Source organism: Thermobia domestica, chromosome 3 (assembly GCF_964235325.1).
Source record: "Thermobia domestica chromosome 3, izTheDome1.hap1.1, whole genome shotgun sequence".
Classification (NCBI taxonomy): domain Eukaryota; kingdom Metazoa; phylum Arthropoda; class Insecta; order Zygentoma; family Lepismatidae; genus Thermobia; species Thermobia domestica.
In genome coordinates, this window is record NC_137456.1 from 171,704,265 (window position 1) to 171,776,353 (window position 72,089).

Below are 72,089 nucleotides of genomic sequence, written 5' to 3' on the forward strand. Positions count from 1 at the left end.
GAGACTATATGTAGTGGTATGTCATACCCTTCTTTTTTTTTTTTTTTTTTTCCAGTGATAGAGACATACCGTTTCTGGTTTTTTAGTGATCAAGATAAACCTTCACGGAAGAATAAATGCTAAATACCATTAATAAATCCCTTTTTTATACGTATTGACGAATAGCTTTGCACATAAAAAGATTTTATTTCTTATGTAGATTCTAAGTTGACAATACTGACATTTTTACCTTTTTCTACCTTTTGTTTGTAAAATGAGGTGTTTTCAAAGAAGTTCATCTAGTTTATATTTTGATGTGCCGTATTGAATTGTTTCTTTCGTATGTATGTATGTGTCGTCTTGTCTGAATTCTTATAAGCGTCGTATTTTGAGCATGGGCGGATTTAGGGGATTGCTGTGGGGGCAGATCTTACGGGAGTTTGAAATACCCCTCATTCGAGTGTGTGGTCCAGGAGTTTTCCCGCTGGAAATTGTTAATATTGAAAGTCGGTTTTTGAGCACTTTCGTGTATAATTCTCTGATACAAGGTAAGGGCTATTTTTATTTATTTTTTTCCAGAAAGTTGTTCACGATGGATGGATCAGTCTCTCCGTTTTTTCTCCGTAACTAAAAGAAGCTTTCCAGTGGTTTTCAGACATTATGTAAATAGAAATGCAATCTTGTAGGCTTCACACCTCACTGCATTTGAACATTTAGATAGCCGATATGTCGAGTCAAAATCGTAATAAAACACACCGCCTCTGATTTTTCCCACTTCGAACACATTTCCCTGTTATAGTCAGGGGTAAAAGCGAGGGGGAACGCGGGGGACGCAGTTCCCCACCTCGAAAAATATGTAGGACGTCCCCCAGATCCTAAAATGGTACAATGGGCAGAGATAGGCAGGAGGAACGGCGTGGAGTGATGCCGCTACCTACCGTCCCCCCACCTTTTCAGGTCCACTTTTACCCCTGGTTATAGTATATGTTCTACATGTTCCTACTGAGCAATAAACATTTGCAGAAGCTTCTTCCAATTGCTGTGGACACAAAGTAGGATATAGGGTCAAATTTGTGCACAGACGATGGCGATACTTTGTTCTAGATGATAAAAATTATGAATATTTACTGCACAAACCATAGCCTTAACTTTTCCACTTAGCTAGAAATTGAACAGCGTTAGGTCCGGTGATCGAGCAGCCATTCAACTGCCTCTCGTCGATCAACCCATGTTCTAGAAAATTGTTCAAGTAGTGACGCAATACGAATCCATAATGAAGAAAGCGCCATGGTGTTGAAAAAACTGCGAGAATGTACCATCCTCGGGCATCGCAGCTCGCAATATCTATCCCTGTACGAGCGTGAGGTATTATTCCGCAGTTAATTTTATGGAATGAAAAAGTGACTGATTAGACGTATTCCTCATTTGTCTGCCAACAACATAATTAATTTTCTTTGCGCTGGTCATGTTGGAGGGGTCTTGCACGCGGGGTTGTCAGGTGACCAATTGTGCATGTTCTGCCTATTAACCTTCCCATTTACGTAGAGGTCAGCTTCATCTGAAAAGAGTATTTGCATAAAAATGTTAACCATAATTACTCACTGCACTTGGCGATCAACATCGTTCTCGTGGAGATGTTGCTTCATTTGCACCTTGTACGGATGCACTTATACACGCGCAGACCCTATGACTCAACCCACATTGCATTAATAAATGACGTGTGCTCCTCTGGGGCCACATCCAGAAAGAAGTCAGCACTGCCGTAGGCGTTGCTTCATCTGTAGCTCTCTACGATCGTCCGCTACGACGTATGTTCACGAATGTGCCCGTCTCCTCAAATTTAGTTAATTACTGTGACACTGCAACATGTAACACAGTCACATTGTGGATGATTCTGTTTGCAATCGGTAACCACTGTACAGGCACTCCTCCCGCTCCACAGTTTGAATATTTCGATGCATTCCTCACGTGCTAACGGTATGGTTCTACATCTAGAAGAAAGAGGTAAATACAACGTTCAATTGGCAATAACTTTTCACCAAATTAAGCTCCATGGAATCTGATTGCATATTTGACATACTGAGAAAATTCTAGCCTGTGGCCATATATATATCACATTACCCACCAGTTTATAACAAACAAATTTAATCCAAAATGGCGGCCGTCTGTGAGAGTATTTCCAAACGGCCTAATGTGTATCACCCATCTCACATTCAATTAAACTACACCCGTGTAGAATTTAGAAAGGAACTTCGTATGATGTATACAGGGTGTTTCGAAAGTCCTCTGACGTTACAACAAAACGTAAGAGGAAAAACCATTTCTAAATATGTTGTTTTCATTCTAAAGTGAACACTTTTTAAATCGGAGGAGCCGTTTGGGCTGTACTCTTTATGCGCCCAATGTGGAATGAAAATGCAATGTTACCATTTACCTGGACCCACAACATATGTGAATGAAGTTACTGTTTGAAATGGGGGCTAGCCATCGACATGTTAGCGTAAAAATCAGTAACTTCATTCACTTATGTTGTGGGTCCAGGTAAATGGCAACGTTGCATTTTCATTTAACATTGGACGCATAAAGAGTGTACAGCCAAACGGCTCATCCGATTTTGAAAATTCCTTCAACTTACATTGGAAACATCATATTTGGAGACGGTTTCCCAATTACATTTTGTTGTAACTCTGATAATAATCGAGTTACTTAATGTCAGGGGACTTTTGAGACACCCTATATATCTTATGGAATATATGTTTGATGTCCCTATAACTGTAGTATAATTTAGTTTGTTTAAATTTACAAGTTATTACAAGTAGATTCTGACTTACATGCGTAAGAGTTTGTATGTAACTAACTAATGAATTCTATTTCATGAAATTTACATTGAAATATTTAACACAAAATCTTTTATATTCATGCTTAACTTAGTGACTTGGCTTTGGACTGCAACTGATTATTGTACCCCATTATTGCTTGAGAAGAAAATCGATGTCCGAATCTTCATTTGGAGAAACCAAAGAACTATTGGAATGCTGAGGATTGCAATCATTAATTTCTACACTTCAAGGTGCGTAAATTATATCTAGGTATATTCTGTGTTTATTGTTATAATTACTATTACTATTATTGGGTTTAGAATCAATCAAGTACTTCATGATATTTTAGAGGGATCAAGATGGCTGCCAGATAGATAAATATTTGAGCGTCAGGCCCTTATTTCTTTTCAATTTTATATTTAATCAATGTCTATTTCCCCCCCCCCCCTCATTATTCCACCAAATCGTATTCCAAGATCATCAATTTTCAATACTCATTTGTGACTGTCAGCATACATAGCATAACCGTAGGAAGTAAAACAAAGATTTATTTTTATTTTTCGTTTTCATGTCTTTTCTCCATAGCTGTGAAAAATAACGACTTCAACATCATAAATTTGTATGCTACTTGCCTGCTTTCGAGCACAGTAATCAACTATTTGGACATTACGAAGCAAAGCAGGTCTACGTTGCAGTTAGCATATTTTTGAAAGGATGTGACATAATGATATTGGTGTTGCGATGTTCAGCCTAAACAGTGCAAGTAAATAAATCTGTAACAATTGTATTGGTGTTTAGCTTACATGTCCTCCAGACGGGCCAATTTTTTTTTTTTTTTTTTTTTTTTTTACATCTTGTTACTTCTACTCTATATGAGGGGTCGCGGTAGCTCAGTGGTGGAGCGTTCACCTCTGGTGCTTGGGGTCCTGGGTTCGATCCCAATCCCCGCCAAGTGAACTTTGTGGTGGACAAACACCGTGTGCGTGGGTTTTCTCGGGGTTGTCCCGTTTCCTCCCACTTTCTTCATTCCACCATTTCATTCATTACTCATCATCACCGTCTCCTTTAGCCTAACCGGCATAATCGTGGGACGTAAAACTCAAAGATTTCATTTCATTTCTACTCTATATGAAGTATATTCTGAGGTTGTGTTTTTGGGGACGTGGTAGCTCAGTGATGGAGCGTTCACCTCTCCTGCGTGGAGTTCCTGGATCGATCCCAGCACGTGCCAAATGGGCTTTGTGTTGGACAAACACTGTGTGTGGTTTTCTCGGGGTTTTCCCGTTTTCTCTCACAGTTTTCCTTCTACTATTTCATTCATTCTCATGATTATAGTCTCCTTTAGCATACCCGGCAAAATCGTGGAACGTAAAACTCAAAGATTTCATTTCATATAAACTTTGGTGCAAAGTAACCCCATAGATGAAGATATTTTGCACCACATACAAAAAAGTATGTTCAATATACTAACATAATGTTTGTCTGCAATGTTTTCTCTCCTGTATTTATACATTTCACTTTTTACACAAAACTGCATGTGTAACGAATTTTTGTTACGAAATTCGAGACGAGACATAGCTCTTCCAATAGAAACAGATACAGTTTTCGAGACGAGACAACTTTCGCGACACCTTTGCGAGAGGTGACAGTCTCAAATCATTTCTCGTGCGTACCCCTAGCCCATATCGTGCGTTATCAAAAAGCATGTTAATGAGAAATAACAACATGTAAATACAATATAGGTAGTTAAAAACATTTTTGTTTTCATTCTTCACTAATGCATTATTATTAACCTCAGTATTTTATTGTCCATTCTTAATCTTAAGGTGATATATAATTAAGTTTTGAATTCGGTTAACTTATTTTGTTTCTCAAATTGTATTAAAAATGTATGTACAAACATGTTTATTTTCATTCTTGAGTGCTTAAAGTCACTATAGTTATTAAACATAGTAATTAATATTGTACTCTTAACGTTAAAATAATATACAGTTAACTTTTGAATTCAGTTAACATTTTTCTTACTGAAATTGCTTTAAAAAGTATGTAAAAACTTTTTTATTTTCTTTCTTGAGTGCCAAAAGTGATGCACAGTTATTAAGATTAGTACTTTATACTCTATTCTTAATTTTAAACTGATAAACAGTGCGTTTCTGAATAAATTATGTCAAGTTATTTGAGTGACGAACACTGGTACAAAACCCTAACTACCACTGGAACATTTCGATTTTGAGATGACTACTACCGGTGCAATACAAGGGATTTTAAAATATTGTTTTTCCTTCAACGGCTATTCGATTTTGAATTCTGACTACATGGTCATATATAGGAAGGATCAGTGTCTCTTTCCAACTATGGTACAGCTCCGACCGATTCACGGTGCTCACAGAAGAGACAAAAGAGTATGTTTTCAACCTTAAAGTAACGACCACTGGTGTTTTTACCCTGGTATGCAAAAGTAAGTGGGTACCCCAATGGGGTAGAGGGGTACTATGCGGTACCTAATTTCTGCATTTTAGATATATGGAAATACATGTGTCTAAAATGTAAAGAACTGATATTTGTTTACCGAAAACTGCAACTCGGTAAGCCTTACGGATACCGAGACATGGGAAAATAAAGAGCGACACGATATGTATGTGGGGCTTGCATACTTGAAGGTACAATTTGGAAAATGAATTCAAATATGACTAACGGCTATCAAGATATTGTCAAATAAAGAGAGGACCAATACAGGTATGGGATTTTCGTATTAGATGATAAAATTTCCGAAACCGGTCATGGAAAGTTAATAAACACCAGTAGCAATTCCATCTTCAAGTAATTAGATATTTCCATGGGGTGTTAGAACATCTTACAGTCTACCAAGATTAAATTTTAAAAGCTTTTGAAAATATAACTTGACATTTGTAAAGAGTATTAGAAATATGTATTTACCTAAAACTTGCAGCTAGTACATCTAACATATAGAGAAACACCGTGAAATAAAAGAGTATGAGATGTTGAAACTTCGGAAAAATTATTGGTCCCAACAAAATTAAATAAGATGGTATTTCTATGGGTTAAGTAAGTACCTCAGTACAATTTCGATGGAAAGATTAGTTCTAGGTTTTCTTCAGGCAGTTCCAAAGGTTCATCGAGCTGTGTAAAAGAGTGAAAATTCCCTGTGAATATCTAATATAGTAACCAAAATATAACGAGTCATTTATTTTATGACGTAAAAATAGAGATCTTTAAGGATTTGTACTTCTGGGTCTTTGCTATAAGAAAGAAATTCAAAAACCTACTGTATATACCTTAATATGCAATTAAATCAGTGAGGACACAGTAACTTAGTGGTGGGGTGTGTACCTAGTATGTTTTGCAGAAACTACACTGGAGTATTCTCTTAATCCACAGAGATACGATCACACTTAACTGCCCATTTAATTTTAAAATGAAATTAAGGCAAGTGAATGTTGATGATAGAATTGATGGAGTGTAAAGGTGGGAGGAAAGGAGTACACCGAGAATACCCACGAATACAATGTCGACTACAAACTGACTTGGACACGGATCAAACCAGGGACCCAATACACCAAAGGTACGCACTCTACCACTAAGCCACCGTGCCTCCACCCATTTAATTGTCTATTAAGGTGTATACGGTAGTTTTCTGAAATTTCTTCTTCTTACAGCAAAGACTCAACAGTACAAATCCATGTGGGTCTCCATTTTTACGACCTCGTAAAATACATAATTACTTATATCTCGGTTGCTATATTAGATATTGACAAAGAATTTTCATTCTTTTTGTACGCTAGGAATTATCACGCTTGGATTTACCCGAAGAAAACTTCGAGCTGAATTAATCTTTCGATCGGAATTGCCCTGACGAGTGTGAGGTACTCACTTAACCCATATACACACACCTGTAACGTTCTTTATAAGTTTATTAAGATATATTTTAGAATGTTTAGAAATGGGAGGTCTGCGAATGCCATAGTACCCGAAAACCCCCATAAGGACGTGTGTGTAGTGTATTGAATTGAAACTACTTTTGAGGTTGTTGATAGCCCTCAGTAATTACGTTTTCGAAACTGCACAATCTAGTACGCAAAACTCACACTTCTATGGTGTTGTCCTTTATTTTCCCATACCTCGGTATCCATAAGGCTTACCGAGTTGCGGTTTTCTGTACTAAACAGATATCAGTTCTTTACATTTTAGAGACATATATTTCCACATATCTAAAAATGCAGACATATTAGGTACCCCATGGTACCTCGAACGCCAGTGGGTACCCACTTACTTTTGCATAGTAATACATTTCGAGTTGTTCAGCATCAACAAACACTTTTTTTTTAATTCATCATTTTTCTACCAGAAACCCAAAAGTCCATACCTGACCGAACAGATTTTGTCCATTTAATCTAAAAAATGTTAAATATTTTAAAATGTAACATTTTAAATATTTTTGGATTTTTGTTTCAGGTATTTCATGTATCAAAACAAAACCAGGATTCTGCATGAAAGACAGCGAAAAGAAGCAGTGTAATTTGTGGCTAAAAGCACGTCCTTTCTGAAGACAGACCCGATTGTATTTACATTCTTTTGTACAAATATGTAACCTTAATAAATATACTGCTCCGCAAATTATTTCTTTCTTCCATAAATTAGAATAAATGTATGTCTGTTTAAAGAAAATGTTTGTTAGTTAAAGGTCTTTTCAACTCTTTTTCTCTATAAATAAGAACATTATACCTTGCAACATTTTTTTTATCATTGTGCAATTCCGATTGGATAAAGTAAATCTGCACGAAGCACTATTATTTCAGTCATACATTAATAACTAATGTATTGTTCTGTGAATAAGGCAATGGTATAGTGAATATGTTTTAACATAAAATCTGTAACTCAGCTTTTCAGTAGTCAACTTTATTGAGAATCCGAAGAAAGAAAGAAAAAATGTTGGACTTAACGAATTTCAAAATTATTTTTGTTCGAATTCTGGACTAATCCAAATTATCCAGAGAAATCATTTATGTTGCTCTCTACAGATGTATCCTTTCTCCAAATCGTATGAAAAGGAGACTTCATACATCGCTATATTTTGTATGTACTATGTTTCGTATTTATTTAATCACTTTGTACCTTTCTCTAGTGTTGACAAGGCCGCAAGTGTCAATCGAATAATTTAGTGTTTCACTCATGTAACCTTGTGACTAACGTACGTCCTGTCGGTATATATATGTTACTGGGTTCGGTTAGCGACAAACAATTTTTAGTGTTAAACAAATACAAAAATCTACACGCAATGAGATACGATGATCTCTGCCTCATAGACAATACCAAGCAACTAACGGTACTGAGTGTGGTTGAGTTTACTAGTGGTATTATCTGGCTAAAATCAATGTTCCGAGAGCTATACTTCTTTTTGTGCTCTGAATGCAAACTTTGATATAACCGTTTTAAATTATTGTACATCTATCTATCTATATAGCTATATCTATATCTATCTATTTATATATATATATATATATATATATATATATATATATATATATATATATATATATATATATATATATGTGTGTGTATATAATTGTAAACTAGAAACTTCCGAGTAATTCTGAGAATCATCGCTCTTTCTTTAAATAATGTATGAGACTATTACACTGCTCGTTACTTAAAATGTTGAACTAAGAAGGATACATCCAGGAAAGTCCAAATTTGCAGAATGTGTAGAGCAGGGAAGGATAAATATGTTTGGTCGATGGCTGCACAGCTTCTCATACCTGTGAACTCCGCCAGCTACAGTTGATGAGCTGTGGCATTGGATCGTAAGACGCATGGCTTACCATACCAGAAGAGAACATCCTCTCGATGTCTCGCTGTGTTACAGTCGTTCTGGTTGTCAATGTTGGGTCAGTTCTGCTCTGCTATCACCACGTTGTCACACAGCGAATACAGCGGTAAGTTTAACCCTTAACGTAGCAAGCCTAAGTCGTCAAAGTTGTTTACCAAGCTGGAGTCTTCTGGGGACCCCAAGTATTATTTTAATTTCTCAACATAGTATTGCAGAGGGTTACTCCAACTATTATTTTTTGGATGTCTAGAAGCATACTTAAGTTAAATGAACATTGTTGACGTCAAATATTATGTATATTTGAACACTATTCAGTTCTTCATACAATTTCATACTTGTGTGTTCGTAAATCTGAAACACAGGTTTAACAATGAAGTTTTTACATTTTGAAGTGTGTTTTTATTTTTTGTATTTTTTAAAGAAACGCATCGTTGATCTAATCATGTAATTGATATCTCAAAGGGTTGCAGGATACATATAAAAATCGAGAATAAATTGATTCTTATAATTGCGGCAGTATCACCAAATATCACTCTCTGGGGTCCCTAGAGTACCCCGCTTGGTATGTTAAGGGTTAAGCATATTCGACACTTACTATTAGATATCGGCTTGGGAACTTTGGCCTAGCTACCCTGTCTCCTTGAAGTTGCATTTTTAATGGGGAGTACTGTTTAGGAATCATCTTGTGAGGGAAAACGTTTTCAGCTGACACCATGTTTTTAATTATAGCTTCATTTAAAAAATAACTTATCTGTTAATTAAAATGTTCATAGAAGTTATTTCTGGAAAATCCTATTCACGCCTCTTGTGGTAACAACTGCATTTTGGAAGAGGATATTATTAAGGAAAAGAATGAGGTAAAGTCGTCTGTATATAGTACACACGGAAAAGAAAGTATTTGACAGTTGACAAATTTTCTTTTGCCAATAGGTCGGCAACAAATTAATTAATTTGGATCTTTTTGTTGTTATTCTTCGAATAGTTATAACTTGACAACCTGCCAAAGTCGGTACTCTGATAGGTTAATTTATTGTTGAGTTTTTAGGAAAACAAATTTTGTCAACTGAAGAATATTTTCTTTCGTGACTGTACAAGCAATGGATGATAACGGCTTAATAAATGACTGTACGTAAGTCTTTTTTGAGTTTGAACATAGGATTGTACATGGCTGTGAATTTTGCATTATTATTGAAGTGCTGCAACTAAGTTATTGCAAAAGGTATGATAAATTCTTACAGTAATATTGTCACATATTGATTTACTCTGTATGAAAACTAAAATAGTTTAACATATGGTTACCCTCCTTTGTGCCAATAATTTTAAAATTAACTCTTGTGCCACTTTTCAACACTTGGCTTTGCAGTAGCTTTCCAAAGAATTAGCAGGAAGTCCAAACTTACACCCTGCAGATAAATACATTTCTCTGGACAGTTTCACTGCTCCAAACTAAAATTTGAAAAGTGTAGTATTTTTAATTTTGTTATTATTGGCACAAAGGAGATCAACCATATTTTAAGCTATTTTTGTTTCCATACAGAGAAAAACAATATGTGGCAACATTACAGTAAGAATGTATCATGCATTTCTCAGTATGTTGCAGCACTTCAATAATGGTGCACTATACGTACAATCTAGATCCTGAATATGTCCAATTCATATATTACAACAAGGCAATACGTATGCGATACAGGTAAAATCCGTATATTTCATATGGACAATCTACAAGCTACATACATCCAGTCCATACATTACATATGGCCAGCCTGTACGCGACATACGTGTAATCTATATGCCGCATGCAGACAGTCTGTAAGCTGCATATGTGCACTCTGTATGGTGCATACGGATATTCTGTATGCTGTATCGGGACAAGCTGTGTGCGACATAAGGAAAATCTGTATAATACATAGGTACAATACGTACACTGTATCTAGTCGTACGTACGGGGCACAAGTACAATATAGATGCTGTCTCGGGATTGAACGCAAGAAACACACGTACAGAACGTATATTGCATACTTCTTGAAATTACGCTCCGTCCTGATAGTCAGTGAGTGTCGTCATTATTAACCCACATGCTACATACGATCCTGACGTCACAAAAACTAGATATTACCTCCGTATATACTTGTTACTGTAGATGACGTCACATGAATGACGTCATTGCACTTATGTAGACAGTACGTATAATACATACTTTTTCAGCTATACGTTTGCTGCAGGATGCTATATACGGTTGTACGTTAAGTCCAGAAACTACAGGAATTACGAATGTAACCTACGTTTTTAAGTATGCCACCTACATTTTTTTTTCTCAGTGTACTCACTTAAAAAGAACACTGCACTGTATATTATGTATTTTGAAAATCCTTTACATAAATCGCAATAATATTATGAGGAACATATTTATTAGAACATAGATATACTGTACGTATGGGTAACCAGGGCAAGAGTGAACGCTGGGGCAAAAGTGAAAATGCTATTGACGAAGACGTGGTAACGTCGGTAAACAAACGAATGTTGAAAATTAGTTCGGCATGATACATGTAGGAACGGAAAAGGAGGGGAGCCGTGTGCGTGCATTGTGAAGAGAGCAGAGTAGAAAGATTGTTGCAAAAGGAAAGAAGTAAGAGATTCGTAAGTAAGTGTCACAGTTTATAACGTAGTTTCAGCTGAAAGTGCAGGATTAGAAATATTTCCTGGAAAAGCTGTATAAGTTCGTATTTCTTATCAGTGATATGCAAAAGAAAAGAGTGCTCTGGCGGGAGATGGCAGGCAATTATTTGAAGATACCTGAAGCGGGGCAAGAGTGGACGGGGTAAGTGTGAACGTTCACACTTACCGCTTGTTTTAAAGTTGGGTAAAGAAAATGTAGGAACCAACACGTAACATTGAGTAAAAAACATGTCCAGAGGTAAGACAGAAGTTGGCGGCTATAGACTACTAACAAAACGTTTGCATTATCGTTTAGAATTTCGCAGCCCGAGTTGTTGGGCATTTGTCATGTCGCACGGGAACACAAAAGAAGGTAGAAATTAGCATCCAAGTTATCCATCCTCATGGGTACGCCCAGCCAATTCAGTGGGAAATTGTTTTCAGATACACCAAACGGTGAAATTAGGATTTCCTGATCATATGCGAATGGTTTCACGAATAATGTTCCAATCTTAATCAAAGTAAGCTTGTGTACGTGTGTGACCGGAAGTAACATTTTTGTACTTCGATTACTGCTGAACTGATTTCTCCTATTCTCATATTTTGTAATTATAGCATGTATGATATACTGTACTGTAACATTTGTTGGCAGTTTCATTTGGCACTAATCTTTTTGGTATTTTTTATAACGTCCTTATTTCCTTGTAATCGGTACATATATATCTGTGATTCAATGTATTTTTTGGTGTTTATGCCTTCGTTTCTATGTTTTGATTCGACCATGCATTGTTGCCCCAACCATTGTTTACTCTTACCTCACCATATGCGTGTAATATCAAATTAGGGAAAAAGGCTGATGACTCCTTTGTATATACTCTCACTACTGTTGACGAGGTCAGAAGTTTAACGTAAAATATGAATAGCAATGACTAGACGTTATTTTTAAATTATCAAAATGTTAGGGGTATTCGAACCAAATTACATAAACTGTACACATGTATTGCAGCCACTAATTTAGATATAATACTTTTGACCAAAACTTGGCTGTGTGACGGTATATATAATAATGAATTTATTGATGAAAAGTATAATATATTTAGATATGATAGAATACACAAAGATGGAGGAGGTGCACTTATAGCAATTTTAAAGAACTATAGTGTTACTGAAATTCCAATTGCTATAAATTATGTTGAAGCATTATGTATAAAAGTTAAAATAGCATCTAAATATATTTATGTCATTGTTGTATACTTTCCATCGAATACTCAAGTGGAAAACTATCTTGAATTCTTTGAAAAAATTGAACAAATAGATGATATATAATTTCATAATATTGTTATAGTTTGTGATTTTAATATTCCTTCAATTATAGACTGCTCGTTTCATTTGTTAGATGGTGACGTTATCTGTAAATCCTTGGCAAACTTTATCTCATTTCATAATTTAAGATCAATGAACTCAGTAAAGAATGCGTATGGTAAAACTCTTGACTTAGATCTCTCTAGTGTTGAGTTTGAAGTTAACGTATCTAGAAATATGTATCTCTTATTAGAAGATGATAAACTTCATCCCTCATTACATTGTCTACTGTACCTTAATAACACTATTTCACGTATCAAACATACTACTAGTATTGTATATAATTTTAGTAAAGCTAATTTCCTTAATTTATATTGTTCTTTAAGGGAACAAAACTGGTCAGAGTTACTTGCTATAAAAGACGTTAATCTAGCAGTGAATTACTTTTATAATATTTTAAATGTTATTATCGATAGTAATGTGCCCAAGAAGAAAATGTTCAAAAGGCACCGTCACCCCTGCTGGTTTACGCAGGAAATTCTTAGTATGCTTAAAGAAAAAAATACTATAGAAAACATATACATGTTTCAGTTTATAATTTGAATAAATTTAAGGAGCTACGAAAACAAGCTAAAACTCTTATTAATAGGGCTTACGAACTTTATGTAAGGAAATCAGAAAATGACTTAAGGAGAAACCCTAAATTCTTTTGGAATTACCTTAAGAGCAAAAAGAGTAAATTTAGAAGTCAGTCATATGGTATATAACAATCAAATATTTACTTCTGATTCTGCCATTGCCAACAATTTTGCTCAATATTTCAAAAGCGTTTACTCTTCATGTCGTCCAAATTATAATGGGTATTATTCTCCCATCCTAAAAACTATCTTGTGTTAATAACTATCTTGTGATCAATTCCATTACTGAACAAGATTATGTGAATGCCATTAGAAAGTTAAAATCGTCTAAATCCTCTGGTTCTGACTTAATTCCTTCGTACATTATTAAGGGATGTTGGGAAGTTCTGAAGATACCTCTATGTCACATCTATAATCTCATATTAAAAACTTCTCTCTATCCTGATGTTTGGAAAATTAGCAAAGGCAGTCCTATATTAAAGAAGGAAAATCATACAGCAATAGAAACTTATAGACCAATGTTATTAATTTCTACAATAGCTAAGGTTTTTGAACACATCATTTATAATAAAATTTTTAATCATGTTAAACCATATATATCTATTTATCAACATGGTTTTCATCCCAGGAGACCAACAATTACAAATCTTGTTACTTTCGTTCAGTATATATATATATCAGATTCCCTCGATAATAATCATTCAGTTGATACAATTTATATAGATTTTTCAAAAGCTTTCGACAAATTGGATCACGATATATTAACTATGAAGTTCTCTAGTTTTGTATTTTCAGAACAATTGCTTCTATTGATTTCATCTTACCTAAAAGACAGAAAATAATATGTGGTGTTCAATAATCAAATATCTACTTTATTTGATATTTACTCAGGTGTGCCACAAGGATCTAATTTAGGACCTTTATTTTTTGCATTATCTATCAATGATTTGCCGCCTGTTTTCAAAAATTCAAATTGCTTATTGTACGCCGATGATATGAAACTGTATAGACAAATAAGAGAACATAATGATGTTTGAAAGCTTCAAGATGATTTAAATAGCTGTTATAACTGGAGCCTTAAGAATAAACTGCATTTCAATACCAATAAATGTACTGCAATAACCTTTTCAAGAAAAAATAATCCCACTTATTTTGATTATAAGATTAATAACTCAAATGTCAAAAGATACCAAGAGGTAAATGATTTGGGGATTATTATCAATAATAGGATGTCTTTTAATGTCCATATTGAGAAAGTATGTAATAAGGCTTTAAGCTTTTGGTATTTGTAATGACGAGCACCAGAGACTTCCACAATGTGCATGCTTTAATAACTAAACTTAATACCCTTGTTAGAAGTAAATTTGATTATGCTTCTATAGTCTGGGCTCCTTATTACAAAAACCATATTAACAAGGTTGAACGTACCCAAAATAAATTTTTGAGATATCTGAATTATAAGGTTTTTAATATTAATTCTTATGAAGCAAAGGTATCGTACAAAAATCTTCTGAGTATTTTTGGTTGTAGTTCATTGGCAACTAGACATGAGCGTTCTCAGCTAATTTTCTCTACAAATTAGTGAACGGAATTGTCGACAGTTCAGTGTGTCTGAAGTTATTGAAGTTTAATATAAAATCAAAAAATTAAGAAATCGATTACTTTTATCTGCAACAGGTCTCAAACTATGGCACATTTAAACTCACCTATTACGAGAGTTTGTCGATTATACAACAAGCTGATACAGGAGAATGCCGACTTAGATTTTGCTATGCTTTATTTAGTGTATGTAAAAACTCTTAAATATAATTTTTGATTAAGAGAGATTTTCAATTCGAACCTGACATTGATTATGGTATTTTGAAATTAAAAGCGTATTTCTATTAAATGAAAACATTTCTGCTTCTTGACAGAAATCTCATTTTGGATATTTATATTTTTGTTATGTTCTGTTTGTTTTTCTTTCATTTTTTGTCACGAAGGGCTGATTTTATAGACTTTACTAGGTTCTATTTGTATATTTGCATTTCTTATTGGAGGAATTAATACAAATATATCTCTTACTTGTGCTTTCTCATGTTCGTGATGTTAATTGCATGTTTATTTTATTTTTTATTTTTGCTGTGTGTTTCAATATTTATAAATCTTGTAATTATGTAAGCTTATTGCAAATGGGAATATTCTTTTCCTGTAATAATTGTCCACTAAATAAATAAATCAATAAATAAATAAAATCTGGGGCAAGAGTACAAAATGTTTCTTTCGTCAAAACTGTTATTCCTATGTATCCTCTGCTTGATTTGCCGCAATTAAACTGTATGTTGTTAGAAATCTGTTAGAGAACTGTTACAGGCTTTCACATAGAGAATATATTGTGTTTTTCTCTGTCATCATTCTACCGCAATTGTGTGATTTACAAAAAGTGTTCACTCTTGCCCTGGTTACCCATATATTGAAAAAGAAAGAATAATTATCAAATTGCATGCATCTGCCGGAAAATTAATTGTACCCAACATGTGAAACATACAGTGACCTACACTTGTAACATGCAGATGCCAAAATGTTTGAATGTTATTGTTATGATGAGATAGGTCTTTGATCTCACATTGTCATCTCCCTTTTGTGAGTAATTACAAAATATGGAAACAATATTTCTTATCTGATTTTCTTTGAATAGCTTGAGAAATAAAGGTTGTAACAGGATAAACTGCCTCCATGAAATATGTGTTCAAGACAATATGCTCTAGGGAATTGATTGTAATTATATTATTAGAAATTTTGTGCCCATTTCAACTCTGGTTAATATGTGATGCCAAATATACAATTCATTAGAGAAAACATAATCTCTAGTTCCACAGTAATGGCAGCATCATTTTCTCCCCCAAGGTATTAAAGGCGTTGGTGCATACCACGCAATTAGAACGTCATCAACACTTTCGCATTAAGAGACTTAGCTGTTGATGTTTACTCAAATATAGAGAATATTTCGAACCTACAAGACCTGTCAAAATTTTTTTCGATTTTCTTTGCTTTTGTAAAAACTACATGGTGTAGTTTGGGTAAATTTGCATCAACGCAGGAATTCGTTTGAAGAGGATTAGGACGAAGAAAATGTCAGGTGGTTTTCCGAGGTCATAATCAGATACTTTTCCGACAGGTCTCATAGATTGCAGTACTGCCAAACAAATGTTCTGAAGGTGGAAGTATATTCTTTATTTTTTTATGTATCATGTTCAACACTTATTTTCTTCTTCCGATATATGTCTGTACCTTGAAAAAATTGACATTTTTCATTAGAACTAGTGTTCAGAAAAATTACAAAGAAAGCGAAAAATTAATATACTAATTCGGGTAATATTTTTACCTGTACACAAAACATCTTAGTGTTCTAAGGATTTGAAAGGAAAGGAAAAGAATTAAAAAATTGCCATTTACTAAGAATTGCTAACTAATACGACTATAACAAAATACTGTTTTAATGGTCGTTGTAGATGTTTTTTATTTTCACATGTTAGTTCAAGTTTTCTTCAGCTGCAAACTGTCTGATATTTAAAGGCCACTGATATTAACATTTAAACTTTCTATCTACGAACAGTGTCTTCGTATTTCATACATACAGTGGCCACAATATTTCAACATTTCTCAGTGAGTGTTAAGGAAATTTGATTGATGTAATATCAAGGGAGAAAGGAAACAGAATGGCTTACTCAATTGACCTTACGCTCATTGATTTCCCTTTATCATTGCCACACTGAACAACAGCTAGCGATAAATCAGAATAAATTTTATGGAAAGGCAAAACTGAAAGGAAGTGGGTATGAGATAATGTAAGGACGTGTGATAAGAACGAGAGGAATAACAGAGTAAACCAAAAAAAAAAAAAACAATAAGAAACAACAACATGAATTTGTGCAGTCTCTCTAGAGAACCAGAATTTTAAGAGAAGAAACGTACTTGTCTTGAGAGAACTCCACACGTGAAGAGATATCTAAGGGTGAGAAAGTGTGTGTGAGGTTGAATGACTAGAGGCAAAAGGAGAAGGAAACGAGAGAGATACACGGCAGTCTGCAGATGACGGTCCCAAGAGATTAGCAGTGCCCTCTCACTGTTACTGTGAGAGAACCTGAAAATGTGAAATTGAAGAAATTCCCAACCGTGACAGTCAGAGGAAGTATTGCTCTAGGAGGCATACTAAAGGAAAAGATGTCGGAAACTATTCAACTCACATGTGACAATTCGTTATAGGAAATAATTTCCTTTGACAGAAATATTATTTCTTTTTATTTTGTGTTTGGTATTTAAAGACAATATTATGTTGGTATATTACCATGTATTTGTGTAGGTATTATTTAACTTCACTCGCTATAGACAAAAAAAAAGACTTCTTTCCCATTCCTATGTCATATTTGGTAAAAGTTTCAACAGATACAGGCCCCATATTAATGCAAACAAGACAGCATAAGATAAGTAATTTTAATCAGCGTGAAAATGATTTACAACATTCTTCATATATATTGTGCGGTATACTGTATAGTCTTAACAACCGTAAATGTACAGACGTGTTCAAATTATTAGACTCAACGTTTAGTTTCTGAATATTTTACTGTTCTTACAATGTTACGTAAGAAAATATGTTGTAAATTAGTCCAAATTAATACCTCGTAACTCTGTCCTAATTTCCAGGGGATGCTTTTCAATATCAATAAAACAAATTCATACGTAACATTCAAATATAATTACTATAAAGTGTATATATCCAACTTGGAAACAAAGAATGAAACGGAATACATTCAAGAAAATTATCTCTCACACAAAGATTAATATTTCTTATGCAATCCCTTATTCTTTATTAAGTCTTGTATACTTTGTGGCATCCTCTGTACGAGTATAGCAGATTTTGCATTCAATTCGGCATCTTGATACCACAAATTGTTGATCTCCTTGATCAATTGAAGTTTGGTTCTAATGTGCTTCTTCTCTAGCTTTTCTTTGATGAAGGGCCAAAAGTTTTCAATCGGGTTCATATCAGGACTAGTGCCTGGCCACGGAACAACACTAATTTCGTTGTCCTCGAAGAATTTTGTCACAGCTTCGGCCCGATGGCATGAGGCTCCATCATGCATAAAAATGAATTGTAGGTCATCAAACCAAAGCGAAGTCTGGGAAAGCAGTTCTTCGTGAAGAACTTGTAGGTATTAGTCGTGCTTCATTGTTCTCTCTACTATATACAGTCTTTCAGGCTCGAAGACAGAGATCATACCCCAGACCATGGCTGAAGTAGGATGCTTCACGGTTTATTAAAGACATTCCAACTGGAATTCCTCCCAGGTAAACGTCGTATATATTGTGAACATCCATCAGACACAAAGATGCATGATTCATCACTGAAATACACTATTCTCCAATCGTCATCAGTCCAATATTCTTGACCTCGTGCCCTTCTTCTTCGAGGCTCTTCTTTGCCATAATTGGAGTAGACTCTAATCTTTGTTTAATTTCTTGACCATGTGCTTTTATTCCCTCGGCCAAAGACTCCCCCGAACACTTTCAGGGCAAATATCTGCGCCATACTCAGCTATTTTTATGCTCAAGTCTATTAGCACTTCTATTTCCCACAGCCAATCTTTTTCGTCTTCTGATATCTCTTAGCGATAGCTTTGGTTTTCGCCCACACTTCTCAACCCTATTTTGGCTCTTGTTCATTTAAACAGAGATTCTACTCACAGATTTTTGTTCTATCCCAAGTCTACTAGAAATGTATTGCCGTGTATATCTTATTTCTACCAGAAGTATTTTCTTAACTTCCATTTTACGCGGGGAAAGGTCTTTTGCTTTCCCCATTATGCTGCATGCAATTACAGGACTACACAGAAGGAAAGATTGATCCACGAAACACGTCACGATCATTTTAAGCTGGCCCATTCAAACTGCTGAACGCTTTGAATGTCGTTAACTTCTTACGACAGCAACACAACACTTCAGACTGTAACTTGTTGATAGAAACCACAATAGCTATCTGCAATTGAAGCATCACTTTCAGAATTTTACCCCTCACTAACACCATCTGCTGTAGAATGGTGCCTCACTTCAACTGTACATTAAACTAATGAAGAACCTATATTGGTGGTTTAACCATTATTTTTTTTTTCAATTTTCACAATTGTATTGTCATACAAAATATAATGTTACAGTAATTTTTTTACATTGCTAATTTGTTTCTATATATTTTTTTGCATATGTAAAGTACATATTACTTGCTGGTTGCTACATATACTTTACAAAATAAATAATAAGGATAATGACAGTAACAATGATGGATATGCAACTAGTACTTTGTGTGTGTGTGTGTATAGAACAAATTAACTTCGTAACTAAAAATAGCGAATAAGTCCATCCTCCACATGTTTGGAAGTAACAGGAGAAAATATCACGGAGTTGACAAAATTTAGTTTATAAACTTTTCAGTCGAAAGTGTTCATAAATTCAGGTTCATCTCAAATAAAAAACTTCTTCCATTTTTGAAGAAGGGAAGGAACTTAAAATGCTGACCGCATTACCTCTCTGTATTGCTAAACTAATACGCTGAAGTAAAAATTGTGCACTTCTCGTATCTCCCGTCTTGAGGTTTAAGTTCGACCCAATTTCCTTTAGGAACTCCCTAGCTTCCCGGCTAAAAACTCCCATAGTTTCTGTAGCAAAGGCGATGAACATATGATCTTCTTTTAATTTTGAATATTTGGTGTGTTTTCGTTTACAGGCTGTCTCAGCAGCATTTCCTGCCTATTTACATGTTGAAGGTAAATGGGAAGGTGAAAAAGTGTCAACACATGTAACGTCCCATACCAGTCGTTGCCCCATTTTCCAAGGGGTTAATGTTACCCCATCTGGTCGTTTCCCATCATCTCGAGACATTCCAGATGGTTCTAAAATACTTGGGACATCAATGCTGGCAAGAGCTCGTCTTATTATATTATTCAGTTCTCCATGACGAGAAATTCGACCTCCACTCCTAGAACAGCTTAACGCATGTAAGCCTTTTTCATCAACCTGTTCTTGACATGTACATTTGAAACTAATGCAGATATTTAAACCGAGACGTAGAGCGACACAAATTTGAAACGTGTTGTTGTCCAAGAAAGTTCCAATATTTTTTGACGGTGTTGCCTGTAGCCATGCACCAGATTCTTTTCTTTGTAAGGATTTAAAACGGGCTATATCATATGTATTTTCAGGGACCAATTCTTTATCAATTATTGCTGTTAATATAATTTTATCCCAATTCTGTTGTGAGTCCAACACGGCAGGAGTCTCATTATTGTATATACCATTCCATATCTCCAATCCCTCCGTCAGGTGATGAATTTCCACTTTGTCAACTGGTATATTTAGTATGTTAGAGACAAGTGGCTTCACTCCAAAAGATGAGGACAGGAAAGCTGGAAGGCTTAAATCAGAGACTTTTCTTACGCTTAAACCTCCTAAGCAAATTGGTAAGCTTGCTTGAGTCCATTGATTTTCATTCAAAGAATAATTGATGATAGACTGAAGTGCATATTTCAGGCAATTATCAAGTTGAAGTACTTTGGAAGGCATGGATCATGTGGGAGTGGTGCGTAAAAAGTAGATAAGTTTCGGTATTCCCAGGCAATTCTTAAGTAGAAAAAAGGCAATATGCGCTGGTAAAGTCTTCAGATGCTGAGTTATTGTTTTTAATCTATTTAAATGCTCATCAAAATTTTCCTCATATCCATCATCAAGGAGAGGTGATCCCAAGAGAGTTAATTCACTTTTGAGTACCGTCCGTATCCCAGGTAGCAATTCTTGAAACTGGGATTCGACTTCTTTGTCTGGATTCCCAGATGTGAAAAAAAGTTCGCATTTAGACGGGTTAACTTCAAGACCAAGTTTCTTTGATTCTTCTATCACAGTCTTCATGTCTTGGTAAACTGACTGTGGAGAACCACCTAAGCTACCGTCATCCAAGTAGAAGATATTTAGTTCAGACGATAAAGTGCGAACTATTGGGTGGATGGCCAGACTAAAAAGCATTGGACCAGCTGGATCACCTTGTTGACAGCCAACTTGTGATAAAATTGTTCGTTCACCAAAAAATAGGATTGAAGGTTGAGCATAACTTTGCCAAAAAAATGAATATAATTGAGGCAGTACTTCTTTAACTTTTTGTAGCATAAGATCTCTTTCTACAGAATTGAAAGCATTTTTGAAATCGATCTTGAGAAAGACGTAATTAGAATTCTTATGTGCTTGTATGTAACTGCGGGTAGCATGTATAATAGCTTCGTTTCCTTTTTTAGTCGCAAATCCAAGTTGATGAGGTTGCAAATAAGAGGAGCATTTGGCATACACAGAGGAAACTGCTGCCTTAGATGCTAAAGGTCTAAATGTACATCCAACAGCTATGGGTCTAAGTCCTCCATCCTTCTTTCGAAGCGCACATAAATTAGCACGAAAGAAATATTTGCATATTTCAAGATTGACATTTCCGCTCAGTATGAGGTTTATTAACTTTGTGATCTGCTCCAGCAGATATGATGCCGCATCACCTGCTGATCTGGAAATAAGATCTTTTAAGTGTTGAGGTGACAAACCATCAATTCCTGATGCAGAACCACTAGGGAAACTACAAATAGTTTTTGACACCCTTCCACGATCCACTATGATTTTAGGATCAAGGTCGTTTGGAGGATCGGGTAAATTAAAATCCCTGGAAGGAGCTGGGTGTTTGGTTTTGAGATGGAGATATGTTTCCTCGTTTATTGGAGCCAAAATATCATCGGAGCTTAACAACCTTAGGGCCCCTCTGGTATCAAAGTCGGCAATTTTTTGCTTCGATTCTTTTCGCTAAGTTTAGAATGCGCTTTTTCCCTAGACGAGATGAATAATCTGTTGGCACAGTTTCATCTAAATTGCGTTTAATAATCTGGGTAATGGATTTCCCGCTGCGATCCTTAGGGATTTTTAGATGAACAAACGAAAAGGTTAACAAATTTTTCCACGAGATTAAATCGTTTCTATTTACGCATGTCTCTATTATAGATGCTAATCTCTTTGCGACTGCATTTCGAGCTCCTCTTGGAATTCTCTTTATTAACCATATGGTTGGCTTTAATTTTGCAAGTTCTTTAGCAAAATCTTGCGTAGTAACTTCAGATTCTGTTATCACATGTTTTCTCGCCTTGTGTATATTCAAACCTTTCTTGGTTGGAAACCTTTTTAGACACTGAGGGCATGAAATTTCATCATTTTCCATTGAAATGGAGATATCTGTTAATGAATTTACTTGACTAATATTGTTTTCCATTTATAAGAATTTTTGAAATATTTCCGTTGCACTGGATTTCATTGTTAAAAGATTTCGGATTTTAACGTTCAATAGGCCTATTTCTTTCATGTTGCTATATTTAGATAACCACTAACCCAATTTTAAAACGGATTTCACCACTTTTACCTGGGAAACATCATGCACACCTACATATAACTCAAGCACGTCAATCAAAGGAACTTCCTCACTTTGAGACAAAAACCACACAGAGAATGTTTCTGGATCGCACATTAATCACAACAATCACAACAAAGAATAGGAATGTCACCATTAAATTAAATGTTCTAGAACTCTGAAATTAGAACTCCTACATCAATTTTGCATTTTTCAACAGTGAGTCTAATAATTTGAACAATTCTGTAGAAAATACAGTGAAGTATCCATATTATTTTTTTTAATGTACTTGTTAACTATCAAGTCAAATACTGTTCATCGAATTATATTTTCAATAAGTATGCATGATCAGAAAAAGTTGATTGATTTACGTATCTTTCTGAGGATAAACATTCCGGACGTAAAACAATTTCCCGATCTTTTTTTTTTTTAAACGAGAGACAATATTCCAGAGACATGATTAAAGAATAAAAGGTGTTGAGAATATGGCTTAAATAGTGTGATGGAAGTGCCTATAGCGATCATCTATTATTTTGTCCTCCCTCTGTTAAATAATAGACTTTTATTGATTAGTAACATGTAGATATAAGTATCATAATAATATTCACAGATTTTGAACTCCGAGATATCTATAAAAATATATACGTTTATAACTGTCTGTCACCTCCTGATCCTTTACGATATTATTTTATCGTTCTTTGAGCCACACAATGAGCACACTAAATTGACATAATGCAAAATGTCATTTATTGTTCACCTTCCTTTTTTTTAAACGTTATGATTCTTCCAAAGTAATTTTACATTATACCTATAACATAACTTCTGTCACCATAGCAATAACTAAAACATGTCGTCTTGGTGATAGCAACAACAACACATTCATTTATTTAATACATTGATTTTATATTATACATTTTCTTTTCTTCTTCTTCATAATCCAACTGACTAATGCATATTTTAAATACAAGATCAGACATTTTGCCCAAAGAATATAAAGAATATAATTAAAAATACTACATATCATAGTACGTTTTCCACACAGATTTAAAAACTAATGCTTCAATGTTCTCTCACTCAACTCCGAAATAATAATATTATAAATGAATGTTTGTTTACAGAGGAACATCAAACCTCTAACCATACCCTGATAATTCCAAGTTTGCAATTATATGTACCAAATTTTACAGAAGTAAATCCCCACGTTAAGCGTGTTTGCTTACCCAGGCTCCTAACTATGAAAACATTTACGATCACTCCAACCTCAATCATTTCACAGATGCAACCTATTGTGTATAAGTTATTACGACGTAAAATTGTATGTAGTTTATACGAAAAAGTCTTTTATGCATTGCAAGACCTGTAACGCCCAAATATTCACCACAAATTTCTAGTCGTATCGACATAAACAAAACAAAAAAGTGTGGAGCAGGAAACAACTTTACACAAAATTCTAAAGAAGCTCCGTGAAGACGCACAAACTGGTCGAGCGGTTTGGTTCAATAGTCTATCAATCATAAGTTCATGTTTCCAAACCCTGTAGGAAGTATTCGTTTTTTTTCCTTAAAAGTGTGTTCTTATTTTCTTTGAATAAATCTTTGGCAACTACTTTTCTCTCAAAATCGGTTAGAAGGGAACATTATATAAAATGCAAATCTAAAATCCACAGCTGAAAACAAAATATTAAGTATGTTCAATATTTCATTATTATCCTTTGATTTGTAATGAAAAACTAATTACAAGCATTGATGATTTCAGAAGATTCTCCCAGGTTAATGGTCAATATATGAATGAGAGAAAACTGATAGAACATTATTAGTCCACTTTGAGCATGATCGAAGATATGGCTACGAAGGGGAAAATTTATGTAGAACAGGGTTTCAATTCTCCCTCAGGTCATGTCCTGAAATCATCACTGTTTGAAAGGTTTCCTTAACAAATAGAATATTACATTTATTTCTCGTTCTACGTTTTAAAATGGCAAAATCAAAATTTTAAAGAGAATTATAATATGATAAGCATAAAGATTTATAGAACTAATGAAGTAAATATTATTGTGTAAGTTATCGATTTCTGATCGGATTAAAACTAGAATATTCGTTTGCATCGCACTTTAAAGTAAATCCTCTTTCTATATAATACTTACTGGAAAGCATGTTTAATTCCAATTCCTTAATCAATATTTTTAATAATATATTTTTATTGTAATATTTTTACTATTCAATGTCGTATACACTTCATTTCCCAAAGCAAATCCTCGTAAATATATAGTGGGCTAGTGAATATTATCAAATACATTATCATTTAGTTTACGTAAATAGTGCATCGCCGGATTTGAAACTTGGTCCTTTAACTAATAATAATAATAATAATAATAATAATAATAATAATAATAATAATAATAATAATAATAATAATAATAATAATCATCATCATAGCCATATCTGATAAGAATTTCAGGCTTACTCAATAAATGAATTCAACGTGATCTCTATTCGAAGTTCTATTTATTCGAATCCGGTTGAAGTACAAAGGGAAACTTCGAGAACAGGTAAAAGAAAAATGTTACATTGGTGGGACTGGAACTAACCTTTAAGGGTTCCTTACAATTTACAGACTAATGCTTTTGACACTATGTTTTCTTTTTTTTTTTTTTCAAGTTAACTGATTCACTGAATGTATCTGAGTAATTTGTCTCTATTTTCTACTCGGCTATACACGTTTTGTACTCATTTCCATTAAGGTTGAACGTTAGGAACACGAATACAAAAACAACCAGAACAGGTAAAATTCTAAAGTTCTCCCACCAAGAATCGAAGCCGTGACCCCGTACACCAAAGGCACATGTGCTAGCCATCAGACCAGCGGTAAGGACGAATGAAGTGTATTTCGTAGTGTTTGAAGTTTATGCCTATTTCACCCTTATATAATATGTCTATTGATTTTTTTAAGGTTACCATATTCATTACTTTGAGGAATGGTGTATGTTATTGATATAGGCTCTATTACTTATTTGTCCATAAATACTACATAAATTATCAGAATTATTCATGATCTTCCATGGAAATTCACTGGTGCATGCGCAGTAGAAACAGTTTACTAATATGCAGTTTACAGAAAAATGCAGTTTACTAATATTAGTCCGAATGAAAATTTCTAACAGACTGTCAGAATTCCTTAATGGGAGCAGTGGTTCCCAACCTGAGGACGCGCAGCTTCCTCCTGGTTAAGCATGAAGAGGGAATAAGGGGCGAAAGCTACTGGCAGAAATGAATTGTGAAACAAATAAATAAAGCACCACTTATAATGACTCTTTAAAATTTAGCTTGACAATTTTGTAATGACCGTTTAAAAAATATTACAGCACTAGGAGGGTATGCTAAAGTCTTGCTGGAAATAAATATAAATACCTGAGATCATTATTATTATTATTGGTCTCCCACTTCTTGGCCGAGATGGAAATATTCACCACCTTCTTCATAGAACTAAATCAATTTCTTCATTTTTTTCTTGTCACAGCCCATACCTCTAGCTGTCTGAATGACAGTTTGTCCCATGGTTACTCGACCTATGATTTCCTCTCGCACAGTAACAGATAGTTCTCTACAACCTTTGGAGCAAGGCATTTTGACAGCCTGTACAAATTTGCATTGTGATTCGTATTAGCAATGACAGTAAAGCGGATCCTTTTGTTTCAACTGTGCATCATCAGCATCATTATATGAGAAGTATTCCGCCATTACCAGCGGGTCACTGACCGCAGCTGAGAAGCTGCCATGCTCCACGATCTTGTTAACCTTTCCATCTTCACATACGATTATTCTGTTTTGATATCGCCAATAGCCTAATTCAATTTATATATAGTCTAATTCGTCCCCTCCCTCTCTTTCCTGCCACCATACCCTCTAGCACATCCCTTATGATACAGTTCCTTCTTAAACAATATCCCAACTCGTTTCTCTTCCTCTCCTTGATAATAGTTTTCTCCTTCCATTTCTAACACCCTCTCATTCGTTTTCCTCTCGACCCAGCTATTTCTCTCCATTCTTCTCCACGCACATATTTCGAAAGCCTTCAATTGTTTCTCATCATTTTTGCATAATATCAATGTTCCTGCCCTATAAATACAGTAAAATACAGTACACGAAACATTTTATGAGTCTTTTTTTCAATTCTATTCAAGGTACCACAAAATTGTATTTTCTTCATCCTAAAAGTTTCTTTCGCCATTTAGTATTTTCTTCATCCTAAAGGTTTCTTTCGCCATTTCTATACTTGCTTTTGTTTCACGTTCGCATGTCATATCATCACTAATACTACTGCCCAGTTATCGAAAACGAGTCATTTGTTGTTTTCTCCCGTTCCTGCTTCTATATTTGACACCGATCGCTTCTTTCCAATCATCAAGGATTTTGTCTTTCTATCATTTATTTTCATCCCATATTTTTCAGAAGCCTTTCTCGCGTTTTCTACATCTACATTAATTTTCTTTTTAGATTCTCCAACAACAACCATATCAACTCCAAACCGTATACACCTCATCATTTTATCTCCTACCGAAATTCCATCTTCATTAGGTAGACTTGTTTTCGCTATCTCTTCTACATAGCTATTAATGTCGGCGAAATACATAATGTCTGTTCAACTCACCTTCCAATTACAATGTCTGTCTACTGTGCATGCACCAGTGAATTTCCATGAAAAATCATGAATAATTCTGAAATTTATATAATATTGATGGACGAATACGTAATAGAACATATATGAATAACATATATCATTCCTCAAAGTAACGAATATGGTCAACATAAAAACATCAATAAACATATTACATCAGGGCGAAATAGGCATAAACTTCGGACACTTCAAAATGCATTCCATTTGCTCTTACCACTGGTCTAGTGGCTAGCACGTGTCGCTTTCGTGTACGGGGACCGGGTTCGATTCCCGGCGGGGGATCGTCGGAATTTAATTGTCTTAGATGTTTTTGTATTCGTGTTCCTGTTGTTCAAGCTTAAAGGAAATAATTGTGAAACGTGTATAACCGAGTAGAATATAGAGACAAGTTAGATACGTTCAGTGAATCAGTTAAGTTAAAGAAAAGAAACAAAGTGTCTAAGGCGTTTGTCTGTAAACTGTAAAGAACTCTTAAAGGTTAGTTCAAGTCCCACCAAAGTAACATTTTTCTTTTACCTGTTCTCGAAGTTTCCCTTTGTACTTCAACCGGATTCGAATAAATAGAACTTCGAATAGAGATCACGTTGAATTCATTTATTGAGTAAGCCTGAAATTCTTATCAGATATGGCTATTATTATTATTATTATTATTATTATTATTATTATTATTATTATTATTAGTTAAAGAACGAAGTAGTATTCGCGATGCAGTATTTACGTAAACTAAATGATAATTTATTTGATAATATTAACTTACCCACTATACATTTGCGAAAGTTTGCTTTGGGAAATGAAGTGTATACGACATTGAATAGTAAAAATATTACAATAAAAATATATTATTAAAAATATTGATTAAGGAATTGGAATTAAACATGCTTTCCAGTAAGTATTATATAGAAAGAGGATTTACTTTAAAGTGCGATGCAAACGAATATTCTAGTTTTAATCCGATCAAAAAATCGATAACTTACACAATAATATTTACTTCATTAGTTCTTTAAATCTTTACGCTTATTGTATCATAATTCTCTTTAAAATTTTGATTTTGTAATTTCAAATCGTAGGGCGAGAAATAAATGTAATATTCTACCTATGTATTTGTTAAGGAAACCTTTCAAAAAGTGATGATTTCAGGGCATGACCTGTGGGAGAATTTGAGACCCTGTCGACATAAATTTCCCCTTTCGTGGCCATATCTTCGTTCATGCTCAAAGTGGACTAATAATTTTCTATCAGTTTTCTCTCATTCATATATTGACCATTACCCGGGGAGAATCTTCTGAAATCATCAATACTTATAATTAGTTTTTCATTACAAATCAAAGGATAATAATGAAATATTGAACATACTTAATATTTTGTTTTCAGCTGTGGATTTTAGATTTGCAATTCATTTAATGCTCCCTTCTAATAGAATTTGAGTGAAAAGTAGTTGCCATAGGTTTATTCAAAGACATGTTCTCAGTGCTCGGATGAAAATAGGAACACACTTTTAAGAAAAAAACACAAAATTAATACTTCCTACACGGTTTGAACACATAAACCTATGATTGATAGACTATTGACCCAAACCCCTCGACCAGTTCATACGTCTTCACTGAACCACTTTAGATTTCTGTGTAAAGTGGTTTCCTGCTCCACACTTTTTTTGTTTTGTTTATGTCGATACGAGTAAAAGTTTGTGGTAAATATTTGGGCGGGGCATGTCTTGCAATGCATAAAAGTCTTTTTCGTATAAACTACATTCAATTTTACGTCGTAATAGCTTATATACAACAGGTTGCATCTGTGAAATGATTGTGGTTGGAGTGATCGTAAATGGTTTCATAGTTAGGAGCTTGGATACGCAAACACGCTTAACGTGGGGATTTACTCCTGTAAAATTTGGTACAAACGATAATAGTGGAACAGTGAATGAGTTATATTGTTATATTGATAAAGTTAAACATTGGTATATCCTCAAAGTTATACGGAAAGACAATGTTATGTTATTGAGTGCAAAATCAGATGAAATTCTAACACTAATAAACGTTACAATAGTTTTGGCAAAAAATTAAGGAACATTGATGGCCGATACGGTAGGGGAAACAGTGGATATGAAACTTATGGTTTTAAATAGAAAATGAGTTTGTAAATGAAAGAACAGAAATAGTCATATTTCATTAAATTACGTGTGAAGTACAAAATCAATAAATTATAATCTACACGAACATTTCAATTTAAGAAGAAACAGTTGAAAACGTTGAAGAATAAAAGGGGATAACAAAATCACGATCTGCAAAAACTTAAGTACTGGAAGTGAGAGGAAAACCTATTGAATGTACTACCAAATAGACACGGAAAACCGCGTAGCTGCTCTGCGAAGTTTCAGACGCAGAAAGGCAAAGAAACGATAATGAGCTGTTCGTATCAAAACTTTTTATTATGAAGCCATATTTCCTAATATTGGATCTACATTTTAGTATTATTAATGAATATCCCAGAGAGCTAAGAGTTGAATCTATTCCATACGAAGTATTCTATCTCCAAAGAAGCGTTTTAGTTAATGATATTCACGTAATAATATGCTTAACATCGAATTAGGTTGTTTCTAAGGATTAATTAATATGTAATTGTGATTTCGTTAAAATGCTGGCATGAAATTAAACTGCCTTAACTCTGTGTAAATATAACTACTTCCTGTCTGCTAGAAGAAATTATTTTATAATCCTCGTACACGCATACTCTTACATGTAGGTATAGTGAAGATATACAGTAGGTCTACAACGTCACATCAGACGAAGAAAAGTGGGAATATGACATAACATTTCAGCAACTTTTCAGAAATTTTAGGTAGCCGTTAATTCTATAATAAAAATAAACTATAATAAAGGAGTTTGGAAGTCCACAAAATATTGATAAAACATAAAATGATTAGACAAATATGGAAATGAAGCTATTATATATTATTTTTAAGTCATAATAATTTCAAGCAAGCTACAGTATTATTACCCTGTTACTTTTTCATTTTGATTACAAAATAGGCAACATAAGAAAGTTACAGAAAAATAACGGAACAGTGATTAAATTATTGAAAGCTGTGAGGACCTCCAATAAGTTCAAACATCTCAACCTTTTTTTATTTGTATATGTTGAAGAGTAGTCTTCCTAACAAATAGTGTTTTAATGCAATAAAACAAAAATAGAATGACAGACGGGGAAGAATCGTAATGTTAACAAAATAATGGCGCAAACAAATAGGCAATCAGTAAGACAATGAAAGAGTTCTGCAGAAATTTAAATACTTAGTTGTAATAATGATTAACAACAGATTGTCAGAAAGTCAAGAGTAGATCAATTGATGGAAACTCGTGCTAATACTCTGTACAATCCGTGTTGTTATGGCTTTTGATATCAAATGAATATCGAAACGTACTGGTAATTATACTGAACGTTCTAGCTTCTGTTGGTTAAATTAAACCACGTTATACTGCAGTTATTACAAACAATAAGTAATTGAGAAATGATAATAATATTATAATAGTCGTTCTCTGCAAACGGCCCTTATTTTCAGAGGGTAGAAACAGATACAATACTCTCATCCTATAGAATATTGTGATAGATTAAAATGTCGTTGTGCACTATTATCTTCAGACCTTTGTACATATATTGTTACGAATGAACAGGTAGCCAGACGGACAGATTAGAAAAAAGAAATTCTAAATGTAGTATCGTAGAAACATGTAAACCTACTGAAACGGCCTTTCCTAGTAAGATAGTGAAATCGGTCCTTATCCAAATTGGGTCATTATTGGCTCAAAATTTTACTATTCACCTAACACTATCCCTTAAAAATTTCGACTCCCTACCACCATCCTTTACCGAATAATCGTATCATACATGTTCAAATTGAATATGTTTAAATTCTGGTGGGTGTGGTCAAAATATTTTCAAAGATGTAAGTGTAAATGTAAATTTTAAAGAAAAGTATCGATGTGCATTTTCTTAATTATTTGATTGTTGAAATTTGCAAAGAATCGTATAAATCTTAGGGGGAATACCATTGATTTTTGTTGATTTTTTAATATCCTTAGTAAGATTATTCATGGCTTTGGATTAATTGTTTTAACAAAAGAGACACTGACCAAAGCTTAAAACTTTATTTTAAATTATAATTTGTAACTGTTTCGGATAGCTAGCATATCCTTCTTCAGACACGATCGAAATTAATGAAAATACAGACATATATATGTCTGTATTTTCATTAATTTCGATCGTGTCTGAAGAAGGATATGCTAGATATCCGAAACAGTTACAAATTATAATTTAAAATAAAGTTTTAAGCTTTGGTCAGTGTCTCTTTTGTTAAAATATCCTTAGGTACAACATATATTTTTAGGAGACCTGAAAATGATGGCAACATTGTCAAAAAATCAAAACATTAAAACGAACGTGTCTTTTCACAGGTTCTCGACCATTGTAGGATCCTTACGTCAAAACTTCGAATCCACCTGTATATTTAAAAAAGAGAACGTTGCAGCATATGTTTTGTTATAGAACCTAGGTTTGCAATTTTGTCCCAAGGTTGGCTGTTATTTATTATAATACATCTTTCACAATCAATATGAAAACTATTTTATACACAATTTCGTTTTTTTTTTTTTTTTTTTTTTAGTTTGCAAGTTTGAATGTAATTGCCTGTTATAACTACAAGAATTTTGAAATTAAAGCTTTAGCGTATAAAAATAAAGTTCAACGGTTGGAAAACAAAAGACATTCAATTGTGAGAGAAAAACTAAAGAAAATAATACTTATATTGTAGCTATATCAGTGTGTTTTTACTTTATACATAACGTTTGTGTAAACTTATTTGCTATTTAACATAGAAAGTAATATATTACACATAAATATTGCATAATAATTAGAAAAATCAAAAAGCAAACACCATATAAATTGCGATGATTCATTCAATTTTTATCTCTGTCTTCGTCTATAGTAATATGTTACATGTCAGGGCCTGTTTTAAATAAATTAGTGAGAATCTAAGTTGAGCGTGTAATTCGAGATTTGTATCTGACATTTGATAAGTAATATTACAATGAAGACAATGTGTGAACATGTGTCAACTGTTGCCCATTTGCGCATTGGCATGCATATCCCTTAATACCCTCAATTGTGTTAAACTCCAGAATATACTAAGTAAAACACTTGTATGTTTTATCATTACAATGTTTTAGAGGGGGCAAAGTGGCGCTTACTTCAGGTGTGTGGTGTTCGTGGTTCTATCTCCAGCAAGTAAGTTTGTAGCGGACAACATTGTGACTTGGTTTCCTCGGAGCACTTCCGTCTCCTCCCACACTTACATTCCACCAATTCTTCCGTCATCATTTACTTGCTTTATCATCGTCGGCCTTAGCATAAAGGGCATAATCATGGGACGTCAACCTGAAAAAAAAATAATCATTTCTTTTCATGTCCTGAATTAACTTCGATTTTCAAGTCTGTGTTTTCATTTCTGTTATGTCATTAATTGCGTGATTTCAGTTGTGGAGTCAACGTTCAAAATTTCGCCTGAATATGGGATGGCTTGACATAACTGATACGTTCATGTAAACAGCAATTTCAGTTTATCTTCATTCAACTCTGAAAAGTCTACAACATCAAAAGATGGAGTGATCCAATAGGTATTTTCCTTGTTTCCCAACATTCTTCTTGGGTTTCACTCGCGAATTCGTTTTTGATGGTAAACCTTGTTTTGAACTGATTTTGTGATCTCTGCAATGTTGTCCCGATTAGATATCAACTTCGTACCCAACACATTCTTCAGGTGACAAACTATACGGGTAATTGGGCTAACTTCGGGCAAGATTTTGCTGTCTACTTTAAAGTGCAAAACGCTATACTTTTGGCTAATTATACCATGAATGTCTTCTACAACCACAAAGAGTTTTGTAGCGAAGAGTAGTGGGTTAGACTCTTAGGTTGTAAGTTGATCCTTATTTCATTTCAAATTGGGCATCAGGACCATGTATCTTTGTGCTTCTAGACAAGCAACTGAATCCAAAAGTCCTCTGTCCAGAATAAAGACGTCATCTTCTGTAAGAGTTTATGTATCCATTTTCCTTCGACAATATATCTTTAAAGATCTTTAAACATTCAGTGTATCTTTATGTGGCCAGCTACATCAATTACAAAGTCAGCTATCGTGCACAGCACATGGTAAATGGCTTGCAAAGGTGAGTCATTTTCTGGCCGTAGTATGGCTTCCTTTGATATGCAATATTAGAACTTTTCTCGTGACGAGCATAGGTGGTACTGCATATCACACACAGCCTGTTCCGAATATCAAACAACTCATTGGCAATCTCTGATGACTTTTTATTGATAAAAAGATGTCCTTAGTCTTTGTAGTTTACCCAAATTGTATAGATAACACATGTTCTCTAATGCATTTAACTGGCATCGGAGAACCTGCCAACTTTTGCACATTTAGGATGTTAAAGTTTGCAATAATAATAATTATGTCTGTTGGAATTGCGAACTTTGAACATAAATACAATTATCGTTTCCATCAGGTTCTGGTGACCGGTATTTCGCATTGAAGGGAGAATTTCCCTCACTTTCTTTATGTTTTGCCAACTGAACCCAGTAAATGCCTGAATACGTTCTTCCGACATTGAATGTTCTTGAAATTCATCAAATAGGGTAGCATGTGACTTTGTATATAAAACATCCAAATGTTCTGTCAGCTCGTCAGACGGGATGCTGCAGATTGAGTTGATTAGTCGTGCGGATAGAAGCTGAACTGCATAAAAGCGGTTTTTGAATAAGTGCGAAGCATAACAACGATTTTTCACTAGCACATACATTATGTTTTCTGTGAAGAATTGTAACTGAGCTACAAACGGAACGACTTTCAGCTTCTCTTTTTTGCCACATAGCAAACTGTAAGCATATGCAATAATGGTTCTAGAAACTGGCATTTCGATAGTTTCTAACTCTGGTACTCTAACTGATTGCATGGTGATGGGAACAATGAAGCTTATGGTGTTGGAAACAATGAGGCCCCTGAATTATTTTGTTCACTTACAGAAGATTGACTGTTGTCAGAACCAAGAGCATCAATATTTATCGGTTCAGTACGTGCTGCTTTTCGGTCACACAATCACACACCCTGGTCAGAAGAATCTGTTGGTTTTTCTAGTCACCAAGTCAGAGGACAATACAGACTGCACCGGAATTTCAGCATGGGGACATGAAGGCGTTTCTTCCAGTCGTGATTATTTAGAATTGTTAGCATCTTTGTCTGGTTACAGGGTCAATTTGGTTGCCTGAGTTTGAGATCTAGCCGGCACTTTTCACAAATTATGTCATTTAACCGTACATGCTTTTCAGTTAATATGTCTGAGTAAAATGTAGTTTGCTAATCAGAAACAAATTATCGAGTCATATAACATGATAGGGAAGCTTCATTAGATCTTCCACAATGGCACACAAAATACCAGAAACAAAAAGTGTGCTCCAATATTGGATATTCAATTGATTAATTACAAATGAACAAAGTCCAAAAATGCACATTTGGAAAGGAAGAAACAAAATACAGCTAACAAACTCAGTGAAAATGCCACACATAATACCAAACGAAATATGTGCTTTACTGTTCGTACTGTTCGATGTTTGGTCGAATAATTTAAAATAAACAAATCTTAAAAGTGTGTGCTTGTAAAGGATGTGACTGAAAAAAATACAGCTTACTTCAAAAAAAGAAAGAAAACAGAAAGAAAATCATGGAACACAAAATACCAGAAAAAAAATACATTTTGTTATTCGATCCTTCGGACTTATTATGGTTTTCTACTGCTTCTAGTGCGTATTCTAAGCGTCACACATGGTTTTCTACTGCCTCTAGTGCGTATTCTAAGCGTCACACATGGTTTTCTACTGCCTCTAGTGCGTATTCTAAGCGTCACACAGTGATACATTTTCCCAATGTTCTGGCTAAAAACCTCTAATTGCATGTAATTTCACATTTTTGCTACTCCGTTGTTAAGTACATAAATAGAAAAGTTTAAAATCGTTGTAGTACCATGGTTGAGCAGTAGAATAAGTCTTATGATCTTATGGTTTGACCAGGTAGGTGAAATTATGCAGCGGAGTAAATTTATGACATTTAGTAATCATGTTTTATGCATGTTTTATTTATTCAATTTGTAAGTTTGTGAGCATAATTTCAAATATATCTATCAATAATGATGTACTGTCTCAATATGAAATAAGAATGGTCATAATGTACTCTCAAAAATACTAAGTAATTATACATTTAACACACATAATTATATACCAGTAAAATTACTGTTTGAAATATTATATGCATGTTGGAAAATTATTCAAACCACAAGAAAATCAAATATTGTTATAAAATTAAAAATAATAATAAATTATTTAAAAAATAATTTGAAATTTATGCTTAACAGTAAATTGGTCACCATGAAAATTTATAACTGAAAATTGTAGGTAATCTATTTGTTTTTCTATCCCATTTCTGGAACAACAATATCAGACTTTCAGGGGTATAATGAAGTTTTTTAGGTTCGCAGGATTGGGGAGATGATGAGTGATGGTTTTTCCAAATCATGTTCGTGCTTTTAGTTCTCAACTGAATGGGAACAAAAGATATGACAAACATGCTTGCATCAGATGTATTTTTATATTCGAGCTTTTGATGATATTCTTTATGACAGGAACTCCCATTACATAACCATTTGAAAATAAGTTCAATATTTTCCTTCTTTTCTGAATTCAAGATATGAATAAACTGCATCTTGGACCTCGATTACTCTCTTAGCTGTGAGTTTAAAATCAATTGCAACATTGTTTCTGTAGCTTTATCAGAAACACTAATCTCTGTCTCCTCAGAGTAGCACTTTCTTTTAACTTGCAGAGCAGTCCTATACACGGAAAAAAATATTACTATTGGCATCATTTGCAGCTGATCTCATGGCATTATACTTCTATTTTTTAGCTTGGCTTCAACAATAACTGACAATGTCTTTTACTCTATTAATGGGATTATGGAATCCGACGATGTCGCATATGTCTTTCCACACTTGGAAGTTCTGGTCGGAGTTGTAAAAATAATGGTTTTTGACTAATTCTGCAGCCTTGCTTTCTCCTGTAGCTCATAGGTTCATTTGCGTTGCATATGCAAGTTGACTTTCAGTTATTATTACTCGCAATGTAACTGGATTCCTCTTTTATGATCTGTCGCTACTTTCCTAAAATTCAGTCACGGAATGCCCATCTCTCTGATGCGTTTCAGCAGTGTTGATTGGAAACCTATTGCTCCTTTGCAGCCACTGTTGGTTTTGGTCAAGAAATGTTTGTGTATTTCTCTTTGTCTTCTGCTGTCTACTTTTAAAATCGCATATTAAATGATTTAATCCACTTTAAAATCACTAGAGAGTTTCAATTCCGACCCGGTTAGCCTAACTACATACTCCCTCAAATTTGCATTTCCCTCTAATTTTAGTGTTGTCTTTTCCTGCATAATATAAAATACTTCTTTCATTGTTAGAATTATATGTCTGCTTCCTGATTCTGAAAGCAAATAAAATATGGAAGTACATTTTGTACAATTTATTCAAATAATTAGAAAGTTCGGGTGTAAACCTAACTGCGCAGTTTCTGATAATATGTATAATTACTCGTAAAAAGCAGCTAAAAGCAGCAGGTTTGACTGCAGACATAAATAACAATATCCATTCCATAAACTGTGAGCCACAGTGTTACTCGATCGTGCAAGATCGGTAGCTTTAAAGCTTTGCGAAAATTAAAAACAAGATGCATTATTGCATAATACACATATATAATGAAATGAAATCTTTGAGTTTTACGTCCCACGGTTATGCCGGTTAGGCTAAAGGAGACGGTGATGATGAGAGATGAATGAAATGGTGGAATGAAGAAAGTGGGAGGAAACGGGAGAACCCCGAGAAAACCCCCACACACGGTGTTTGTCCACCACAAAGTTCACTTGGCGGGAGCAGGGTTTGAACCCGAGACCCCAAGCACCAGAGGTGAACGCTCTACCACTGAGCCACCGCGGCCCCAATACACATATATAAGTAATGTATTTTTCATTTAAATGTTATTAGTAATTCTTAATAAATATCATACTAAACTATTCTACAAACTTCCGGGAATTGAATCCATATTCTGGTTTTCTTTTCTAGCAATAATCTTTACAACATTATAACTTTAGAAAAATAGAACTTCAGAATAACTGTTCACAAGAACATCTCTGAAGTGACTGAAGTGGATGTTTAGATTACTGTTCTGGCTCGCATATTACTGACAAGAGATAAGATAAACAAGAGTTTAAAGCTACATCCTTCCTCTTCAATTTACAATAACATTGAAAGCTAAATAACGATTTGATTTTAGGGTTTTGGCCAGGAATTTGGGAAAATGTACCACTGTGTTTCAGTTGTGGGAGAACAGTATTCATCGGTAACAAGTCGCCGTTTCCTGATTCAAGTAACAGAACTCCACTATCAGCGGCCGATGAAGCAAGCACTGGAAGGTGCGAGGAGATGACGTGAGATGTGTAACTTTGCTGTGCAAGAGTAGGTTGAAGCGTTTGCTTTCTTCGAGAGACATATTTGACGCTTTTGCTCCGAAATAAACACAATTAAAGCAGTCGAAGAACGACAGAAGCGAAAAAGACGAAAAGGAATGAAAATCATTAACTCTGGCAAAGATATATTCAAAGGATTGACCTTGCTGGCCATAAAATAGAACAAAAACTATACGAAAATACGTTCGTTTTCAGTCTTAATTTTTGACAATGTTGTCATCCCTTTCAGGCCCGGGAAAAATATATGTTGTACCTAAAAGTATTACAAAAGTTTTGAACATCAATAACGTCCCTCCCTCAATTTCTTAAGGTTCTTTTTGCAACTTTCGACAAAGCAGATTTGAAGAAAGTGCTGATGGATGATTTACAAAAGTGATCACATTCACACCTACATCATATTTGGAATCTGTGAAATGTTCAAGATATTTGACCAACCGTGCCAAACATTAGAAGAAAATTTAATTTTGAGCATGGATGATACGGTAATTTGGTAAGGAGTCGGAAAACTTTTTGAGGTAGTTTTAGATTAAATATAACATATTGGGTCAATAGCGACCCAGTTTGGATCAAGTGCCGATTTCACTATCTTACTAAGGAAAGCCCATTTGAATTTCAATATTCTCGATCAATATATTATCTTCTCTCAAATCGTCACTTGGAAGCAAAAATGAAAATATACTCGCTCAAAAACCCGTTGTGCTGTGAAGTTCCATTAAACATTGACAATGAACGATGAAGTTGATACTTTTTTGAAAACAAAGTTTTGTGGAAAGTGTCTGGTGCAGAAAGTAACAACAGTTGTGTGACTTAAAACAAACATTTACGTACTTTGAAATGTTGCCGTTTAAATTAGACACCGAATAGTAGCTAGAAGATGTTTTCTTGATGGATACCCTATTCGCGTAGTAAGTTAATGCATAATGTATACGGATCTAACTCGGGAGCCAAATCTTAAAGACATCTTTGAGTAGCACATGAACTAAAATATACGAGGACCTTAAAAGATGATCGAGAGCAATTCTGACTTTCTATTATGACAAGACTTTGGGTTTCTCAAGTAATAAAGTTGGTTAATAGTTAATATTTTTTTCAACAATTTTCGTGTTGCTGCTTTTGTTATATTTAAGTAGACATAAGAAATACGTCAAGTGATGAAAATTATCACTTTCGTCAATACAAACTTACTCATGAACCATAATTTCTAAGTGACAGAGCTCTCATCTCTATCCCAATAATAATTCATCTAATCTCATTTCATGTTACATACGGTGAACAGGATCGTTTTCAAAATGTCTAGGTTCAATTCACCTATTCTATCTCACTATCCGCTTCTAACAATTCCATTATTCTATCATGAATTACTTGTTTATTGTTTGACTCTTTATCCTTCAGAATATTAGCAAAACTTTGTCACAACATTTTTTGTCAAAAGCAGAATAAGTTCCATGTATTTTCGGCTACTTTCAGAAATTTTACTTTGGCGCCTAATAGTTGAACTAGGAACAGAGTAACTTTCATATCTTAGAATTCTTTATTCTATTTTCTCGCCTCATCTAAATGAATTTACGTGTTACTATTATTCAAAAACGTAAAACGTTTGTTCTTTACTTTATCATTGACGTTAAAATCAAATTTTAAATGTATCCTCCAAATTGACTAATTTCTAATGTTTAATAGCATAGTAAGAAAATACTTTGCTACTAGTTACTCATTGTGAAACTGACGTTTAAAAGTCATCTTATGATCGTCGAGCATCTTAAAGCATATTACCTCCAGGAGGGTCATGGTCTGGCTCATAATTGAAGCGAGATTTTGTGCAATTACCATCCTTGCCAACGTCTAATACGTGGCTGTCAAAATTGGAGATTGTTACGTAAATAAATTGAACATAAATAGGATCGGTAAAGCTAATTATTAAAAGTTTTTAATAAAGCAAAACTAAAAGAACGATACATGCTTTAAGCATATATGACAACTCGAATAGAACTGCACAAGCAAGTGGGAGTGAAATGTAAACAAGAACGTTTCTCTTGAGACATAAACGCGCTACAGCAATGATAATTTAATAACAAAGTTATGAAAACTTCATCAATCTCTAATTAAATCAGCACAGCAAAATTAGTCAGATAGTTGCACTTTGAGCCACATCAATATCACTAATCGTACTCAAGATTTTCAAATTAATAACATCACTGGAAAGTACAAATTTTGTTAGGTGTATTCAAATTTAATTGGTTACATGAAGCAGTGTTTGCTACACAAACAGTTGAGAATAATTAATATTGATGAAACTAAGTTCAAGGACATGAATACCCAGTATTGCAGTCTGATAATATAGAAACTTGTTTCCATATGAATAATTTTATGGCAATAATTAGTAGAAACTGTAGACCACAGGAAAACTATGAGGTACATAACCAGTTATGTTTTATGTATTTAAGTTTGTAATGCCTTTTAGAAGGTGCAGAATCTATACGCAATTAGTGCTCTTCACAAAACTTCTAGTAAGAGAACAACTCTGAATAGTTCTTTTACGATTTGCTTTGCATCGCCAAGTGTAGTTTTGTGTTAGAATTTAGTTTTAATAAAGTGGACAGTATTTGTATAATTAGTACTTAGTTTGCATTTGAAAATTTATAAACTGCAAATTCTGTAAAGCTGTATTCAAATTCGTCAGAATTACTAATGTGAGCCTTAAAAGAGGTGTAAGAGAAAACAGATTATTCTACGTTTGGTTAGTTGCTTGGAGTTTAGTCCAACGTTGTTGGTATTTGAGATGTAAGGTTCAAGGTGCAATATAAACCATCGTAATACTTTTACATTTTAAGATTAAAATTTAAAATTCCCAGGAATAAATCCCAGAGCCCCATGCATGAAAAGTGCGTGTGTTAGCCACTAGCCAGCAGGAGGGCTATTCTATTTCTGACATTTACTTTCATACAGCAGTTTATCAAGCTTATGTATTGTTAGTGTGTTGGGATTTTATTATTGCCGAAGTGGTGACTTTCCCGTCATGAGTGTTCGTGTAATTTATAAATATTAAATACGAGTGATAAAAATATTCATTACAAAGAGGGTTTAAATTCAATGTCCACTAAAATGTTGTATGGCGCTTTAATCAACAGTGTTATGTGTCATTCTCTACCCCGAATTTGTCATACGTTTCCCACCTATGACTGGCCTGTGATCTGGCGAAATGTGCACACCAAAATTTTATCTTCGGACATTCGTAGTGTTTGGTTGTACTTTATTCATGACTTACACCATACCAATGAACGACTTCATACTATTCGTCGTTCTTAATCTCCTAATTGTGTGCACTGCGGTCGACTGGATACTCTTTTGCATCGCGTGTCTGAGTGCACTGATACGATTTGCATCTGGACCTCTTTATGTGGATTACTTGGAGTGATCTGTCGTAAACCAGCTAACTATTTTGACCGCCGTATACTTGCCTTTCCGGATTATGTGTGGTATCCCAATACAAAACTCAATGCCGTTAATTGGCTTATTGGGCATACTATCTATTATACTATGTCCTCTACACCGAAGTGTACAGTGGAGGAATATTATTTATACTTAAAATATGCTCATCGGACTTTTCCTATGATGAATCTGCATGAACCATCTGTGTTTGCTAATTTCCTTAAAGTGATCTTGTAAGCTTCCATAGTATACTGGTCTGATATAATGTAACATCAGTGTTTGCAATGTACTAGTTATTAGAGTTCAATAAATATATTTAAAAAAGTGGCTAGCTCTTTAAAAAAAGTGGTAGAGCGTTCACCTATGGTGCTTGGGATCCCGGGTTCGATCCCAGCCCCCGCCAAGTGAACTTTGTGGTGGACAAACATCGTGTGTGGGGGTTTTCTAGGGGTTTTTCAACTTCCTTTCACTTTTTTCATTCCATCATTTCATTCATTACTCATCATCACCGTTTCCTTTAGCCTAACCGGCATAACCGTGGGATATAAAACTCAAAGATTTCATTTCATTTTTCAATAAATTACACATGCAAATGTTTCTAATATTCATCGACCTATCAACCACCTGTAATACATTAGAATACTTCATTGAATTTTGGTAATAATTTGTCTTACAATCATATTGTGTACTTCACAAGATGAAAGTTAAAAAGTAGAAACACCTAACTCTCCTACTGGGAAAACAGCAATGACTATTAACCTCAGCTATATTCCTAAATATTCTTATTTTGACATAATTCCAATTCCAAGTATTGTTTGACCTTCAAAACACAGAATAATTTATTTCGTTTTTCATGTTTCACGATACAATTTCCAGTTGATTGCATGCATTATGACAAGCCAATATATTTATCCCTATGCCGATGTTCATGATAGCGATAAATACTCGTTAAGTTGGTGTGAATGTTTCTGAGCACCTACTTTTTACAATATTTGTTACGCTACAACGGTTATATACTCATGTAGCCTCGATTGTGAAAATTACATTAAACCTGGTAAATCAGTTATTCATTCAATTTTGTTCCTCAAATCACTCACAGTAGCTGTTGTTTTATTATTTAAGTCGTATATTTTTGTGGAGTTCTGCAATACTATGATAGCAAATTTATTTCAACTAATGCACTGGGAATAATATGATGGCAAATAATAAATTGGGTCACGAATCCGTAAATAGGAATAACAACCTTATGTCATTTGTCTTTAATAGTTAATAATACGTCATCTACCTTGCATCACTCAAAGACTACAAAAAGCACGTAAGTGACGGCAGTTTAATGGAAATGGCAGTTAGAGGAAGAAGAAAAAATGATTGAGTGCCCCGCGTTGACAGAACAGAGTTTATAGTTCTTAGCGAGCTCAAGTATCGGGAGTAGATTTATGGCTGAAGAAATGGATCAGAGTGAAAACGTTGGTGATGTACTACTTCCGGTAGGTCTAATGGCGGTAATGGTATTAGCGATATGTTACTAAATCGTATCGTCTATGCGTATATCGATCTCTTTTTCTGTCAAAGTAAATTCCAAGTTTCTTTATTTTTTTTTACATCCATTAATTTTAGATTTGCAATTTTCACACGTTTCGATAAGAAAAATAAAAAGTAAATCATATACAAACGTATAAGAATATAATCTCACGTATAACAACGATAAACTATCTTCACTTCATTCACTTTCAATAGAACAGAAGAAGATGATGATTTTGAGTTTAAGGTCCCGTACAGCAGCGAGGCTACATGAGAGTGGACCTACTGATTAACGTGGAAACCGAACTACATGAGTTCCCGGCGGGAATCGAACCCGGATCTCCCACGCCAAAGGCGTGTATGCTAACCGCTTAGGCACGAAGCTGTTCCTCAATAGAACGGAAAATTCTTTAATTAGTTTCTGATTGACGAGTTGCTTTACAGTTAAATAAGAAGATATAAACATAAACTCCACTTTCACGAAGTTCACAGTTTTCACGCAATTGGGATTCAAGATTACTAACACAAATGTCGCACATAGTTCGTTTAATATTCTTGAACCACTGAAACGAGAATAATATGTAACGTTCTTTTCCCCTGTGTTTGTAACATGTAAGAGATACTAAAAACCGAGCGAAGTAGCTCTAGTGGTAGAGCGTTGGCTTCACATTCAGGAGGTCGTGGGTTCGAATCCCGCTGCCGACCATCCTCACTGAGGTGTTTCAGGGTTTCCCTCAGTATACCTACCAGGCAAATGCCGGGATGGTACCTAGTAAACAGGCTCTGGCCGATACCTTCCCAAATCCTTTCCATTGTTATTGTTGTTGTTGTTGTTATCCAGTGCAAAATGGCTTCTGAGCTGTATCTGGTGATTGTTAAATAAATTTTTAAAAAAATAAAAAATTGAGGATATGGAGAATAGTCATAGTTTGAGAATTTCATTATGGACACCACCTTACAACCAATGACGTATGTAAGGGAGTTTCGAGTCTTAACTCCATCCTTTGAGTAATATATTACGCAAAGAAAGCATTTACCACATCAAGATATGTACACTAACACCTAAGATAATATAAACTTTGCAGATTGACCAAAATTCCTCCTGACCAATACTGCGTACGCTACTGCTGGCAAGAGTTATGTTTAAGAGAGACTTACTTCCATATGCCAATTAATTCTTCTCTTACATGAAAGTGCTCCTTATAGAGCCGAAGCACTGAATACCCGATAGTAGGCTATTCCTTTACATATTATGAAAACACAAACCCGCATGATTTTAGAGCATTGAGATTTGTGTGAAGGAAGTATATTTTACAATGATAATACGATTACCAAATGAAATTCAGTTTCTCCTAAAAGTATTGTTTATTTTTCCTTTGCTAATAATACCATTAAGAACATAAGCCTTAATAATCAAGACAATGACAGAAATAACGTATGAGGGAGCAGACTTTCGACTAGTAATGTTAGATGACAGTTACAAAGGCGAATTCAAGACTTGTTTACATTACTTACCGGAGTGTGTAGAGATCTTAGAAAAGGGCTTTATTCATTTTCTTTAATTTAGCTTTACATATTTACAGATTCAAAATCTGTTTAGTAAAGCTTCATGTTTAGAAAACTAATTTTGTCAAGATAATTTCAACAAAGAATACCCGGTTTAAGCATTGAGCTGTCTTCTTAGACTTCCAAACTATTCTACCCATAAGTGCAAAAATTCGTATAGAACGGCTAAGTTTGTCCACCAGATATAACTGTGTATATGAATTCAGGATTATATAAATAATTTGTTTGAAGCTTTTATTCTCCTACTGATACTGGAAACTAAAATCTACTGAACTTCTGATTTGAACATTGATTTTTAAAGTAATTGTAATAGGAGAAAGCGGAAAAGAAATAGTCTGGGATTTCACATGTTCCTATATGTGTGTTCCTTCCAACATAACCTATTCTTCAATTCAGGCAGGTCTCGTCGCCGCTCACAGAGAATCCAACAAAAGGCTAAAATACACAAACCTAAACCTATTGGACAAATATTGGTTTGCAACAGTAGCAACAGAAACCAGTAGATCATGGGGTCACGAAGGATCTAATTCCATTAATGAAGTTGGTTATCGAATAGCGATCAAAACTGGTGATCCCCGAGCTAATGCATTTCTTTTCCAATGTATCAGCATCGCCATCCAGCGCGGGAATGTGTCGTCAATTTTAGACACATTACCTCCTGGTAAAGAACTGGATGAGATTTTTCTTCTATAACCCATAATAAGACGGAAGTACAGACATACTAGGAGGTTGACAACCACTTTGACGATGTTCTGAAGAATGTTTTGAATCCAAGAACGGAAAATACTTGGAAAGAGACAAGTTAAGCCAAGTGCTTCACAAATTTAGTTAATATTTGTTTTAGGGATATATTTAATGTTTGGAATATTCACATTATTTGGAACCAAAATTAAAAACAAAATTATCTTATATTTTTATAAAATTAAATAAAGCATAACCTCCATAAATATGTTGACCATATTTCACTAACCATTGAACTGTCTGGCTGTAAACTTTAAGGATGATAATCATCTATCAAATGCTCATATGGAAATTCAACGTGAACTGAACGTAACTATAGCAGCAAGAAAGTGGACATTACGCAAAATGCATAATCAAAGCTTTTTGGGAGTTGTTAAGAATAAAATATAATTGAAACATTTAAATCAGTTTAGATTTTAGAAAATTGTAAAATTGTACGGGGACATGTTGGCTCAGTGGAAGAGCGCTTACCTTTGGTACGTACGTTCCCTGGTTCGATTCCCTGGCAAGTAAGTTTGTGATAGACGACATCGTGTTCGTGGATTTTCTTGGGGTATTCACGTTTTCTTTCACTTTCTCATTCGATGAATTCTTCCATCATTATTCACTTATTCATCATTATTCACTTATTTGCCTTAATCATCATGCTCCTTAGTCTAAAGGGCATAATCGTGTCGTTTCGTTTTAAATATGTATACAAACTTCTGCATTCACACCAAAACAGATGTAATCAACGCTGTAGCCGGAAAGAATCATTCCACGCCATCAGTTTGAGTGTACTGATGCGTATTTTGAAACTTGTACTAATTATGATTATGGTATTTATCAATATGATATGTTTAAGTGAATATCATATACCACCCGAGAATGAAACATACTGAATAAATATAGAAAAGTTCCGTTCGTATTTTAATTGGGTTTCATTTTAAATATAATAGATTGTTCGTGGAAGTTAATAATTGAATGGAAAAATTCGTTCTTTTTTCTGTGTTGGCAAGCTTATTCTTTTTGTTTTTTGAATTATACACATATATTACAGAGTAAATGAATTAGTCACACTCAAGGGAGAGTTCGAGCTTTTGAATAATCAATCATAGCCGTAACATATTTTTCTCCAAAAATAATCTTGTATTCGTACCACATTCACCAAAATGTTTCAATGTTCACAATTACATAATTAAACAGAAAACAGACATAAAAATATTAACGTTAGGGTCAATCTATACTAAGTGATCGAGAAAAAAGAAAAATGGCAGCTCGACCTTTAAGAAAAATTTCATGAATGTTTATCCTACATATGGGTACTTCAAACCACAATTAATTATTTTTACAACAACCAATGGCGACGCAGCGACTGCCGCCATTTTGCATTTTTGCGATTTTAGTTATTTACGTTGTTTTGAATATCTCAGCATGTATTTGCACCACCAAATTGAAAATTGCTGGATGTCTCCAACTCGTGGAGAGCTAAAACTTTGATCTGTTAACACTTTCCGTAAAACCACTTGAAAGGGGTGGTATCAAGGCCTACAGTACCAACGTTTTGGACATTTAAGACATGTTTGTGAAGAGGAAACAACTGACGTAGAGGTCTGAATTTGTTGAGTTGAGTTTTGCTTTGAGTTTAACGTCTCTTTCAGCAGCGAGGTTATATGAGACGGGACCTACTGATTAGCGTGGATTCCGAACCCATGAGCTCCCGTTGGGAATTGAACCCGGTTCTCCCACGCCAAAGGCGCGTACGCTAACCGCTTAGCCACGAAGGAGCTTAGGTTTGGATGTGTGCGTGCATGTAGTACGGGGTCATATGCTTATGCACAAAAATTTTTCAGACCTGTAGCTCTTTTCAAAGGTCTGGGGAAAAAATCATAATGTTCGAAACTATGCCAATTTGGCATATTTCACTGTCCAATGTCTTCAATGGGCCTGGATAAAAAAAATCTTAAATTTTGGGGATAGTTGGTACCTTAGTATACCATAACAACAGCGCGTTTTGTGTTTTTAAGAAGAAGGGGTCAAAGTATTAAGTAATGGCGTAATACTCTAGGAGGTTGTTTGTTCAAAAATTCAACTGGAAATTTGTTGTTGTGAAGTAAAATAAAGTAGGATGAATGATTAGTCCAGTGAAGGCTCTGAAGCTCGTTTCTTTCCTTAGTTGTATCACTGTCTTATCACACCCACGGCAGCACTGGTGAAGAATGCCGCTATCAGCAGAAAGCGAGACCAGTCAAAATGCACACTTGACAAAAAAGTCCGTAAATACTCAATGTCCTTGCTGTTTGCTATATCAGTGACCACCCTGTTTATTCTTCTTTTAAACGTCAACTCATGTAGGACACTGTTGTCTTTTCGTTTGATCTTCATTCTGCAGTCAGTGTTTACAGCGAGTAAGTGTTCACTGACTTGGGAATGTAGATCAAACAAAAGGACAATAGTCTCCTGCATGAGATGACAGTTAAAACAAGAATAAACAGAGTTGAATATCATTGATACAGCAAACAGCAAAAACAATGAATACTTACGGACTTTTTGTCAAACGTGTATTTTGACTCCTCTCGCCTTCTGCTGATAGCGGCATTCTTTACCTGTGCTGCTATTGGTGTGATAAGACAGTGTTACAACTAAAGGAAAGAAGTGAGCTTGAGAGCATTGATTACACGAACCATTCATCCTACTTTATTTTACTTCACAACAACGAATTTCCAGTTGAATTTGTGAACAAAACACCTGCTAGATATGATTTCATTACCTAATACTTTAACCCCAAAGTATTAGGTATACTACTGCTCAAAAACACAGAACGCTCTTTGTTGTGTGTTATGGTATACTAAAGGACTATTCCCAAAATTTCAGATTTTTTTATCCAGGCCCATTGGAGATATTGGACAGTGAAACAAGCCAAACTGGCATAATTCCCCAACTTTCTTTTCAGATCTTTGGAAGCAGCCACAGTTCTGAAGACTTTTGTGTATAAACGTATGACCCCGTACTACATACAAACGAAAATTCAGACCTCTATGTCAGTTGTTTCATCTTTCCAAATATGTCTTCAATGTCCAAATATTTTGCTACTGTAGACCCTAATTTCACCCCTTTCAAGTGTTTTTACGCAAAAATGTTAAGAAATCAAAGTTTTAGCTCTGCAGGAGTTGAAGACGTCCAGCAATTTTCAATTTGGTAGGACAAATAGATGCTGAGGTATTCAAAACAACGTAAACGACTAAAATAAGAAAAACACAAAATGGCGGCAGCCACTACGTCGCCATGGGATGTTGTAAAAAAATAATTAATTGTGATTTTGAAGTACCCTGATATAAGATAAACATTCATGAAAAATTAGATATTTTGGAGATGGTCGAGCGGCATATGCTTGATCACTTAGAATGGATTGACTCTAAGAAAGAAAAAAAGAGAAAAAACGTTACAGCTTACTTCACACAAAGTGACTTGATTTCACTTGATTTTGGCTTTTGTATCCAATTCAGGAGCGACACTATATGAGACGTGGACCTACAGTTTAACGTGGGATCCGAACCACATGAGCTCCAGTAGGGAATCGAACCTGAGGTACCCACGCCAAAGACGCGTACGCTTACTACTTAGCCACGTTTCCTTCACGCAAAGTGAGATGTTAACGCCTCCATTCCACCCCACCTGAAGTATTATTACGTAATATACCAGTAAGATCGTGAAGGCATATCACACGCATTTATTTTTACTGTCATACATTTTACGTGTTGTGAAAAATTAAATACAAATGTTTTTGTTGTTTACGTAACAATTTTTATTAGGCCCCAATGATACTTAAATTGTCTCTCTGTATTATTATTCATGTGCGTCCTCATATTAGAATTTACAAAGCGTACATGTACCAGAAGGAATTGTGATTAGTGGGAATAAGTCTATCTGGCTACAATTTTACTGAATTCTAATGTTGCAGCAGATCGAAATATTTTTCATTCTTCCTTCAGTTTCCAACGCCTTACGAGTTATACAACCCAATGAACAACTCTCACCTGCAGGTTGCATATACTCGTGCAGTATTTTTAGTTTTTTAGAAAAAATTAACTAGTATACGTACTCGGTTTGCTTTATCCTTGAGCTTTTCTCTCGGTAAAATGAAGTAGTTAATCCTCAACACATTCATACACAGCGATGCTCAGTAGCACATTATTGTTAAGCTAAAGCAATCACTTTATTTTGCAGTATCGGTATCTACTTTTCTGCTGCTTGAACCACAGTGAAAATACTCACATAGATTTGGCAGCGTAAGAACCTGTATCATTTATGTTTTATAGAATAACTTTTTTTTTTTTTATCGTAGTTCACTGACTTAATTTTGAAGATTTTCTTTTCACAGATTGTGCTGAGCTGATTCATTAATTTGGACGCTCATTTAGTATTCTTTTGGAAGACGTCAATAATGATGCTAGTACTGTGGAAAATACAAAATTGTAGCTCTGTATATTATCAGTAATGGGCGGCGGCACTATTAGTGAGTTTGTTGAGAAGTATCAATTTTTGCTGGGAAGGATATGAAATATGAACTAACAAGCAAAAAAATAATGGTTAGGTATATTTTTTCTCGTGCAAGATAATCTCCTGATTCTGTTTAATAAAGGTTTTAATGTCGCAGAGGCCTCCAGACAAATCTGTACAGTATAAGGAAAGGACGGTATTGTTCAAAGGATCACGCGGAAATAGTTTTGCAGGTTCCGAAAACGAAATTTTGCCCTGAGTTATGTCTCTCGCTCTACTCGTCTATCTCACTTTGATGAAGACCATTGGAACAATTTGATCCACATTGATCCACGTCAAATTACTCGGGAATTGGTCATGGAGATAAGCAGTGGACAACCGACTGTTAACCAACATCTTTAACTTATAGGAAAGGGTCAAACACATTCTTTGTAGGGGAAAGTGGGGGAATACCACGCACCCTATTTTCTCAGCTTTAATGCTTCGAAACTGATTCAGATTAGTGCTACTATCTAGTTTAAACTATGAAAGACATATTCCATAAGCGAGGCGCCAGTTGCTGCTAGGTGTGGTTCATGACATGACGAAATGTTGTTTCGCTGTAATTTCTTCTAATTTACTTCGTTTGCAGATTTAGGGGTATGTATTGAAATACTTAGTTTATTTTTATAATGTGTATACAATGTTTTAGCGTAGTGTGTTAGTAGTAAGTTCATGCTAAATCTGTTTATATGAAACGACGGGAAACTTCTGAAGGTTCAATTTTTCTTTCTCGGCTTGGAATGGGGTAATTGCACGCATGTCGTCCATTGTGCGTGGTATTGCCCCTTCACAAAGCAGTTATCAAAAAGAAAAATATGCTGCGTTTCTTTTCCTTTTTTATGTATATTGCAGATGCCATGACGCTATATTAGGCAAACAGAGAGGTGCAAATGGACATTAAAACAACTACCAAACTCCATAGGAGCAATAAATGGCGGAAGAAAAATTAGAGAGGTAGCAAATGATTTTGGGATACATGAGGCTACATTAAGAACAAAAGTGAAATCTGGGTCTGTCTGTTATAAGAAAATGGGAAGAAAAGATGCATTGAGCTCTACACAAAAGCGGAATCTGCTGGTCACGCTTTACATTTAGCCAAGTTGTTTTACGGAATGTCTCCAATTGAACTACACAGAATAGCTTATGAAGACGCAGAAGCTAATAATATCAAATACAATTTAAATAAAGAAGTTTGAATTGCTGGGAATGATTGGTTGGAATTGCTTTTAAAGAAAAATTCCACGTTAAGGTTAAAGAAATCTGAAGCAATTAGTATTAACAGGGTCGACGAATTCAATGAAGAAGAGGTGAAAGGGTATTTTAAGAACCTGACAGAAGTTACCGAAAAATATCATTTCTGCGAAGATTAGATCTTTAACGTTGATGAAACAGGTATATTCATAGTAAGACACCAAAGCGTATTTTGGATCCACAGAGAGTGAAACAGCTCGGAGCACTAATATCATGGGAAAGGGGTAAACCGTTACAAAGCTGCCAGGTCTTACATACCCCTATGTTTATCTACCCAAGAAAACGCATGTCACCTCAGCTGCAGAAAGAAGAATCTACTGGATCTATATATTCTTGGGTTGAGCAATGAATCTATTGGCTGCAACATTTTGCTCTAATTGCGAAACCGATCCAGTTCTACATATTTTGGATCACACGAGCCATATTTCATTAGAAATTTACAATTTTGTAAGAAGAAAGGAATTGTTATGGTTACAATACCACCGCATACGTTACATAAACTTCAGCCGCTAGACCTCACTTTTTTTCGTCCCCACAAAACATATTTCAACCAAGAATGCACACTGTTCCCGAAGCGCTATGTTAATGAAAAATTTCTCCATATGACTTAGTCGATGTCTTTAATAGAGCTTATCTGAAAGCAGCAAATACGAACAAAGCTGTTAATTTGTTTTAAACAAGCGGGTATTTGTCCTTTGGAGTTGGACACTTTCAGAAAAGAAGATTTTGAAGCTGCTTAGCAATTCCAGGCCGTAGAACTTGAAGATGAAAGAGAGACTTCTGAAGAAGTAAATTCCCAATTGCTTTCCGATGCTCAAACTATTATAGGCCTATGCCAAAATGAACAACCATCTTCGACGAAAATAGGGCTAAATTAAGAAGAACATCAACTACTCGGAACATCATCACAGCAGTTATCATTGCTTGTCCAACAGTCTTCTTTACAAAATGAGGCTGTGAAGGTCTCACAGATTTCTCCTATCTCCAGGCCTGCCAAGTCAACTCCTCGAAATAACAAAAAACGGTTCAGAAATCTTAACTTATACTCCAACCAAACGAATATTCGAAGATGCTGAATTCAGAAAGAGCACTAAGCGAAGAAAGCACCAAGAAAGCAAAGTTGAGAAGAAAACTAGAAAATTTGATGTTTGTGGAAAACGTGAAGACAACCTGAGGAAATAAACTAGCAGTTGACCTAAACGTACAGTCAACAAACGACCTAAGTTTATGGAAAGAAATTCTGATGCTTCACGTTAAGGAATTAGTGCGTGCCAATACCTGATGTAATGCGTGTAATTACCCGATGTGGTGGGGAATACCACACGTTTCTCGTTTTCCACAAACTTTATTTTTACAGAATCTATGAAAATCAAGGAGCACTACCAACGACCGAATATGAAACTAGAATGATTAAGTTACAACATACAATTTCCTCGTGTTAATTTGTTTGATTTGTAGCGAGATATTGAAAAATGTACCTTAAGTGCGTGGTATTCCCCCACTTTCCCCTACGTGTCTCATTCATTCAAACAGACAAGAACTAGCATGTAGTCATTTGAGGTACTTGGTTTTTACATAATCATCTCACTTAATGTTACTAGAGAATACAAATAGTGCCTCTGTGCGAAATTTCAGGAGTAGAAGGAATGAAGCATCCCAAGTAGAAAGCCAATTTCATGTCCCAAATAAAATTTGCATCTCATAAAGACAATGATGTGTGTCTGATGGATATGGAAGGGATTCTCCACAATGAGCTCGTATTGGGCTACGTACTTCACTTCTTCTCTACACTGTGATCAGCTCCAACGTTTTCACGCAGTACTTAAAAAAAAAAAGAAGTCAGATAAAGATCATTGCATTATCATCCAGGTGGACAGCACTGCGCCTTATATTGCACATATGAGAACCATTTCGTTCACCAGCTTCAATGTGAGGTTTGAATCATCCAGAGTATTACTTAGATTTATTTCTTCCAGATTACAATTTTTGTCAGTCTCAGTCGAATGCACTCCGTGACACCTCGTTCCGAAACGGAAAAACTATAAAATTTCATTGGTCATTTCTATGCATCTAAGGCGTCATTTTCCTCTTTTTTTCCGCAAAGCTATCCAACACCATCCTGAATGCTGGTAACAAATTTCAAACAGTGCAGAGGATTGTACAAATGTACGATTAGTTCAACCTTAAGCCAGAAATGTATCCATTAGTTTCGAACGGCACGAACTTATAAGTGAACCCAATAATACTAGAAGTTTTCCGCAAAGCTACTGGTATGAATGCAATTGCACAGGACAGATATTCTGCTAAGAAGGTACTTCAAAATTTGAAGACGAAATGCAAAAAAAATGTAATAATACTGTATGTTAACTAAGCATTCAACGTCACGATTCTATTAGAAGTTTATCTTTATACATTTTTGTTATTTAATCTCCATATATTTCTATATCTATATATTTTTAAATTATAAGTTACATTCGGTAAATAGCTCCATGATGTCAAATAAATTGAGAAGTTACACACAGTTACAGGCGTACATTACACTGTTTCAAATGTATCTTTAAAAAGTAATACTAGCATTATCATATGTTTAGAAAGCACTAGTGTTTGTTTTGCGTTGATTTCGTGCCTACTGTATGAAAAAAGAATTTCACTCTGAATATAACAATGTTAAGTCTGAATGAAATATCTGGCTTATGCATGAGAGCACATTACTCGTTCCAGAATCACAGCTAGCTCCTTATCAAATAGCAATAAAGTAGAATATTTATAACCAGATTCTCAAATTCCTACTTCTATTACTACAATATAAAATCATATGATTGTTAATTAACATTACTGTCTGGTGTTGACGTTTAGGTTCAATGTTACTTCAAACATTTAGATGTATCTAAATCTTGGTATCTGGTTGAACAGAGTCTCGCACTATTCAGGTGGAAATTTGTTCTGATCAGATATAATTAAAGAGCTAGAATCACATCAATATCTGGAGCACTTTTAGACTACTCCGCTCTATATGAGCACGAAACCAACTAAATTTGACAGGATATCGTGCGGAGTCAGAGGCAAAAAGTAAATGTCTGTATAAAATTTCAATACTTCTGTGGCGTTTCTTTCAACAACCAGACTTATTGATAGAGTAATGCGTCAGTAATTGAGTAATGGCCACTAATGACCATTAATGACGAGTGAAAAAGTGTTCGGCAACTCACTGACGACACACTTTTCACAAATTTTGTATCTCGAGGATTTACCAAGGTATGGAGGCCCGGCCTGCAGATTAGGATTACCTACAGCACAAGGTTCAGAAAGCTTCCGTGAAAATAATGTCTCATCTCAGAAATGTGTATATATTTAATAAATTGATCCTGTCTTATTTCGTATCTCGTCACGAACAATCGTGTTTCCGAGAATTTCAATTGCAGCAATAGACTTCAGACTCACATAAACGTATCCTAATTGAACAGCTATAGGATGTAATTGAACGTTTGATCCGAGCTCATGTGAATATTTTATAGACGTTACGTGATTTCTGTGTGCAGATATAATGTGATACGGCTTCAGTAACCTACCAAGATTTTATTTATTTTATATCAAGCTGCATTGCTGCTAGGATGCGAGCTAAAGGTGGACAAATCAGAACTTACTTAGGTGGTCGTAATGTATTGCTGATTACTGTGCAATTTCTGCAAACTAGATATATTCACAGTGTAGATTAAGAGTAGGTATAAGAATATGAAACTATTACATATATTATGTTTTTTTTTTTTTTTTTTTTGGAAAGATTAGATTCTTAACGGCTTTGAAAATGATATATTATAAGCGACGTTATATTCCCCAGTGCATTTTTACTTTATGGGATGCTTAACTATTTTGTCTGTAAATATTAAATTTTGTGGCAGTAATTACCCGTATTATGGCTGTAAATACTGTGTTCGACTCAAACTGCCTTACGTTTGAACTTAAATCATATTTGCTGTAATCTATTTATCTGCATCTCTCTAGATATAATTACGTGAACGAACGTGCTTAATAACGTCAAATATTTAATGAAATTTGGAGTAAAGAAGAATGAATTGTCAAGAGAGAGTCAGAAAATGAAAAGCACAGAGAGAAAGGTTAAGTGTGAGTAGAAACCTCTCAGTGTATGAGAGAGAGTGTCTGTGTGCTGCGTGTTTCGTCTGTAACAAAGCATCTCGCAGTACAAAGCTATAAATTTAGCGACATCCGTTCTATCTGCCTTCTGCATCTGCATTCATATAAATCTTTCCAGTATTTTGTATTATGTGTTTTGCTTCCCGCACACCGACTGGATTAGGCAATGAATTTTCTTCTTTCATTGTAACTTTTAGTTTCAATAACGTAACTATAATAAAAATGGTGTACAATATTTGTAGACTATGTCACCAATTTCTTCTTCTTTTAAGAATGTGATTGATGTTCACAAGCAGAAGAAAAATATAAATAGTGAAATGTTTTATTTTGAAAATTTAGTTTTGTAACAATAAAAAGTACACAAATATGCTGTACTCTTTTATGTAAATTTTACAACAAATTACAGTATATTTTAGTCTCAAATGTTTACTTGTGTGTAACATTAGAAAAAATCCATAATACTTATTGCGTAAGTCTATTATTGTCCAGTTGAAATATGGTAACGTTACTATGTGGAAAGAATAACATAAAACCTTTGTGCAGGGTAACTTAAACGACTTTAAATCCTCTGTTAACAAGAGGAACATACTAACGTTATTAAAATAAAATATGTATTCAAATGCGAATGAAGATGTTTACTTGTGTGAGCATAATTCGTACTAACTGAATATAATGGCGATTAATCAAAGTAAACAAGGAATTAACACCGTTTTTGCAGCCAAATTACTTTCGAAGTGAGTGTAATTGTATATAATATGTATGCACATGTGTTTGAAAATAGAAATAAAATCATTATTTTATTTACTTTTAGCTATCAATTGCAAGAGCACAAAGTATCGTAAGGAAATTCTGAAGAAAATAGCTGGGAATATATTTACCTATCTAATTTCAGAAAGGATATATGCTCTCAAGACTAGAGCAATAAATTGCAGAAGGCTTATATGTATATATGCCACTCTCCACACTTATCAACAAAATGAATAGCAGTAATCTTTGGGTCTAAGATGCATTTTACCTAAATATATAAGGGTATTATAGCATCATGTAATTGATATTTTTCACCTATTAGTTCGAAGAATAGTTGATATAAATAAATATACGAATCAAAATATTTGTTTCAGAAAAAGAGCAATGATACAGATGTTGGGAGGAACCGATAGTGATTCCTCCGAAACGAGAGTATATAAAAACTAAGTTACTTTTTTGAGATTATTCAATCCATTTATTCCTGTTAATTCATTAATTTTTGGTTTGTTTTGTGTGGAGGTGTCATAAGGCGAAGAGAGCAACAAGCAACTGCCAGGTTGCCCAGAGAGTCGGTTTATCCCTAGCAGAGTTGTTCAACGTAAACATTGAGAAACAAAATTTACACAATCATATACAAGAAATGAAATTCTATAATTTGGGTTGAAAAGGAAATTGCAAGGTTACATGTGTGTGTTGAAATAACTGACAGAAGATAACTGTACACAGAATCGGATAGTAAACTAAAATTGTCAAAATGACTGAGATAGACGTAGAGCATCCTATATTGTTAGTTTGAGACCGAAACACAACAGTACTGGTTTGTCTGAATTTGTGGTTGTATGCTTAGCTGAACTTTAGACAAGTATGCCTTTAAATATTAAAGGTATGAAAGTAAAATCTGTTAAGTCCATTTCTTTAAGTTTTTAAGGAAAAGAAAAAACCTGTGGCCGTTATGTTTCGGGATTATTGAATATTTCTTTTTGTTGTTTACTGATAGATTTCACATGTCTGCATTAAGTAGTGCTATCATTTTTGATCAAATGTATGTAGCTTTCCAGAAATAAATACATTTTTATTGGATTTAGCCTGATTTGATTCCAAATCTTCAATTTGTTTGCTATTTACACCATGTTTTTCAATGCCATGATACTTTCGAATGAAAAGTAAGAAACCAAAATCTCCAGGATATAAAGGACGTTTAAGACGCATTTATAGGTTACGAAAACAAAAAATGAACGAGTTTCTGTTAGAAAAAAAAAATGAAAAACGTTATTACAAAAAATGAAAAATCTCTTTCAAAAAATGTCCATCTTCCAAGCCTTCGGTACAACAGTTATCATTTTCCCCACTTGTTGGTTCACGAATCACCTTTTCATAAAAGGATAAGTCGTAATTTCGCCAGTCTTCGTCAAAATGCTTCTTTAGCAGCATGTTAACATCATCTAGCTTCTTTCTGTTTATTGGCAGCAAAGAATTATTTAGTATGATCTCATCACATTTTTGGTTTTTAGTATGATTCTCGTCTTATACTTTGAAACACTATAAACGAAACTGTGATTTAGAAGGAAAATCGAGGCAAGTAATTGCCATTTCTCGTCTCAAGTGAAACTCTATTCTAGTTCATCTTATCATGATCAAATACATTGAGCATTGTCACCGTTTACAAGATTACACAAGTTCTGATTTTCCAATATTTTCAACATAAATAATCCGCATTCACACCAGAGAGCGACAATTAATATAAAAATCTTTACGATTCATTGTATTGTGAATCTTGTTAAGTCGGCATCGCTACGTCATTGTATAGTATAATAGAAACAAGTCTTGTTAGAATTTAAGTTTTCTTACTTTGTAATTTTACTTTGGACGAGAAAGCAATACTTCGTCTTGGCACATCCATGCTTACAGCACCTTTGTACACAGACTGGCTCAATATTGTAATGCCTGTTCCAACATGCAGCAAGTCAAGCAAGTCAAGCACAGTGAACACTAGAAATAGACATAAGCGCATTCGGAAGATAAATATACTCAATCCATTCATTGAGATTTTTTGGTGGATGTAGTTTTTTTTTTTTTTTGGCTTTAAAACAAGACATTTAGGCATGAATATGGCAGATCTTGCTTCTGAACATCAACTTCATCATTGAATTTCAATGGAAAATATTAAAATTTGTTAATCAACGTTTTGGAGTCCGGTTCACTTCCCAACGAGCAATGAACTGCAATAAAAAAAAAAACTCAATTTGTCAAAATTTGGACTTAGCAGGTTTTGCTTCTATACCCCTGATATGCTTTCATTGACTCAGAATGACAAACGCTTGAGTTTACAATACGCGTGCTGAATGAAATATAATTAAGCTTGCGGAATAGATCAGCTTCATCTGGTCATACAGTGATGGCAACAAATACATTATATGGTATCAGGGTGAGCGCAATCCGCCAGTGTGCAATGTTAAATTTCATAGTAACTAAACTGCATGAGTGAAAGTATGGGGCAATGTTGGTCACTCAATATTGCTCCTTGCACATTAAGGGGAATTTTACAAATGGCTATTCTTGAGATTAGTAGAGAGAATAAGGTCACACCCTCCATTCAGGAAATTCCGAATGTCATATTTTAGGAAGAAAATGCGATGTATCTCGGAATTCGCAACTCTTCCTCGAGGAAGAAAAGTATAGTTGCCCGCCTGGTTTTATGATGCTTCACGGAAGGGACATGCGTGGGATGTGGCTGGTTCGTACAACATATTTCGAAATTATTCAGCAAACATGCATAAAAGCAGCTCGCGAGCAATTCTTAAGAAATGCTCTATTTGCCCATGTGATTTAAGGCTATGCATTATAGAGATTCTGCTTACATCATATAAAAGCTTCACGAGATACTTATATCATAAGGATACAAACATTACCATTAAAATTTTATTAATTCTTGTACGGTCGTTTAACGAGTCACCACACATTTGATGCCTTTACATGTGTATTTCTTGCTTTACAATTTTCACAAACAACAGAGTATTATGTTGTGCACCAGAAAATGTTTTGGTATACTTTGAAGAAAACTGTGTATTTTCCTAAAGGAAAAACTCAGATTATCAGTTTTCGTCGGCGAAAAATCATAGTATATGAAAGTGAAAGATGTGAAGATCATAATACAAGGAGGTATGTTATTAATAAATTAATAAGGTAAATTTAATAATACATTTTTAATTTACATGCCGAAACGCTGAAGGACGAAGAAGGGGAAAATTTCATTTCCTGAAATTCAAAGGAATGTATTTAAATTCCTCCATGATAGAAGCAGATTCTGACAAGTGATATGAACTCATTAAACCCTGCATGTGTTAGTCATCAAAATACTCGTAGGTTACTGTATGCTAAAGGAAATACCTCAGACTTTCCTTACAGAGAAAAAATGAACAAAATAAGTGAAAAAAATGAAATCTTTGAGTTTTACGTCCCACGGTTATGCCGGTTAGGCTAAAGGAGACGGTGATGATGAGTAATGAATGAAATGGTGGAATGAAGAAAGTGGGAGGAAACGGGAGAACCCCGAGAAAACCCATGCACGCGGTGTTTGTCCACCAAAAAAGTTCACTTAACGGAGGCTGGGATCGAACCCGAGACCCCAAGCACCAGAGGTGAACGCTCTACCACTGAGCCACCGCGTCTCATTTGTCTCATGGCACTACTTATATAGTGATACAGAAACGGTAATTTCACCAAAACATAGATTTGTGTCTATTCAATAAATCATGTTATGAATCGCATTATTGTCTCTAGAGATGTAAATAGTTATTTCTGTTTACAAGTGTAAATGCAAGGCGTTCAGCAAAGATAGAAAAATAACGGTGACTTATTGTTGTCGGCACATATACGGGCACGCGAGTATGAGCACACCAGGCCCGTAGCCGGCTCATAAATTTAGGGGGGTCCGGTAGCAGTTAGGGGGGCCCGATCCAACAATATTATAGTTAATCATCATATTATAGTTCATCACCATATTATAGTTCATTTGCAAGCCTACCGTGAAAATTTTAAGGGGGCGGCAAAATTTTAGGGGGGGGCGGCTCACCCTAACCCCCCCTGCATAGGGGGTTGGAGCACACATACACACAAGTAGACACTATGCACGCATGATTTCTATGGAAAATTAGTTGATTTTTACGATTTTGTCCTCCCAACAATGAATTAAAGAATCTACAAAGAGCAGCGAAAATAATAATTCGTTGATTTCTGTTATCAGTTTCAACACAAGATAGTATTGCGGGGTGACACAATAAGTTAGATTGCAGTCTGTGCTGCTTTTGATTTATGAAATGTAGGTTCGTGTGGGTATGTTTCTGATACCGGACAGGATACATAATGCCGAGGAAATAACTAAATCACACGGACTATTTCTATTATGTATGTGGGAAGCTGACATTTAAATTGCAACGTCGATGTTTCTTCACTCCACTTATGAGAGAGTGTTATTAGCTATATTTTGATTGCAGCGTAGCAGACCAGGATAAGAACTGGGATCTTCACTACATTTGTTGTACTTTCGTGAAATGTCTGGCTGGATGGGCAAATGGTAAGCAGAACATGGATTTCGGTGTACCCATGACCTTCAGACTGCTACTTTTGTATGGCACAGATAAAAGTAATAACTAATAAATTTAACGATAGCGTGCAATACACTAATTTGCTATCACTAATTACGCCAGTTCCACATAATGCAGAATTAACAGTACCACAACCTCCAGCTCATTTTACTGTAAATGAAGATTATGTACTTGAGGCAACTACAGAAGTATAACATGAAGAGAAAGGTGATCCTACATATGCAGGAATCACATCTACATTCGAGCCCCATCTAATAATTCAGGGTGAATAAATGACCAGGTTCCGGATTTAGAACTTTCCAAAATACATGCAGAACTCCTTGCTTCTGGACGTAAAGGCTAAAATGTGCTCCATCATGACAACTAAGTGTGTGATTTTCGAAATCGTCATTCAAGGTTCTAGAACTAATATTTTTAGAATGCTTTAGTTTATTGTAACAATGTTTGTGTTGCCGTGGATACACTCGGACACAAACATGCAAGTACAGAGCGGAGATTGTTTATTGACTCTTCAAAACCTAGTTTGAAGGCAGTCCTTTTGGACAAAGAAAATGTATTTCCTTCAGTGCCTTTGTCCTATGCAACTAACATAAAGGAAAATTTTGAAAAAATCAAAATATTGCTAGAAAGAATTCAGTATGAGGAACACAAGTGGACCGTTAGCTGTGATTTGTTTTTTAATGACCTTGCAGCTTGTTTATATGAAATATTTTTGTTTCTTGTGCGAATGAGACAGCGGGAATAAAGCGGAACAATACAGCAAGAAGGAATGCCAGAAACGTGTATTAATTCCTAGACAGACGAATGTTTTTTATCCTCCACTGGTGAGATCTGATAAGATAATTCTATCTCCTCTTCATATAAAATTGAGTCTTTTCAAAATTTTTGTTAAGACAATGGACAAAAGTAACGCAAGATTTTATCTGAAGGAAAACTTTCCTGGGGCTTGTGACGTTAAAATCATGGAAGAGATTTTTGTAAGCTCCCAAATAACATGTTTGATTCGTGGCAAGAAAGATGAGGATCTCTTAACTCCGGTTGAAAAATCAGCTTGGAGCTCATTCAAGAGTTTAACATAGAATGTTTACGGAAACTATAAACCCCCAGCTTTTTCCTTTTCTGAAACCATATTGCAATTTGTCATTATTTAAAATTCTGTTTTTGTTTATTCTTTCCACAATGGTTCGTTGGAAAAGTGTACTTATTACATTTAATAAGCAGATAGGTCGATAAGATTTTGGATCGTCATTTTTCTTGTCATCTGACTTTTTGAATATGATTAAATTTGCTTGTTTCCACCTTTTTGGAATTCGTCCGTTTTTAAGACACAAGTTGAAGAGTTTTGCTAGGTATGGTGCCCATGTGTCAGCATTATGTTTAAAAATTTCCGATTTTATTCCATCCGGTCCAGGAGCTTTTTTGCTTTTAAGTCGTTTTATGTGATTTATTATTTCTTGGTTTTCTATTACTTCTATTCTGTCTTCTAAAGGTGGTAATTGCATTTCTCTTCTTATGAAACTTTGTGAGTTATTATCTTCTTGAGGTATATCCTGTGGTAATAGAGACTTTATTAGACAGTCTATTGTTTCTTCCCAATTATTTGTATATGTATCATTTGTTCTTTTTAGAGTTGAGAGGGTGGTAGGTATTTTCACTTTATTACTTATAATTGTGTAGGGTTCATCCCAGGGATCTAGATTTAAATTAGTTTCAATGTATGTTTTCCAGCTATTTTTCTTTGATTCTATTATTGTGTTTTCATATTTTTGTTTTAACACTCTATATTTGTTTAATCTGTTTTGTCTTAGATTATTTTCTGTTGTATGTTGATAAAGTTTCCTAGCTTTACGTGTTTCTCTTTTCAGGTCTTGTAGTTCACTGGTCCAGAAGGTATCTGTTTTAATGTGTAATCAGAATAGAATGTTAAACATTTTCGTATCGACATTAATTGGTGGCCAATGGCCAGTTGGCCATTGACTAAACTACTGGCCAGTTGGACAATGGCCGCCGGCTAATATTTGGTACCGAAATGTTTATCATCCTTTTAGATATTGATCAACACCAATATGATCTCTCTATAAACTTACGGTTCCCGAGATATGTTTCCTTAAGTTTCTGGAAATCGGCCATTTTCTGGCCAATATCTCGTGAACGGTAAGAGTGACGAGAAAAATTTAATCACTTTCTGTGATACGTTTTGAAATTGAAAAAATAACAAATAACAGACAGACGGACACACACACACACACATACACACACAGACAGACATAGAGAATTCAGTAACGAACTTTTAAAGTTCATTGAGTATGTTGTAACTCAGGATATCCCACCCAGTGGTACGTGTAACTTCGGTATTCGTCTAGTTATAACATATCAAATGCGAACACAATTGTCTCTTTCGGATCTCAGCGGAGCCACTCCCTTGTCAGTAAGCAACTTCCTTCTTCAATCAACAAGTTACAATATCTCGAATTGTTCTCTTGGTAGATACTTCTGGTAAACACGGTAATTGTAGTCTAAGATACACGATTACGAAAATATGGCATAATAGACTAACATAATATAATGCAAATGTTACACTGGAAAATAAAAAATTTGGAAAATCGCAAAGAGCAACCTGACATTCATGTTCACAATCATACCTCATTATTTAGTTTTAATGATTACTTCATTATTTAATTCTGTGAAACGGTTAGAATTCGTTACAGGTTGTGCAGAAACGCTTTCAAAATGCATTAAAATTATAAATGACAAGTAAAAAATGCCTTGCTGAGCGTACCTCCTATGGCCCTTCTGGAAGCCTGCCGGGATTCTACACTAGCTGCGCTTTCGGAAGGAGATGTTTTACTTTTTGGTGACTTCAACATGCACATCAAGTGGTCCGATGATCGAACAGCTATTCCCACTGACCTACAAGAGACTTAGTTCCAGGAAAATTTTATTCATGGACTGAGACTCGCCCAACACAATACGTACAATACAAGAGGAAATAGGATACTAGACTGTGTTGTCTTCGCTCGATAAATGTGTTATCACTCCATCACTTAATCCTTCTCTTCTGATCATGAGAGCTTGGAGGCCTTATTCCACATAAAAAAGTTCACAGAATAAAGAAATATTACTCATCTAGTAAGCATCGAGCTCCCCTGTGGAGGAAAGCCCCTTGGGTTGACATTAATCGTGCCCTATTTCTTATTCCATGGGACATTCTTGAAGTGGGTTCTGTCAATGAAGCCCTGGATTTCCTCAATGATATTGTACATGCAGCATGTGAAGACTTTGTTCCTAAAAAGAAATGTAAGTCTAGTAGGTACCGGTAGGTACATAGATTGGTTCGGAAGCGCGTTCTGTTTTAAAAAACAAAAAAACCTGTCATGGACACTGTGGAAGCAACATCCAAATGAGAATACATATAAGAAATTTTCTGAGATAAGACGTTACTCAAAACAGTTGCTTAAAATAAAATATGAAAACTATATTGCCAATAGAACAACTGATATTTCTACAAATCCAAACAGATTTTGGTCCCTCATAATTTCAAGAAGAAGTGCTTCCCGCATTCCTGAAGCAATTTTTCACGACTCGATTGTAGCAACTGGTGAAAATAGAGTTCATATTTTTAGTGATTATTTCTACAACAATTTTTGTGTTCAGACTACTACTACGCCGCTTCCCCCTGTTCAGCAAGTTTGTTCACACTCGTTGTCTTCACTCAGTAGACATCTTCTTTCTTCTTTACCTTTGAATCGTTCTTCTGGTCCTGACAATATCAGTTCAATCTTCTTACGTAATACTGCAGAATCTCTGGCCAACCCTTTATCACGATTTTTAAATAGATGCTTTAGTGAAGGTGCTTTCCCTAGATCGTGGAAAGAGGCTAATATTGTACCTATTTTGAAATCTGGCAGCGCGAACCATGTTTCATCATACAAACCCATTTCTCTCTTGCCCATCCTTTTTGTGGTGTGCGAGAAAATAATCAAAGATAGATTGCATACATTTGTTTCACCCTACTTAGATCCTGCTCAACATGGCTTTCTTGCTGGCAGTTCTACTCTCTCACAAATTTATCTTTATTACTTTCGGAAGCAGTTAAATCTCTGTCCAATAATACGCAACTTGATGTAATCTATCTTGACCTAACTAAAGCTTTTGATCGCATTGACACTACGCTTCTTCTTCGTAAAGTAGCTCATAGATTTAATATTCACGGCAACTTCTTCTCAGTGTTACGAGACTATCTAACCGAACGTGAACAACGTGTTGTTCTCTCTGGATCTGCTTCAAATTTTGTTCCTGTTCTCTCTGGTGTTCCGCAGGGTAGTGTTCTGGGCTCACTTCTTTTCCTTCTCTTCATAGATGATCTCCCGTCTTATCTTAAGTTATCTGACACCAAAATTCTTCTCTTTGCTGACGACTGCAAATTATTTCGGGAAATTAGTACAGCTCAAGATGTGATTGAACTGCAAAAAAACCTCTCAGATCTTTTGGACTGGTGTAGCATGTGGAATCTAAAAGTAAATCCCTTAAAATCTTCTACTATTACATTTTCATTAAAGAAAAACAAAACCCCTTCTACCTACTTCATTGGAGATGATCCTATTGCTAATGTCTCATCTCAGAAGGATCTCGGGGTTGCGTTCGACGAAAAGACTTCTGTTTACTGATCACATTGCTGCCATGACCAAGAGTACTATGCGATTATTAGGCCTACTGTATAGGTTTACAGAGATCAGGGATATTACAGCCTTAAGTATATTCTATAAAACGTTTATTTCAAGCAAAATAGAGTACTGTCACACCATTTGGAGTATGGCTAGCGTATCAAATCTCTCTCGCATCGACTCAGTTCTAAATTTCTTTCTTGCTATTGTCAGGAAAAGAATGCCTTCTGTACGCTGTTTAAGTAAACCTGAATTGTTGACTGTTCTTGGCATCCGTACACCTTCATCTCGTCGCATGCTATTTGATATGATGTTTCTTCATAGAATTCTAAATGGGAAACTTAGAACTGAAGAACTAACCTCTAAGTTTAATATTCGGGTACCTGCAAGAAGAACTAGAAATAATGAACTACTTCATTGCAACACGCCTCGATTATCAATTATTCAGCGTTCTTTATTCTATAGACTGGCTTCTGAATTTAACTCCATTGCTTGTGACGTGGATATTTTTAAATCTGAGAATGTATTCCGACAGGAAATTATTACTACACTTATGGAACCTTAGTTTTATTTCAATTTGTTATTGCTACACTTATGGACCTTTATATAGCTTTTTGTTTATACTTGTTATTGTTAATTTTATATTCTATGTTATATAGTTTCAGTGTAAAATGGCTGCCTTGCTGTATCTGGAACTTTGGCAAATAAATAAATAAATAAATAAATAAAAAATAAATACCTTGTAGGGACCCCTGAGGTCTTCCCCCCGCACCGCGGGTTCTGCGGGCCTTCTATCGCCGCCACTGGCTAATATGAATATGAAACAGATGTCAGGCAAGGACAACTAAAAGAGAAAAGCGGTGTTTCCCATATGATCAGACGATGACTTCTTTATGACACGAGCCACAGTAGAAGGCGGCATAGTTGAAGAAACTATACCCTCTCAGTAACCTAAATTGCACGAAAATTTCCAAAGCAGGTTCATTGACCTGAGTACCGCATCTTACCCTCTTTGTCCAAGAATGGGATGGTTTGTTTCTAACTTTTCTACCGAAAAGCATTTGTCTGGAATGGTGTTTGGGAGACAATAAAATAAAAAATATACTAGGCAGAGAGAGAGCAGGGAGGAGGGAGTGTACCAATTATTCCTTGCTCTAAACGTCTCTTCACCTTCTACAAGGCAATGACCGTGCATTTTTTTCTTTCCATTTTCTGCCTAGTTCTTCTAGAAAGCGAGGACGGGCTGGGAGATGTAAAAAAAAAAACCTGTAGGATTTCAGAACAAGTTTATCTCTTGTTTATCTTGGTTGCTAACGGTCTTGTTTATCCATAAACTAAGCATTATCCTCATGCTACCATGCAAAAAAAAAAAAAAATGTTACATAAACATTTTTGCATGCTATAGACATATATCTTAAATAAAAACATAGAATATGCTGAATATTCTCTTAAGCACTAATATGTGCATTAACCTTTGAAATATGCATTTATATGCACTATAAAACTTCACATTCGAGCTGTATTAGTGTTGTTAGAAACCCCTACCAAGTCTAACAGAGATGCATATAACCAAATAAAAAATATGCATTTGCATACAAATCCGATGTCTACTCATTACCAACCTTGTAAGTAGCATGGAAGCGCAGTGCAGAGCATGCATCACTGTGTGTGGTAATCACAGAACCTTATAAAGACCACTTAATACCTTCTGTAATGTCTAAGGAGACATCATGAATCGCAGTAGTTTTAGCGTTAACTTTGAATAAAAGTGTCATTTTTTTTCTAATCATGTGTTTCTTTGTATTGCTTCCTGTATCATACTTTCTATGTATGGTTCAAGTTCCACCAATCTATGCCACTTCGGGCATACCAAACTTACTTTCGCAAGTAACATCGCACTCGGAATTTACTTTTGTCCTAAGAGTTACACAACAGTGTATACCTAGGTACATATACTAGCAGAAGTGTCCGAGTTACGTGAGAAAGTATAAAGTATAATGAATAAAATCCCAGAAGTTTCAGTGTTATACGAAATAACTTCTTTCTTCCTTTAAAAACGATAATGCTGGAATACGTGTTTGCTCATTCTTATTGAGGAGCTTATAATTAACGATTCATGTCTCTGACCTAAGTGAATCCTCACATTCAACATTATGCGCTTATAAGATCTGAAGTTAGAGCAGTATAGGAATTATTGTTTCTTACTTCATGAACGAAGTGTGTGCATCCTGGATTTCACACCTCCAACTCAGGCCTTCAACCATAACTTAAAACAGGGGAGGGCAAGATAATTTTGGGTGGCTAACTCGAAATGAAATCTTTCAGTATTACTTCACGTCGTACGAATTTGCCCTGTAAGCAAAAGAAAATCGTGACGTTGAGAAGGAATGAAATGGTGGAATGAAGTAAGTGGGAGGAAACTAGAGAACCACGAGAAAGTCCACATACACGGTGTTTCTGAGCGACAAAGCCCACTTGACACCAGCTGGGATCGAATTAGAGTCCTCACACACCAAGGGTGAAAGCTGTGCCACTGAGTCTCAGCGGTCCCGGGGCTAAGTTGAGTCCACTTTACGTTCATAGTTTCGTAGTACATAAATGTTACCATTATGAAGCCTTCGAAATGCATTAAACGATTAGCTCGATTTGATTGTGAACTTATATTAAAAGTTTCTGTAAATTTAAAACTGATTACAAATTGATTCCGTAATTTTATTAGGTGAATATAAAATACACTCCCAGCACAAAACAAAACTATCCAAAATTGTCATGAAAAGAAAGAAAGAAAAAAGGAAATAGCATTGCAACCAGAAGAGTAAAGTGAGGAGTGTAATTATCTTACAGTGAACGGCTTTGATGCCAAGTGGTCTAACTCAAAATTTAAATTTTCCAGGAGTGAAAGTTGAAGTTCAATATCTCATGAACAATCCATATTTATTTTATGTTGGGAACCAAAACCAAAACTACTCTATGCAGTTTATTGTTTTATATAGTGTTTACAAAACTCCTTTTAAAAAATACCTATCTATAAAAGTGAAAGATACCTGTACTAGTTCTTGGTATCCAAGCAGTCCGTTTATTGTAATATACTATGTAAAATAGTCTCGTATCATAATATGTGATGCACAACAAATGTTACATTTTATATTACCTGTAAAACGTGATATGCTGCAACATATTAAAGCCTCCAAATAATTGGGGAAGCGAATAATCCAGAAATTATGTAGCCCTATTGCGTTCATGGAAATGAAAAGACAATAGTTATAACTATGCTAAATTACTATAGACTGCCAATTGCTAATTCAGAGAATTTATGATGATCACTTTATCGCAATGGTTTTATACAAACTAGATATGAGCTACGGAAAATCGTTTTATACGAACTAGATAATCAATTATTATTATTATTATTATTATTATTATTATTATTATTATTATTATTATTATTATTATATTTGAAGTACAATCAAATATCACGACCTTAATTGTTAGTTTTAATTAACTGGATTGAGCTGAAAATTAATTCTTCATCTCGAAAGATTTTATACGTTCTGTACCTTTCTAAAGTAATAAATGCTGGAATTGGTTTCAAGGTTGTTCCTGAGTGAATACTTTCTTCAAAATAATATTCAAATTACAGAAAAAAATTCGAGACATTCGAGTCGAGTCGAGATTTTTAAGATCAGTCTCGACTCGACTCGTGTCTTAACTCGAAAATTCGGGTCGAGAAATACGTTTGTCTGGACTCGTGTCGAATTTTACAAAGTGTGTGTCCACTAGAATCTTGACTCGAATTCCCATCAAATCGAGTCGAGATTCGAGATACTGTATGTCTTGACTTGTGCACATCCCTAATAGTTTTATTTAATTAAAATCAAGTATTTTCTCCCGCATGCCAGGGAAAAAATGTTTTTGTCGACTAGTGTAATTACAAAAAAGAAAGTAACAGAAATTACAAAGGGAAAGTAATTAAGAAGTGGATTGTTTCTCAAAACAAGCAAGTGGCATTATAGCAGAAGAATTGGAAATGTCCCGTAAATGTAAGAAGATACATAGAAAGGTAATAATTGACGTATATTTGTAATTAACAATAAATGTAATCTTAACGATTTGCTTGTCCTAAACGTCAACAGTTTAAAATTAGAGAAAAATGTACCAAAGGGAAAGAAATTTCAGCGAAATGTAGATAAAACATTCACTTCCTCTACAGAAGAATAAATACAGAGATACATCGCCTAGATCTTGAACAGCGTGAAAGTGTAATTTAGGCTGAGATATAATTTACAGAACTTCTGAGAAAGTTTAAAGATTGATAAGCGACCGGTAACTTGTAACATAACTGGAGTTTAACGATTTCTCAATTGAATTTGTAAAAATGCAACAAGAAAATAAAAAAGATATATTCACATACTATAACTAAAATCATGATATCGTCTGTGATATTTCGTAAATGACGTTTGCTCAAATATTGACCGGAAAGACGACAATCATGTGAAGTTAAGTGGATATGTTGTAAGTAAGAACTGAAAAATTTTCCTGTTAAACGAACGTTTTGAAATGTTTGTCGCTATCGCGAAAGACACACTTCTAGTAGTAGCAAGGAAAAATGGAGTAAGTTAATGATTTCCGTTACAGATGAACTTTTAAGACGAAAGAAGAAATAAAACAAAGTATAGGAATGGCGGAAAAAGTGAGAATGAATGCTATTTTCATGGTTAGTGAATAAAAACTTTAGAACACATATTCATTAGACATTTCATGTTTTTGTGAGTAGATATATGAACACCACATAAAAGCGATCAACAATAACTTGATTATATGAATTTAGTACAAATGTATGGGTACGAAGAAATACAGAAAATTAGTGGAAGAGACAAGTAAAGAGTTAACATTATATAAAAAAATAATAATATAAGAAATAATTTCAAAATACAAAAGGAACTAATTAGGCTTCATTTGAGAATTGATTGTTTTAAGAAACATGATAAAGAGAATTAAAATATCCGTTCAAGAAAGTTGTCTCGTAAGGTAACTCAGTCAAGTGTTTTAATGGTTTGTATAAGATTTTGTCTCTATGATATCGTAAATCTTCCATACACTTTTGAACGAGATTTGCAGATCCATTTTCTGTAGCCTCTAATGCGGAAAATCTAATCAAGATGAGACGATTGCTAATAAAATTGTAACATACATAGAATTGTTTAATTTAATGTTACTTACTAACAGAAGTAAGGTTAATTCTATGATTTTACTCATAATCAAAATTACGAGTGCATTGCGTTTGCTTGAAAATTTGCCCTTGATACACTAAACAAAAATAAATAATCTTACAACGCACTTGCATTTTTTCGTACTTCTTTGATCATTTTCGTAAAAATATCACGGACCTTATTATACGAGTTGAATAACTTCATCCGATCTGGATTAAGCTTGGTAGATGATATATCCTAACCTGCTTGCAATTGTGTAAAACATTGTGGTACACAGACCTTTGGTTTCCCTGTTATAGGCAATCAAATTTGAAGCCACGTATTTGAAGAAAGAAACGAAAACTAAAAAATCTAACCCAATCTGTATAAGCTTTAGCATGGTGGTATAGTATATTGAATTGTTATACAAGCTTGTAACAGGGTTTAGAAAAAACATGTTTTTTTAAGAAAACAAAAAGAACGTTTTTTAAATTTAAAACATGTTTTTTGTTTGAAATGTTTTTAATGTTTAAAACAAAGTACTTTTTTAAACAAAAAAAACATGTTTAAAATGTTTATTTTGTTTAAAACAATCTAAATAGGCATATATATTACATTTTTACACTCTTAGGTATTGCTTGCCATCTATATTCAACCGCTAGATCAAATTTCGGGAACTTCCCTAATCTCGAACCGCCCAAATGTTCAATTCCGGAGAAAGAAATCGGGATTTTCCCGATCTCCGTTTACAGAATATGTAGTTTACTTTCTTTGTGTTACGTTCTAGTGTCGTCTGCATTCTTAGTCTTTAAAAGCCCATTCTCAAATTAACGCTGGAAGACGGTTTTGGTACCAATCTATTTCTGAAAGATGCAGATATTTTTTTGTTTTTTCAACAGTTATTTTGGGGGCCATTCCCGTGAAGCAATGAAGTAGGCCACTACATGGTAATATCGTGTATTTCTACTTCTTGCTTATATGCGGTAGCAGGGAGGGGACAAAGTTAGCCAAATTTTGGAGTTTAAGTATTTTGACGTAAATTACATTTATTTTTACAACAAACATCAATAGCTCAGTCCTTAATTAAGCTACAAAGATGATTTGGTACCAAAGTATTTTTGAGGGATGAAGCTTTCCGTCAGTTGCATTTTATGTATATAGGGGGTATGTATGTACGGCCGAGAGAGGATGAAGTTGTTTTTTTTTTTTTAATTTTTCATCAAATTTTTTTCATTGGGTTTTCGCGGGTATTCCTCCCCTCTTTGTGGTACATCCAAAAAATTGGTATGTGAAGCATTGAAGTAGCCTCCTACATGATAATAGCCTGTATGTGTACTTGTTGTTTATAGAGGAAGAGGTGGTCAAATATGGTTAGTTTACATTTATTTTCGGGACAGTCCCATATAACACAAGACATATTTCACTGAAGTGGTCTAGAAGCATATTTCTTGTTCGTATACATGATGTGTGCAGCCAAAGTGATTTGCATATGGACATGGTACTATACTGGAGGAGGGGAGAGAATGTATAATTCAATGAATGTTTTTCTGCGCATGTATATATATATATATATATATATATATATATATATATATATATATATATATATATATATATATATATTAAATATTTCGTACTAGAAACGGGTAGAAACGAATTCATTACGCAATGGCAGCAATGGCTACCGTTTGTTATATTATTGTCACAAGTATGTGGC